Raw genomic sequence first — 54,275 nt, 5'->3', positions numbered from 1 at the left:
AGGTGCACGTCCGTTAAGTGAAAAGTCCGTTATACGAAACGCATTTTCCCATAGAAACACATGTTAAAACATCTAATTCGTTCTGCAGCATAAAATAACCGTACTGTACCATTAAAAAAATGAAAATGGAGCAGTCACCAATTATGCCGGGTAGTCAGATGTTTTGAGGAGGATGTGGAGAAACCAAAGTATTCCTCTACCTCCTTTCTTCACACATTCATACAGAGAGACACTTTCACACATTGCAGCAAGTCTCTTTTTATTGTTTTTTTTTTAATCGGAGTCAGATTCAGGAGAGGCTACCGGGGCTTGCAGGGTCAACTCCTCTTGTTCCATCCTTTGTTTTTTGGCAGCTGACTTCTTTAAAAACATGTCCAAAGTGGTCTGTTTCTCTCTCTTCTTCAACACCTGTCGGAAATGACGGGCAAGGGTGCCATTGTAGAGATTATTGATCCTGTTGGCCTCAGCTCTGTTTGTATAATGAGTGTTGGTAAACTCCTGAACCTCTCCCCATTCGACAAGGAAGTTTTGGTCAACTTTCACTCCTTCTGATGATTTCTTGCTGTTTCAATTGAAATCACCTTTCTGATTTTTTAGAAGCCACGATTTGCACAACACTTGAATAAATGTAAATACCCTGCACTGAGGTGATGTACGTAATAAACAAGGGAGCAAGCCGAATTCCATCGGAAGCTCTGTACTTCAGATATAATAATAATATATTCTAATAATACTAATATATTATAAAAATAGCAGATTGTCATCGGCAACGGCTACAGAGTGGAAACATCACTCGCACTTGTTCGCAGAAAGTCCATTGTTCACGTAACTGCCGAATGGAAAGTCCGTTGTTCGCAGCGTCCGTTATACGAGGCACCACTATACTATAATTATAGCGAAGCAACCTTCAAACCTGTAATAAAGTTCTTTTACGCAAGGTTTTTATCATTTATTTTGAAAAATAGTGACAATATTATTTTGAATTTAGACTCGGATTGCAGAACGAACCTCTAACGATTACGGTGATAATGTTCGGATACATGACATTAAATTTACTCGTTCACTGAATAATTTTATGGTTTATCACGAATGAGGGGACCGAAAACGAGCGCGAACAACTTCAGCAAACATCCGTAACCATTTCATCATAATCCTACTCTTCGTCACTAATCAGTGTTGCATAATGGTACGAGACAGAAAGTGGAAAAATAAAAGAACGTTGCAAAGCCCCCCGAGACACCATAACAAAATCTTTCCTGAAATACGGTCCTCCGGGTTATTCATCACTTTATTATCATCAGTGCCCACCAGTGGCCAAGCGCTCTTCGTACCCTGAACACTAGGAGTTCGGTCCTGGGTTTGCGCATCGCCAGGAAGGACTGGCCACGTGGAGTTTTCCGGGTTTTCTCCACATCTGTAACGTCTAAATAGGGAGTAGTTTCCCTTAAAAAGCCCTCCCAGAAGGCATCCCCCTTAGGCAGATCGCCCAAATGTTGCGTTGCCATAACTAAACAAACACTTTTATCATGCCGAAGAACGTTTTGTTATTAAAAATATGAAAATTTTATGCTTATTTAATTCCAATAAAATTTAAAATAAAAGTAACAATTAATTACGTTCCATTTGTTATAAATTTTTCATTGTGAAGAATGTATTTTCAGTTTTTCTTTCCACGACGCATTCCTCACTTGGATATGGTGTACCAATTCCAGTTCCATAACATTCTAAATGAATTTCCGAGATAATTTCGAATCTATCAACAATATTTGTATTTGTAAATGTGGCGATTCCAGTTTTTCCCGTAATGTCGATTCTGCCTAGTCATTACGGGGTTTGTGGACAAACAAACAAAAAATCTACGGAGGAGGGTGAGACCTTGACGATGGTTCCGTGGCATTAGTACAGAATTTATATTCTGTGACTAACATTATCCGGCAGAATAATTTGAAGATATAATTGAATTTTTTATGTTTTAGTTTTGAAAATGCTCTTTAGCTTTAAGAATATTAATTTCTTAAGCATCCAATATCTTACGGGTAACATAGGCTACAGGAAATACAGAGAACACAAAAAATCATTTTTCTTCTCGGCATTGTAACAAGATAATAAATTAAATAAATTAATTATTTATAACTATATATTTGACATTTTTAATTTATTATTGGGGCTGTATATCGAGGTTTTCATTTTACTAGTCTATATATATATGAGATGGATTATTAATAATAATAATACAGTCGACCCCCTATAACACGGTAGATACGTTCCGTTCTTTATGAAATTGATGTTCTGAGAGTCCTTAAATATATGAGCCAATCACAGCCAGGCACGTGTGTAGTTTACAGACTACGGCTGTTTGAGAGGTTTTCTTCCATAAAATTAATCGATTCTAGACTAATTCGACTCAACTTTTCCAAAATACGTATAATTTTTTGGGAATAATCCATATAAACTATGCTATAAACAAAAAATTNAAGTCAGTTTGATATACAGTCGAACCCCCTATAACACGGTAGATACGTTCCGTTCTTTATGAAATTGATGTTCTGAGAGTCCTTAAATATATGAGCCAATCACAGCCAGGCACGTGTGTAGTTTACAGACTACGGCTGTTTGAGAGGTTTTCTTCCATAAAATTAATCGATTCTAGACTAATTCGACTCAACTTTTCCAAAATACGTATAATTTTTTGGGAATAATCCATATAAACTATGCTATAAACAAAAAATTGTAGGATTACTTACCGAGTGTGCACCGTTCGACCATTGCTTAAGCTTGTTTTCTTCGTGGAGCTTGTCATCGAATGGCGCTCGCGTGCTTCCTGATAAATTATTTTTTTTGTGAAAAATTCGCTGAAATTTGGAGACATCATTAATATAAATATAATTTTTATGGACGTTAAATAATATATGGTTTTTAGTAGGTCTGCTGCTCGTTTAAACTCAACGGTTTGTACAATATCCGCTATTGGTCTAGATTCGACCAATCCTGTCGCGACGATGACGTTTTACCGAATTATACCAGTTTTTTCAGCGTGTTTGTACGAATACGGTCGCAATTTTTTCGCCGTGATATAGGAATCCGAACTATATGAACCCGTGTTATAGAGGGGTCGACTGTAATAAGTACAGAGTCCAAACGGTTAGAAGTTGAAAATTAAAATTTGGTACACGAGAATGCACACCAAGGGATTTTTCGAAATTCCCTCCCACCGCGGGGGAGAGAGAGAGAGAAATTATGAATAAATATATCTTTGTAAAGAAACGTACATAAAAAAACATAAAATATTCTATATATTTTAAATCTTAAAACAATCCACTTAGTCAAATAGCATCCTACCAGCGGCTAATGGGTGGAATCATTAGAAGCGTTATACAATATTTTGGTGTGTAGCATCCACCAGCTAAACCGCCTGAGATTGGTGCTCTGAAAAACGCATGGGTGTAATCTGGCTGTTTTACACCATTCAGATATTTTCGCCGTAGAAGCTGTCCCGTACTTGACAACACGGCGCTCAAATTGGGAATATGCGTTTACGAATTTATTATATTCGAATATACAATAGCAATTTTATCACTGTTTTTCACGTGTATAAAAATTTGTAATAAGATACATAATGCGGTTATAATAAAATATTAATTTTAAGTAATTCAAAGTACGTTAAAATATGAAAATAATCGCATATATATTTATAGTTTAGAAAATACGAGGAAAGCGGCGCTTCCACAGCTTCCATGGATGGCACGACACTGATATAAACTATCTTTTTTTCTTTTATTTCATAAAATACGGCTGGGTTTCGGGATTTTTCTGTAGCAGCTGACAATCCCGAAAACCTACGTACTGTATTTTATGAGATAAGAGGAAGAAAATGGTTTTTTTAACTCTCCGCCCTGTGGGCACTAAGAGTGCCTCTTTTAGCAAGTCCATTATGGGTTCGGCCAGACCCACAATGAGGCAGCCGTCTGATGAGGGACGGAGCCCGACACCATCACCTGAAAAATTTCTGGGGATTTATCGACCCGCCTGGATTCGAACCAAAGCGGTAGTCTGTCATCTTGACCGCTCGGTCATCCGGCCTAGGAAGAAAGGGTAATCCATATGTAAAGTGACACCCGAAAATGTGTTACTGTAAAAGCAAAGTCATATTGGCCAGATTAGAGTTGTTCTTGTCTATTGTTATCTTATTACATGGAGGCACTTCGATTTAAACCAACGAGTTAACCTACGAATATCACAGTTCGGGACAAAATTTTCACTTCACATACGCTTTAATGCACTATAGATCTGTTTTAGAGAAATGCTTGATTTTAATATCGGGGTGGCAGTAAACCGTGACATCATAACGGTGGTATCTAAAACTTGGTAACAAAATATGACAGGAAAGTGGTAAGTAGTCAAAAAGGACTTAAAATTACCGGCATTGTGATTAAATGACAAGAGAAAGCTTAAAGTTTAAACAACTACATGTGGTTAAGGGTGCTGAATATTTATATAAGAAACTTAGTGGTGATCCTTCAATTGCTGCTAAGGCCAGTTGCTTGGGAAAATTGTCATATTGTAGAAAATGAAGAAGAAAGGAGTATTATGAACGACATAAGCATTAAAGAAGTGATATACGTAACAGCAACAACGTGGGAAGAAGTGAAACGAGAAATTTTAGTGAACATATGGAAAAAGTTGTAGCCGAAGGTTGTGGAAATTCGGATAATGAATAGAACCTCATAGGAGAGGATGAGATTATATAAGCAGTTTTTGTTAAAATTTTCGAATGCGTAGAAAAGTGCTCTAAATATCAGGATAAGGCTTCGTGAATAAATTGTAAAGTCGACTATGGTTATCCAAGAGCGAAATTGCCGCTGCCTTCAAGTCAGCGAGTGGATTCTGAGAACTCACTTGTCACACAAATGTTAGAGTAATTGATGATCAATTTAGAGCACTAAATGACACGTCCTCGGCTGAGCTGATGATTCTAAAGCGTATTCGGGATCACTTGTCAAAGAAACGGTTGTTGAATTTGAAACACATCCGGACTTTACTTCAAACTTTAGTCGTTTCAATGTACAGTACTTTTTAGAAATACAATACTGTGTGGCGATGCCTTCTTTAATAAGAGATCGTTCACGAACTTTAAATGCACAGTGCATTGATTTTGAACCCAAACACAAAACAAATCAGTTTCTGGATTATCCGAAAGACCGCCTGGTCCCATTAAGTTCGGATGAGAAACCTTCCTAGAGGGTGCCCGGACGGCTGAATGGCTTGATCTTCAAAGGCTATTCGGGATTGAAAAACATCCGGAATTTTTGGTAGCTGGTTCGTCCGGATATGTCGGGTCCTATAATTGTGGGCCTGGCCAAACCAATAATGGACTTTTTGCTAAAAGGCCCTTTTAGTGTCCACGGGACGGTGAGCTAAAAAAGGCACTATGTGAAGTGAATGGTTTTAACTTCTGTCCTTAAATACGAATATTTTATGTATAATTGATATCTAATACAGAAAGTTATGCAACATTTCATAATACAAAAAGCAAATCGTAAGCAAGAACTGTATTTCTTAAATATTTTTCATACTTCCATTATAATTAATTTTCGATTTTATTTCGTGTTTTCTGTCGAACAAATTAATATGAAAGTTTACTTTTCGGAAAAGTATGTGAAATACACATCATTTGATTCAAGTAAATGCTCTTACATATAATTCCAATGTAAAAATGATCAGAACGTGATATTTTTAACAAAAAATAACATTCATCTGATCTATAGTCTATATATAATTTTTACTGTGATCAATCAGATAAGTGTAAACATTTTTTGTATCTGAACAGAAACAGCGTAATCCGATTTTTTTTTTCAATTCGGTAGATAATATATTCTAGCCAAAATAAACTAAATGGAAGTAATGTGCTTCTATTAAATAAACCAACTTTTGCACTTAAAATTTCTCTTATAGTTTTATAACTAAATTTAACAAAACTTGCCTTGACACACGAAAACTTGCATGCATTTTTGGTGTCTCCCTAGATTCCGGTTTTTCATCTTAAACAATTCGTCGAGCTGTTTAAGTCCTTGGCCATAAAACTGTTTTATTGTCAACTAACTGACAAACATATTTTTGTCCAAATATTATAAACTGAAAATAAGTACAGTATATATAACAATTTTCTAATATATACAGTATTTATGAATCCCATTTTTGCTTGGCTCTGAAGAGTTGTTACATAGAATTTACTTTCAATTTCCTAAAATTCGATGGCGATATGAAATTAGTACACGATATTTAAGAGCATTTCGTTCTTGCAAATTAATTGAGAAAGTTGTTCACCGTCCATTTAATTTAAATATAAAAAGGAAAAAAATATTTCGTTAAATATAAACTGCAATAAACATTTAATTTGCTATTCAACCAAATAAAACAATGTTTTACTCGGTTGAAACTTAGTAGTTATAGCTATTCAAGGCATGACTAGGATTCCACTAAAAACAATGTTACTGCACCAAGAATGCATGTACAAGATGAAACATATAAATGAATTACAAAAACAAGTCTGAAAGTGAAGATTAATTATCGTGTTGCAATTATAATAACAACGCGTTAATTGAAACATCACATTTGTTATTGTTATTTGTTTTCACAATTCAATAAAGTTTGGAGTTCACTCATGATCAAGTTGATGTTGTTGGATGTGACCACTGTTTTTGTGGACCTGAACTTATTCAAAAAGATACAAAGGCGAGTAATATTAGAATCAAACCACATCTGTAACTATCGTGATGTTTCAGTTTGTGTCACTGACGTAAGTGCAACATAAAAGAATTACAGTAGAGCCTCGATTATCCGACCCCCGATTAACTGACCGTCCTAGTCCGCAAATTTCAAATGTTCGCTAGTGATGTGGCGCTACAATATTTGGCTATGTCTTGGCTACTTTATTATTATTTTTACGTGTTTTAGCTGGCAACACTCATTCGACCATGAAAGGGAGCCAGTATTTAAACGAGGCTTAATTTTCTAATTTTTAACGATACAATAGCGACGATTATTATTTTAAAAATTGTTGTTAGGCTTAACATCGATGAAAATTCAACGCGAAATAGGTTAATAGCGATATACTAATATACTAATTACATGGGATATAATAATATACTACATTAATAATGGATTTTTTCATACTTTTCGGTTATCCGACCAACCCCAGTCCCCCAATTGAATCGGATAATCGAGGCTCTTCTGTATTCCTTACTATCTATTTTTCATTACCTTTATCTTTGTTATATTTTGACTTTTTCTGCACTATAAGCACATAATTTGTATGGTTTAAAAGACTCTCTAAAGACCTGAATAGAAAACATTTAATTTTAACCACTCTGTATATAGGCCTAATGTATGAAGCTGAATTAATGAATTGCTAAAGAATGTCTATATATTAATTTGGTAAGCTCAAATATTGTCCAGCTTCATTTGCGAGAACGGCTGAGGACACAAACATGATTCAGGTATCAAATTAAAACTCTTGCCCCGTAGGGTAATGCCAATGAAGAGAGATGTGAGAAAGGCACAATGGTTCAGGTAGCGGAGTGGCAAAGGTACAATGTTACGTCCACGGAAAGGATTAAGAATCATTTTTATTTTTGAACTAAGCTATTTTAATTTTTTTATAATCTGCAATAAAAAAGTATGTATTAGTAAAATAAACGCATGTACATTTCAACACTAAAAAAACACAATAAAAGTTTTTAAATAAATTAGTTTTGTCAATATTAACTGCAATGCCAATCTCTGTTTTTATTTTACAGCTACTGCGCGATTAGAACAAAACGCGATTCTAACCGTTCAATACGTTATTTAGTGTAAATCGATGGATTTCTTGACAAACCAACAACAAAAAGAAGAGTAAACTCGAACTGCTGATAGGTCTATGAGTTTTACGCGAAGTCCGGGACAAAGTGATTGAGCCACGAGCGCGGGCCACCGTCACCATTAATCCCAAACCCAACTGGATCTGGCAGAACTCACGATAGGCACGGAAATAGACTAAGTACCCACAAGGAAGAGCTAAAAATAAAAAATTCAAAACCGTACACTAATTCTATTTCATTACTAGATGACATGCCATAAATTCAGCTTTCCACAATAACGTCATACAAGATGTCTATACGTCATACAAGATATCTTTCCTTGCACAATAACGTCATACAAGATATCTTCCTTGCACACTTAAATATTCTAATCATTATGCAATACTTAATTTGTCAAACAAGTTTTTGCAACTCAAAAATTTGATAAAAATTTGTTTCTTGTCCTTGTTTTGAAAATTAATGGTTATCAAACTTCTATATCAGCTTCTAGTCTGAGGGCTTTTAGGAAATGTTTTCACTTGGACACCAAGATACCTTATTTGGTTGTTCTACTTTATTAAATATGCATTTCGGACAATTATGCCCCTCTTCAGTTTAAAGTAGATGCTTTTGGGGTTACAAGTTCTTTTATTTTCATTTCTTTCCATAAAACGAAAGAACTTAAGATGGCGTTAAGATAAAATGTGAGAAAGACGATAAAGTCCAGTCTGGAATGACCCAATTTTCCATGTCCGAAAATATCTCTAAATGCACGAAATCCCCGAAAAAACCGGAACGAAGCTAAAATACAGATCCATAATTTTATAAACATTAAATTCAATTTGAGAGAATACATTTTAAATGTCAAATACGGAAATTATATTCAATCTTATCACACCGAAATTCTTCCCTCTTCGATCATGCTCGCTCATTGAATCTTGTATATACGGTAAAATTTTATTGTATAATAAGGAAAACTATAATAACGAAAGGGAAAATATATTATAAAATAATACCACTTAATATCAAATATAAGGAAATGCTAATTAAAGATATGTCATCTAAAAACTGGCGAAATGGCTATTTTAATTTAAACTAATGTTTAATTAGCACGCACATTTAATATTAAAATATTCTAATTTGCAATATGATTTTCTTGCGCGTAAAATTCTGTTAATCTATGTTTTCTTTAGTTACATTAGAATCATTTATCAAATGAAGAGAAAATTAAGATGGTGAAATGAAAGTTCACCATTGTAAATGTTAATCAAGGGCTATTGTGAAATTGTAAAAATGATTTATTAAAATAGAAAATGTAATTTTTAGACGAAACAATCGAGATGAAAGAGGGAATTTCCTTTTAAATTTACGAAAATCTGCTGCACAAGAGGAAAATTATAGAAGTAAACAGATATTTATATATGTTATCCTTCATATTTTCGAAGAATTCCTCAAGGTTTTATACACCAATAAATAATTACCATTGTGTAAGTTGAATCGTTGTATTTTCTAGATGTTTTTTCCTTTCTGAATTCTGTGGAAGATGCAAAAGGTCTTCTGAAACATATGATTATTGAAAATAAATTACTCCTAAACAATAAATTTACTGAAAAGCTACTTTATCCCATTAATTTACGTTACAAAAATAAATTTAGATATGACTAAATGCACGAAAAGTAATCTCAAAATTTCGATAGAACGTAAGTGCTATCGTAAACGCTCTGCTCCAAACAGGAACAATAAAGATGCAACAATCTGATTTTTCTTGTTGCATCCTATAAAACAGTGCTATTTCAGAAATAAAACTTTAACACCATTAAGTTTTACGTTTAAAATCAAGCAATATTTTAAAAATTTCTAAAGAAAGCTTGCAAACTCCTCTGAATTATTTTAATTAAATAAAAAATATTTTAGACATAAAATTTTAAGGATTTTTATTTTGAAATTTCGATTGTAAAAAATCTATCCGTTAGCGAAAAACGAGATTCGTAGATATGTCTGATGTAGTTTGAGGAAGTTTTCTAAATCACGCAATTACCCCGGGGTGCGAAGAGAAATACATAGCTTTCCCTTCGCAACGAAGACTTTCGTGATTCTAAACTTCATTAAATTTCTTAAGCCTCCTTCTACTTACAAAACTGCAAATTTACTAAAGTCAAACCTATCATCATTTTCTAACCTCTTTCGGAAATTTCGACACTCGACACACTCTCATAAGGATGCAGACACGGTTCAAATAAACAACATCCATTCGATCTAAGGTCGAATTAATAAAATAACATAAAATTTGTCCTCCAAAACTATCAATTTTTTCACTGTCGAAAAACGGAAAATTCCTTATTCAAAAAGATCATTTAACAATATCGGTTAACGTATCTACAGGCTACTATTATAAGTTATATAAAATAGTTCCTTTGTGAAAAATTCTAAATATAGCTGTAGGGCCTGTCCTCGATACATCTTCTAACCTAGAAACGATTAATGTTTGAGACAATAAAACTATGTCTACCAACGCCTTTTATCCACATTTTCTCCCTTTTCTATAAGAGGATTAACCCCGACCATTTTTTTTTCTTCTTATTTTTCTCTGGCAACCAAAAATAGTGTCAGCAACCTTGAACGTAAGATTAATAGATTGTCTTAACTATTCAATTTTTAAATTAATTTTTTTTCTCGTGATATGGATATTTTATGTCTGTGATTTAAATCGTACCACCGTTCTTCGCATTTCGCTGATTAATTGCGCATTGTCTATTGTTATGCGATTGTGTCCGTTGGGATGTTAACATTATGGATTCTAAATATAGATGTTTATACATTTTATAGAATCTGGTATGCAGATTAAATTGTAGGAAAACTTTCAAAGTTCACTTGCTTAGTGAATCGTGTTCAGGTGTGGATAATCTTTCGGTTAAGCACTTATACGTAGGATGAAATTGCTCCAACTTTCCTAAGTAGCACATTTTAATAGCTATTATTGAATTTATGGTTTCTTGGTATGTTTTTACACATTGCTTCTGATTTAATTTTATGTATCAATCGGTAATAGGAATATTTCATGTTTTTCAAGTAAGGAAAACATTTTTCTGTTTTGTTCCATTCATAGGAAAGTGATCAACATCTTTCATTTGAATTAATTTTAAAAATAATCTCTTCTCTAGTAATTACCATATCAATTAATCATTGATAAAACCATTACGATTTCAGATAATTTACTTGGTTATCCTCAAGTACAGGCACTGAAACTTTTTAAGAATCTTTTTATGGAATTAATTACAGGATATTGCTACAACAATTTAATGAAAATTTTTTAATTCGCTTCGTCGAACGCCTATAAAAATCTGCTAAATTAACTTGATAATTACAAAATAACTTCTATAGAGATGTTGGTATTATAAGTAAATAATTAAAATTTCTCCGAAAATAAGTTTTGCTGCTCATTCAAACGTTTGAAATTTTACAGGTAGCAGCTCAAATTTCATTAAATGATCCCACATCGACCGCATGTCAATACAATATAATACCGAATTCATTTTCTTACTAAACAAGAACACTACACTTTAAGATAATCATTAAATTAACCAGAAATTTCTTAAAGTACCTTTTGACCTCTCGTACGGGGGATCATAGACCTCCTAACCGATTATTATTGGCCGAGCGGGCACGATTATCAACCCCAGTTGAGCGAGTCGTGATTCTATGCGCTGACGTTTCCGGAAGAGAAGAGAACAAGTGGAAGTGTTACATTTAAAGGGGGACGAAGAATTCGTTCGCGTTTCGAATTTTAAATTATCCCGCTACAATGATATTCGATACTAAAATAGAGCTATTTTTAAAACACGCCTCTTGGCATAGCAAAATGGGCGTTGTGGGCCCTGTCGTTCGAATAAATTCATTATTATTAGTGTCAATTTAAATATGTCTACGTTTTTGATTCTTGAATTATGGAGAAATCAAAGGAGTATGTTGATCCGAATGTCATCAAACTCGACTCAGACTCTCTAAAACGAGCAAAACGATGCCGTTAAGAGTTCTTTGCTCCGATCTTAAGAAGCCTTTTTTCTTGTTATAAATAGGTCTCTACATCGCGCTGGCATTGAACTTAAAATAAAGTCGGGAGAAACGGCAAGTTTTTCACTTTTTCCAAAGAATCCACATGAGTAATGATGCAAGTCGTCCTATTTATTCCTTCGAAAATTTTCTATTTATCCGACAACAAAATTGCATGTTTTCAAAATACGTATCATCAACAACATTCTCCTTCTTGTTTCGCAAGATTAATAATAAAACACCTTTCACTCGTCCTTCCCGGACGTAATACATATACTAATATTTGTACATAAATAGTAAAGCCATCGTAGTACTGTAGTTCCGCATGTCAGAGGTCGAGATGATTATTTCTCGCGGACTTAATGATGAAACTTTTTTAATGCATCCGAAAAAGGAAAGTGTTCTTTTACCATGGAGAATTATCTAGATGAAATATCATCTGGCTTACTTTTATATTGTTGATGTTACGAGAGAATCCTCCAAGCATTAACTCTCACCTGTCTAATTATGCAATTATTAATTCTGGTTTTATTTTCGCGTTTTCTTGATCTTTTAATGACTTTTGACATCTGGGTCGATGTCGTCGGTAGTTTTTCTTCTTTCTTCCTTTATTGTCGTCGTCTGGAAAAAAAACAAAGAATGCTTTCTGGTGCTGTGTACTATATACGGGTTCGTGACCCGAGTGTATTTGTGCCATTACAGCTTTCACAACAGCTTCCTTACGTAGAGATGCTTCTGACCTTACGACTCGAGTCCAGTTTATGCTGTAGGGTTCTCTTTCAAAATTTTGTTTTCTCTCTTCAATTGTGTGTTAAATTCTGCAGGGGGTAACAGATACCTATCGGTTTAAAACGGACACGCTTTAACCGAAGTTTAATGACCTAATTTGGTTGGGTAATTTAAGAATAAATAAATCTTGTATTTATGTTTTTTGAGATTTTTTTTTGTAAATCATTTATTGTCGAACAAGGATGTGATTATGAGTTCCTTCGCAGAACAATTGAATTGAAAGAGGACAGAAAGATTCGCTTAAGAAAATGCGACTACGGTATGTTGAAAAGGAGAAAAATTTTAAAATTTGAAATTATTAAGATTGCAATCAATTTGCATGAAATAAAAAAAATTGAAGATTCAGTCGACGATTCTTCAAACTCTTTTTTTTTCTAATGGGCGTTAACAAAACAATTTGAATGTCCAAATTTCAATGAAATGCAAATTAGATGGGTAGATCGATCATAGATCTTACAAATTTTAGTTAAAATAAAAGAAAACTTCTAATGAATTTCACAAGATGCGAAATTTTTTGAAAATCTGGAACGAAAACTTTCTTAAATCTATACTGTATATTAATTGAAAGAGGATTTAAGTTTGTCCGACTTATATTGAGTAAACGGCTAGGACTAAAAATACGGTTCGAGTATCATCAGATTAAAGCTATTACTCTGTAGATGATGCCACTGAAGAAAGATTTGAGAAAGGTTCAATGATTCAGGCGTGGCGAACTGGCAAAAGTACAATGTTATTAAGTCAATGGGACAAACATGTCGGGTCCTCCCACCCCCGTTAACTTTAGCCCGAGCAATTTTTTGTTTTGCAGTTTCATTATTGTAAATACTGAGGTGAACAAATGTATATTGTGGTTACTAAGACCATTCTCTCTCTCCCAACTCAACCTCACCAAATCTACTCAAAAGCCGGAGCAATGCCGGTCAAATGCAGATAATTTAAATAATTTAAGACTAAAATTTTAGGTAAAATCCGTACGAATTATCTGAATGTAGCATAATATCTTAACAAAATTATTAAATTTCGCGCAACGAAGAAGCTCGCAAGTTTAAATCAAATCTAAACTTCGGTCAACTTCAATTTTGTAAATTTAACAATTCTTTTTACTTGAAGCAGAAATAATTTTAAACAACAGAATGCACCTTTATATATTTTACCTAATTAATTATTATTAATTCTCAAACGCTTAATTAATGAAAGCGTTCAGACGAAAGATCATTTTCAATACTAAGGAAGGAACATAGAAAATAATTTTATGGCTTATAATGCATAAAGAACAGCACACAAAGAATAATTCATAGGAATCTGTAAATATATAATTAATCCAGTTTAAAATAAGAATATAAATAAACGCCATAAAGTTTTACAATGTTAAAACTAGAATAAAGTTTATCTGTAAAAAAAAAAATCCGTACAAATTGAGAATGTTAGATTTAAAATAGAAGCAAATTATACAATACATGCTGCGCGCTAAATACAAATAAAATGCAGGAAAATAACAATCTTTTGTTAATATATGACCTTTTAAATTTTCCCTTCTTATAGTTTTGAAATTTATTTATTGAATATAAAATGTTTTTAGAATTTTAATCTACAGGACGATAAGCTATTCTTTGTCATCTTTCCTCTTTCCACTTTGTTGTTCAGTACCTGGTATAATAGCGAAACAATGCTTCGTGATGCTTGCCAAAACATTTAAAATGATCATTTTTAAATATTTAAATCCTCTTTTCTGTTCCTTTTTGCACTAATTCTCTCTTTATTGCTTAATAAATCGGAGAAAGGAGGTTTATATCTCTATTTATTTATTTTTTAAAATTCCAACTGCGGAAAAATCAAGTGATAAAAACTTTCGTTGCTTGAATTTAAAAAAAAAATTTACTAATTTGCATTTTTAAAGTCTGTTTTTATGCATNGTCGGAAATGACGGGCAAGGGTGCCATTGTAGAGATTATTGATCCTGTTGGCCTCAGCTCTGTTTGTATAATGAGTGTTGGTAAACTCCTGAACCTCTCCCCATTCGACAAGGAAGTTTTGGTCAACTTTCACTCCTTCTGATGATTTCTTGCTGTTTCAATTGAAATCACCTTTCTGATTTTTTAGAAGCCACGATTTGCACAACACTTGAATAAATGTAAATACCCTGCACTGAGGTGATGTACGTAATAAACAAGGGAGCAAGCCGAATTCCAACGGGAGCTCTGTACTTCAGATATACTAATAATATATTCTAATAATACTAATATATTATAAAAATAGCAGATTGTCATTGGCAANGCATAAATTATCATCATTTAATTGAAACTATAAACTATCAGAAAAAAATAATAAAGAACTGCTGCCATAACTGAAATTACTACACACACAAAAAAGTTAAACCTATAAATATTCAACAATTATCATGGTAAACAATTATTATTAATTTCAGAAAGGCACATACATTATCAGATATAAGTATATATGTATAAAAAGAAGATATTTTACTTCTTAAGTTAATAATTTTGCAACTGAGTGCATTTTGATCGTAGCATTTGATAATATTGCTTAAATTGTAACTCAGTTTAATGTGCTTAATTTAACAATTGTGAATGTGTCTTTCTTACATAATCTAACAGATGAAAACTGTCAAAAAAAGAATTAAAAAAAATTAGTTTTGGAGAAAAATCCCAGTTTAACATTTGTGCATCTTGAATATATTTATATATTTACAATTTTTGTGTTAATGTATTTACAATTTATAAATAATCAAATGCTAAATTTTGACAGATGCATTTGAATATTTGATAGTTAACAGTGACATGTGTTTTATATCTATCAGAAAAATAATTGTGTTTAACAATGTATATTGTGCTGTGAAAATAAGAGTTTTGGATAATGTTTTGAATCTTTTTCTTTTAAATACTGAAAATATAATAAATGTAATATGAGGTAAGATATAGACAATAATTAATATAGAAATACTAACATTAGATTGTCTTTAATCTTATTTTATATAATTTAATGTCAATAAAATAATTTGTATTCAAATTATGCTTAGTAATTACATCAGACGTAAAGTAAATTCATTTATAGTTTTAAACTGATGAATATAAAATAAAATGAACAAAATATAAACTGCCTAATGAAATGAAAACAGTTATCCAAAGTATGATAATTGCAGCATAGAGATATCAAATTCAAAATGCTTCTTATTTTTACGTATTTATATTAAGGTGTTCAATAAGCATTTATTTAAGAGAAACTGTTTCTTGAAAGAAACTAAATTTAATCCTATAAATTTTCATATGTTGATATTCAAATACTCACACAAAACTATATTCATTTGTTAACTTACACAAGATAAATAATAGTAGTAGAAAGATAAAAGTAGATTACACTTAACAACAGAGTTAAAAATATTTTCACAATAACACTGCACTAAGTCAATGAATAAAGAATGAAATAGCACCAAACTATCTTATTAAGAATTCATATCACTGTGAATGAAAATAAATACATGAAAGATGCTAAAAGAACGACTTTATTAAATAATATACAGTATATGCAATATATGTTAAAAATAATATTCTTAAATCAAAATGCATCCAAATTGTTCAAGTATTGTTTACAGCTAAAAATTTTTAGAATATACTTTCAATTTGTACTAAATTATTAGATATAATTGATAATCATTTATATAATATTTATATGCATACATATATGCAATATATTAATTATATGAAGTAATTAACATATGCCAATAGTATTTTCAATACATGATGTGTACTTTGAAACAATATTTCTTTCTAAGTTCAAGAATCAACTTTCTACTTTTTAATTTTGTACTTTATCAAATTTTAACCATAAAGTAAATATTATTCAAGCAATTTACTATTGTTTTTATACAAAGATCTTACCATGCAGATTTTTTCGCAGTTAATTAATTTTGTTTCATTTTAAAATATACCAAATTAAATTAATTTTTTAAATTCTCATTTGCTTAATATTAACCAAACATTTCTTTAAGATAACTCTTGATAACTTTCTTCTAAATAATATCCAAAATACTTTCAAATTCATTTCAAAATTTTCTAAATGCTCAACTATTTAACTTTTTAAAGAGTAAAAAATCAATGAAAACAAGGTTTCACAAATAAAATGCAATCTAATTTTTCTTAAGATTAATCAGACTGCATTTTAATAAACCCAAAAAAATAAACTCTTATTTTTGTTTTTTTTTTTTTTGATGTGATGAGTTATATAATATATTATAAAATATTTCTGATGTTCCAAATCTTAGAAACTTAAAAACTGTTTTAGAAATATATAAAGTTTCCTTGAGACTTGAAAGATTCAATTAGTGTGAGATATCGTTCACAGTCAATCAACTTTGTTTTTATAAGTGTGATGATAATACTCTTAATTATTTAAACAGAAAAACATTAAATGTTATAGATTAAGTTTAGTTTCATGTCAGAAACAGTTTATCAAATTTATTTGTGAAAATATTAAGAGCTAAATGATTAAAGTTTCAATATCACAAGAGATGGTCCCTAAGTTTTAACAGTTATAGCAGATAGAATCAAATTTAATACTATACTAGAGAGAAATATTTGATTGCAAAAATATTCAAGTAAAGAAAACGTTCTTGAAAGTATGTTAAACTGAGATATCATATTTCCTATTAAATTATCATCAACAGTACAATATCTTCTTGCTGCATATTGAGCAAATTACCAATTTCATCTATGATACAAAGAACATTACATAAAACAAGACTGCAAAATCTGTCGCAATTCCTAATTAGATCAATGTAAATTTGATCAATCAGATAACATGAGTAAAAATATCTCGCTTGTTTAAAAACTATCTCACTCTTTTCATCATATAAATCTCAAAATTATTTTAACAAATTTTTCATGCCTAATCTAATTTAAAATATAATACTTACACATTATATTCATATTTTAAATATGCGAGTCAAATTTCAGTAATTATCACAATTTTAAGTACGAGCATACTATTAAAGTATATTAATATCTATAAAATTACTACACACACAAAAAAGTTAAACCTATAAATATTCAACAATTATCATGGTAAACAATTATTATTAATTTCAGAAAGGCACATACATTATCAGATATAAGTATATATGTATAAAAAGAAGATATTTTACTTCTTAAGTTAATAATTTTGCAACTGAGTGCATTTTGATCGTAGCATTTGATAATATTGCTTAAATTGTAACTCAGTTTAATGTGCTTAATTTAACAATTGTGAATGTGTCTTTCTTACATAATCTAACAGATGAAAACTGTCAAAAAAAGAATTAAAAAAAATTAGTTTTGGAGAAAAATCCCAGTTTAACATTTGTGCATCTTGAATATATTTATATATTTACAATTTTTGTGTTAATGTATTTACAATTTATAAATAATCAAATGCTAAATTTTGACAGATGCATTTGAATATTTGATAGTTAACAGTGACATGTGTTTTATATCTATCAGAAAAATAATTGTGTTTAACAATGTATATTGTGCTGTGAAAATAAGAGTTTTGGATAATGTTTTGAATCTTTTTCTTTTAAATACTGAAAATATAATAAATGTAATATGAGGTAAGATATAGACAATAATTAATATAGAAATACTAACATTAGATTGTCTTTAATCTTATTTTATATAATTTAATGTCAATAAAATAATTTGTATTCAAATTATGCTTAGTAATTACATCAGACGTAAAGTAAATTCATTTATAGTTTTAAACTGATGAATATAAAATAAAATGAACAAAATATAAACTGCCTAATGAAATGAAAACAGTTATCCAAAGTATGATAATTGCAGCATAGAGATATCAAATTCAAAATGCTTCTTATTTTTACGTATTTATATTAAGGTGTTCAATAAGCATTTATTTAAGAGAAACTGTTTCTTGAAAGAAACTAAATTTAATCCTATAAATTTTCATATGTTGATATTCAAATACTCACACAAAACTATATTCATTTGTTAACTTACACAAGATAAATAATAGTAGTAGAAAGATAAAAGTAGATTACACTTAACAACAGAGTTAAAAATATTTTCACAATAACACTGCACTAAGTCAATGAATAAAGAATGAAATAGCACCAAACTATCTTATTAAGAATTCATATCACTGTGAATGAAAATAAATACATGAAAGATGCTAAAAGAACGACTTTATTAAATAATATACAGTATATGCAATATATGTTAAAAATAATATTCTTAAATCAAAATGCATCCAAATTGTTCAAGTATTGTTTACAGCTAAAAATTTTTAGAATATACTTTCAATTTGTACTAAATTATTAGATATAATTGATAATCATTTATATAATATTTATATGCATACATATATGCAATATATTAATTATATGAAGTAATTAACATATGCCAATAGTATTTTCAATACATGATGTGTACTTTGAAACAATATTTCTTTCTAAGTTCAAGAATCAACTTTCTACTTTTTAATTTTGTACTTTATCAAATTTTAACCATAAAGTAAATATTATTCAAGCAATTTACTATTGTTTTTATACAAAGATCTTACCATGCAGATTTTTTCGCAGTTAATTAATTTTGTTTCATTTTAAAATATACCAAATTAAATTAATTTTTTAAATTCTCATTTGCTTAATATTAACCAAACATTTCTTTAAGATAACTCTTGATAACTTTCTTCTAAATAATATCCAAAATACTTTCAAATTCATTTCAAAATTTTCTAAATGCTCAACTATTTAACTTTTTAAAGAGTAAAAAATCAATGAAAACAAGGTTTCACAAATAAAATGCAATCTAATTTTTCTTAAGATTAATCAGACTGCATTTTAATAAACCCAAAAAAATAAACTCTTATTTTTGTTTTTTTTTTTTTTGATGTGATGAGTTATATAATATATTATAAAATATTTCTGATGTTCCAAATCTTAGAAACTTAAAAAACTGTTTTAGAAATATATAAAGTTTCCTTGAGACTTGAAAGATTCAATTAGTGTGAGATATCGTTCACAGTCAATCAACTTTGTTTTTATAAGTGTGATGATAATACTCTTAATTATTTAAACAGAAAAACATTAAATGTTATAGATTAAGTTTAGTTTCATGTCAGAAACAGTTTATCAAATTTATTTGTGAAAATATTAAGAGCTAAATGATTAAAGTTTCAATATCACAAGAGATGGTCCCTAAGTTTTAACAGTTATAGCAGATAGAATCAAATTTAATACTATACTAGAGAGAAATATTTGATTGCAAAAATATTCAAGTAAAGAAAACGTTCTTGAAAGTATGTTAAACTGAGATATCATATTTCCTATTAAATTATCATCAACAGTACAATATCTTCTTGCTGCATATTGAGCAAATTACCAATTTCATCTATGATACAAAGAACATTACATAAAACAAGACTGCAAAATCTGTCGCAATTCCTAATTAGATCAATGTAAATTTGATCAATCAGATAACATGAGTAAAAATATCTCGCTTGTTTAAAAACTATCTCACTCTTTTCATCATATAAATCTCAAAATTATTTTAACAAATTTTTCATGCCTAATCTAATTTAAAATATAATACTTACACATTATATTCATATTTTAAATATGCGAGTCAAATTTCAGTAATTATCACAATTTTAAGTACGAGCATACTATTAAAGTATATTAATATCTATAAAAGGCATAAGTTTTCTTGAAAAATAGTTCATTATTATTGTGAAAACATCTTAAGCATAAAAGTTAAATTTTATACTTGTACGAAACAGACTTTTATAAAATTATAGATAAATTTAAGAGATTATTAACTCATATTAAAAAATTATATAATACTTCCATATTGTATATTGTGCTGTGAAAATAAGAGTTTTGGATNGCATATTTCTTAGAAAGTAAAAACCTTTTTTTTTTGAAGAAAATTAAAAAAAAATAAAGAAAAACTGCTTTGATGTTTCCCTTTTCTTATGCAAGTTTTCCCCTTAAAAAGTTTTTTAAATAATTATTAATATCTCCTACGTTTTCTTTACGTTATAATATTAACAATAATTTATTTAATTTAATTAAACACTTCTCATAGGCTAATGATACAAACCAAATATAAAAATAATTAAAATCAAATTTCGAAAAATAAACAAGCAGACTACTTTCATTCTACTCTTCAATTTATTAATATTTTATTGTTCCTGAACGTAGAAAAAAAGCTACTTCTTGTAGTAATTTATTGAATTAAAACTAACCAAATTACTGTAAATACTCTGAATGAATCTATCGAATTACCTTAGAAAATGACGGTAACTTCATTCAATTAAGCCGTTACTTTCTACACAATAGATCGGATGTTTATTCTTTTTATTAATGAAAAAATAAATATTGTATACACTGTACATACATATGCAATGATAACTTACTAATTTGTATAACATTCTATATGAGATGCGCTATATCTAGTATGGCAGGAAAGAACATTTTTGATGAAACTATTTGATAATTTATACATTATTAACTTTCATAAAAATAAAATTTATTGTAAAAACAATCTTAAATTAATTATCAATTTTATCAAATTACAAGAGTTAACCCAAAAGTCTGAACGACTCTTTCGTGACACATTAGATACAGTAGAATTATCTTATGCAAATCATCATTTCAACCTGCATTTATAATTTCTATTACTAGAATTCGAAATATTTCATTAAATATTTTCTATATATTTACAGATAGCTATTTCAATTCATGCAAAACTTTTAAAACTAAAGCTTCATCCATAGAAAAGTCTCAATGCCAACTGTTTTATAGGTCTAACTACTATTTTGAAGTTGATGAAACAGAAATCATGTAATCTTAATATTTTGGATTAAAGATATATTCTATATATTCGTTCCACATTCCACTTATTAAAAACAAAATAATAATAATAATAATAATCTTTGAAAAAAAAGTCGAACAATCAAGCATTTCTAAATCAAACTTGAAAAAATCAACAGCAATACAAAAATTCCTACCAAAAAAAAAACCTGCGATAAAAAATGTAAGAGATGGAACGACCACAGCTTATTCGCAAGAACGCACTGGAAAAAAAAAAAAAAGCCGGAGTAACTCGTAAGTTACGTTCGTTTTCCTCGCAGCGTGGTGGTGGAACGGGGTCAACCGGTCCCCCCCAGTCCACCGCAAGATGACCCCATTGCTAACAAACAACATATTTTTAGCAAGCGGGGAAGACAGGAAAATATCGAATTAGGTCTCGGATGAGGTCTGAAAGACGGAAGCATCTCCGTTCTCGCTGCAGACCGGTCTGCGTGTAAATGACCTTCTATTGCGCATCTCGTAAGGCGCAATTGTCCGCTTACCCATCCTGTCCCTAGTTATAAAGACGGCATGACGTTGCAGATGAGACTCGTTCCTTCTTTTCAATAGCCGCCTGACAGTTACTCAAGGTGAGTATTTTTTTATATATACGCATTCTGCATTTGCTATTTCTAATATTGTTCGCGCTTTGTACTATTTATTTATTTTTTTTAGTCTTTCTTGTGGAACTATCCATTCCGTTTTTGCTTATAGTTTTAACAGTTTTAATTTATGCGTTTCGTAAGTTTTACATTAGTTTTCACTTGAAATATTTTACTATTTCGCTGTTATTATTGAACAGAATTTTTCGGACTATTTTGGCAAATTTTAAGTCATTTTCGCTTTTCAGAAAAAGCGAAATATTTCTAAATTTTTAATTTTCTGAGAGTCTAATTTAATTCTAAAACACTCAAATAGTTTACAGCTTCAGATTTTTGAGATTTTCGTTCCGATATAACTAAATTATTCGTGTATTGAATTATTAATACAGTACAGTAATTTTAATTTTTTTTAGTGAGTCAGATATTACTTATGTTTTTGTTTGGATTATAAATTATATTACTGTTAAAAAAAATCACACACTTGACAATAATTCACTAATAAATAACAAAGTATCTAACATACCTGTTGCATAAGATCCTGTAACTCTAGGTCATCTGAGGTCTCTCTCTAACCTGACACCCGGATCCAAACTGGCGATTGTAGTTAAAAAAAAAGAAAAAAAAATGATGATGATGGTGATAATGCAGGTTAACTGTAATTTTACATCATATTAATAAGTAATAAGGATCCTACAGATAAACACGTAACTTAGAAATCTAGATGATAATTTATATCTTGTCATACTGATTTACTGCAACACTTCGTTTAAATATTTAGCTGATATTTTGTATTGTACGAAGTTTTATCATATTTATTATTACTGTAGAATTCTTTTAATATTCATAAGCAATATTTCCTATCAGGAAATATTGTTTATGGATATCATAAATTTAATAATAATTCTATCATAACAATAAATAAAAATAACTATTGTGATTGTTACAGGCGAGCTATTTGACCCCAAGACCCAGTTATGAGGTGGATTTTGACCTTATATGTTCTTTGTTCTATAGGTAAATATTTTTTCTATAAATAAGGGGTTGCATGCATATCAGTTGGTTAGTAAAATGCTTATCATTCAGTTATAACTGACCTTCTATCGGATAACATCACCTTTTCCTCTTCGGTGATAAAGCATCCTGTCTTTCTTCCTCCCTCCATTACCTGAAGCATCGTAATGTAGGTCAAAATGCTATTCTGGTGAAAATTCTTCATAAATAAGAAGCAAGATATATTTAAAGTTTACTAAATTTTTTACATTTCAGCTTCTCTCTGTTTAACTTCTGGAACTGAACAAAAGGATGAAGTTACTTCTGTAAGTTTTTATTAAAAATTTAATATTGAAAATAGAAATCATTTATTCTTATTTTAAGAAATTCTAATTCAATTTTTTTCTTCTTTTTTTATTCAGGTAGGAAATGGAGGAGAATCTGAAGTCCTTTCCTCACTTTTACCAGATTCTCAGGATTCTACCTACTTCTTAGCATTTCCTGTAGATGAAGTGAATACTAACAATGACCAACAAGAAATTGTTCAAGCAGCAGGAACTGAATCAACTAAGTCTCCTCCTCTTGCTGACAATGAGGATAACAAGGATGAAATAATGACAATTGTGTTGGATGCTGGCAAAGATAAAGTTTCAAAAAATGATGTAATTCCTATTCAAAATCTTCAACCAAAACAAGAAGTGAAATTCTTCTCTCCTCCACCTCCACCTCCACCTCCGCCATTTCCACTTTTTCCATTTCCTTTCAAGACAAAACCAGAAAGAAAGCTAGGGTTTCCACCTTTTGGAAGATTTCGCCCAAAATTTCTTCCTCCAGTAAGAAATCTGCTACAATCATTCAGACGTGAAGAAAGTCCTTTCAAATTAAATCCTATGGATATATTTGGTGCTGCTTCTTTCCTGAAAAAAATCCTGAGCACCAAGCTCAGAATACTCACTGATAAATACCAACCAAATATAGAAGAGAAGATAGCATCTATGGCTTCTCCTCTTCTCTTTTTGAAAGAAAGTATTACTCCTCCATCTATATTCCTTCCTTTCCCAGAACCTTCATTCCCTGGTCCTCTTTCACATGCATTCCCTGGTCCTCTTTCACGAGCATTCTCTGGTCCTCTTTCACAGGCATTTTCTGGTCCTCTTTCACTTCCACTCTCTGGTCCTCTTTCACTTCCATTCTCCGGACCTCTTACACATCCACTTCTTTTGAGTTCACTTTTACCACCACCACCACCACCACCACCTCCATCTATGCCATTCCATTCACCTTTCTTCATGCCCCCACCATTTACCCATCCATTTTTCATTCCTCCAACACCATTTGTGCCATTACCACCTTATCATCCACTTCATTCTCTGCCACCATCACCAATGTTTAATCCAGCCCCATACTATCATCTTCCACCCCCTCCATTCATGTATAATTCACCACCACCATTTCCTTTACCACATCCATTAACTGAACCTGCAACTGTAACACCTGATCATCCCCAGGAAATACATCCAATGCAAAAACCATCAGATGATGAATTTGTTTTTGTCCCATCTGAAACTGGAATGCCACAAACTTCAAAATCAGAAGAGCCAGAATATCTCTTTTTATATCCAAATCAACCTGAAGCATTGAAACCAATACCACCCAGGCCAAAATCTCTGCTTGACTTGTTGCGTCCCAAATCCAACAGAGTACAGCACGTGATCCAGCAGACACGGATCATCACTCAATTTAAACCAGACATGTTAAATCAACCAGAGTTATTAAATTATCATAAGCCCATCATGAGGATTATTGATAATTAATATTAATGTGTAAAAAACAAAAAAATCTTTTAAATTTAAAATATTATATGTAAAGCATAATTTTTTCTATATATATAAAAGTGTTATTTGTATTATTCAAGAATATTTTCAATATTTCTGTTAAAGTTTTTATGAGTATATAAAGATTATTTTTTATATTATTGTCTGTAATTCTGTAACAGCAATAACTTTACATTGCAATAATTATAAATACCAAAAAACTGATCAGAGTAAATATATATTTATATTTATTAAGAGAATCTATAATATACATTATTCATACAATATGAACTGTACAGGGAAGACAATACAAATTATGTATTTTGTAATTTTTCAAAAACAATGATAACAATACACATAATTTATCCTTTATCAAAACTATTTTCTAGAATATAGTATATATAATAATCATATGTTTGAGCATAAATTATCATCATTTAATTGAAACTATAAACTATCAGAAAAAAATAATAAAGAACTGCTGCCATAACTGAAATTACTACACACACAAAAAAGTTAAACCTATAAATATTCAACAATTATCATGGTAAACAATTATTATTAATTTCAGAAAGGCACATACATTATCAGATATAAGTATATATGTATAAAAAGAAGATATTTTACTTCTTAAGTTAATAATTTTGCAACTGAGTGCATTTTGATCGTAGCATTTGATAATATTGCTTAAATTGTAACTCAGTTTAATGTGCTTAATTTAACAATTGTGAATGTGTCTTTCTTACATAATCTAACAGATGAAAACTGTCAAAAAAAGAATTAAAAAAAATTAGTTTTGGAGAAAAATCCCAGTTTAACATTTGTGCATCTTGAATATATTTATATATTTACAATTTTTGTGTTAATGTATTTACAATTTATAAATAATCAAATGCTAAATTTTGACAGATGCATTTGAATATTTGATAGTTAACAGTGACGTGTTTTATATCTATCAGAAAAATAATTGTGTTTAACAATGTATATTGTGCTGTGAAAATAAGAGTTTTGGATAATGTTTTGAATCTTTTTCTTTTAAATACTGAAAATATAATAAATGTAATATGAGGTAAGATATAGACAATAATTAATATAGAAATACTAACATTAGATTGTCTTTAATCTTATTTTATATAATTTAATGTCAATAAAATAATTTGTATTCAAATTATGCTTAGTAATTACATCAGACGTAAAGTAAATTCATTTATAGTTTTAAACTGATGAATATAAAATAAAATGAACAAAATATAAACTGCCTAATGAAATGAAAACAGTTATCCAAAGTATGATAATTGCAGCATAGAGATATCAAATTCAAAATGCTTCTTATTTTTACGTATTTATATTAAGGTGTTCAATAAGCATTTATTTAAGAGAAACTGTTTCTTGAAAGAAACTAAATTTAATCCTATAAATTTTCATATGTTGATATTCAAATACTCACACAAAACTATATTCATTTGTTAACTTACACAAGATAAATAATAGTAGTAGAAAGATAAAAGTAGATTACACTTAACAACAGAGTTAAAAATATTTTCACAATAACACTGCACTAAGTCAATGAATAAAGAATGAAATAGCACCAAACTATCTTATTAAGAATTCATATCACTGTGAATGAAAATAAATACATGAAAGATGCTAAAAGAACGACTTTATTAAATAATATACAGTATATGCAATATATGTTAAAAATAATATTCTTAAATCAAAATGCATCCAAATTGTTCAAGTATTGTTTACAGCTAAAAATTTTTAGAATATACTTTCAATTTGTACTAAATTATTAGATATAATTGATAATCATTTATATAATATTTATATGCATACATATATGCAATATATTAATTATATGAAGTAATTAACATATGCCAATAGTATTTTCAATACATGATGTGTACTTTGAAACAATATTTCTTTCTAAGTTCAAGAATCAACTTTCTACTTTTTAATTTTGTACTTTATCAAATTTTAACCATAAAGTAAATATTATTCAAGCAATTTACTATTGTTTTTATACAAAGATCTTACCATGCAGATTTTTTCGCAGTTAATTAATTTTGTTTCATTTTAAAATATACCAAATTAAATTAATTTTTTAAATTCTCATTTGCTTAATATTAACCAAACATTTCTTTAAGATAACTCTTGATAACTTTCTTCTAAATAATATCCAAAATACTTTCAAATTCATTTCAAAATTTTCTAAATGCTCAACTATTTAACTTTTTAAAGAGTAAAAAATCAATGAAAACAAGGTTTCACAAATAAAATGCAATCTAATTTTTCTTAAGATTAATCAGACTGCATTTTAATAAACCCAAAAAAATAAACTCTTATTTTTGTTTTTTTTTTTTTTGATGTGATGAGTTATATAATATATTATAAAATATTTCTGATGTTCCAAATCTTAGAAACTTAAAAACTGTTTTAGAAATATATAAAGTTTCCTTGAGACTTGAAAGATTCAATTAGTGTGAGATATCGTTCACAGTCAATCAACTTTGTTTTTATAAGTGTGATGATAATACTCTTAATTATTTAAACAGAAAAACATTAAATGTTATAGATTAAGTTTAGTTTCATGTCAGAAACAGTTTATCAAATTTATTTGTGAAAATATTAAGAGCTAAATGATTAAAGTTTCAATATCACAAGAGATGGTCCCTAAGTTTTAACAGTTATAGCAGATAGAATCAAATTTAATACTATACTAGAGAGAAATATTTGATTGCAAAAATATTCAAGTAAAGAAAACGTTCTTGAAAGTATGTTAAACTGAGATATCATATTTCCTATTAAATTATCATCAACAGTACAATATCTTCTTGCTGCATATTGAGCAAATTACCAATTTCATCTATGATACAAAGAACATTACATAAAACAAGACTGCAAAATCTGTCGCAATTCCTAATTAGATCAATGTAAATTTGATCAATCAGATAACATGAGTAAAAATATCTCGCTTGTTTAAAAACTATCTCACTCTTTTCATCATATAAATCTCAAAATTATTTTAACAAATTTTTCATGCCTAATCTAATTTAAAATATAATACTTACACATTATATTCATATTTTAAATATGCGAGTCAAATTTCAGTAATTATCACAATTTTAAGTACGAGCATACTATTAAAGTATATTAATATCTATAAAAGGCATAAGTTTTCTTGAAAAATAGTTCATTATTATTGTGAAAACATCTTAAGCATAAAAGTTAAATTTTATACTTGTACGAAACAGACTTTTATAAAATTATAGATAAATTTAAGAGATTATTAACTCATATTAAAAAATTATATAATACTTCCATATACCCAGTGCATTGCAAATATTTTTAAAAATTCAAGCAAGAAATTTTCTTGCTACTTGTGCAGATTATAGAAAAAAAGCATATAACTAAAGTTTTATAAAATAGCAAACATTAACTGCTATTTTGTACAAAACTAATAATGACTAGCTGTTAGTTTCACTAATTTTCTAAATATAATACAAAATTTCAAGTTTATATATAAATTAATTTAAAAAAAAATCTATAAACTTATTGCATAATAATTGAAATAGTTAAAATGAACAGTGAACCACAAATATAAAAAAATTGAGGTCCTTCAATTTGTGATATACTAATAAATAACTTATGAAAATAAAGCAATCATGAGCACACAAAATTGCTTTTTCTTCTTTTTTGGCTCCAACATATTGCTAAATTATCGTAGTCATACATCAGTCTGAACACTTGGGCTACCAGATTGTAACTGTTCACTGAATATGAGTTAAGGTTAAATATACTATATATGTTTACAAAAATTTTAGTTTCAAAAATAATTTTATAAAATAAATGATATCATTCTAGGATCGCTAAATAAATAATTATAAAGGACAAATTATATGAATAAACAAATAGAAAAATATGTCAAAAGATAATAAAGCAAAAAAAACACCTTCTCTTAATAAAAAAGCATAAAACAAAGATTTCAATTTGCATTAAATTAAAACAAAAAGACATATTTTGCACTTAATACATCAGCTGTAAACTGCAATAATATCATAAGAAATTTTTCTGCATGTGATAGTTTTTGGAGGAAAATAAACATGAAAGAATTATCTTTGTATTTTATATTAGGTGTAAGAGCAATTTGACTATAAAAGATGCAAGAGATTTTTTCCATGCTAAAAGTGAAATGAACGAGACTAAAGAAACTAGGCAAAGATTATTAAAACATAATTTCAATATAAGATAATGCAAAATCAGCAGAATGTATTTTTTCTATCATGATTAGGTACAGATCGTAAACTTTGATAGTTATAAAAAGCCTGACTTTTCCTGTAAATATGAACTAACTTCTCAGAATTAATAAGTATCTGTTTCATAGAAGGCATTTACTCATATATTAGAAGGCATTACTGCTCATATATTTGTGACAAAAAATTGTCCCAAATATATGAACAGTAATGAATAGAAGAGATACAAAGGACATCAAACCAAATTTGACCTATATCAAATAAAAGCTTCTGCAAAGTAGAACAGAATCCAATCTGAGAAAATGCACAACAAATTTATGTTTACAAATAAATATATATATATATATATATTATATATTACTTTGGGATCTTGTAGAAATATTTATTATTTTTGGCAATAGCCAGTGAGCCAACATTTTATCTTTTTAAAAAAGTTAGCATGCCAAACATTCATATATGACAAAATTAACTATTATGGTACAACATAAAAGTTAATTATTAAGATGAACTTTTAATGAATTTTTTCTTTTTATTTTGATATGATTCTTCTATTTACAAACCAATTATTTACATTGACTACTGCAACATGTTGCTATATACAGGAAATCCTTGTTAGTTCAAATTCAGGGGATGAAATATTCATAACTGAATTATCCAAAATTTACACATTTCTTATAATATGCCAAATACCACATAACTGATGCAATTTATTAAGCAAATGGAATATGGCTAATTATACAAAATCCTATTTTTGTTAAATAACAATAATAATATAAATAAACTGCAGGTAAACATCATGTATCTAATGAGAACCTCACAGGTTGTTAGATAGATTTTATAAAAAAATAAAGCAGAATTCCTCAAAATGAAGCCCAAATTATTTTTAAAGTGATCAAAAAGTAGTAAGTTGCCCAAATGTAATAGCCTGAAACCCTATAAATATCTTCAATCTGCTACTTGCATGCAGGGCTGGTTTTGGACTGTTTGCTATAGATATTTGGTCACACCTATCAATGATGATCACAAATAAATTCATAACTTAACCCAATCCATGACAGCCTACTGATTATGTTTCATGATAGTTTTATATAGTTAGCAGTAATAAAAAAATTCCAAAAAATATTTGATAAATATTTATTTTATTTTTATTCAAATTAAGTTACCCAACAAATAACAGTTGTCTTTAGTTGGTTATGACTTCATAGGGTTAGGTTACATAGCCTAGAAGCTCTCTAGGCTATGTAGCCCTGGCATTACAGTAATGGTTGGACAGTTGAACAAGTGTCTTTCTTCAAAGTTATATTTTAGCACTGCCATAAAATAGAATTTGCAAATTAAAATGAAACTAATTTAAAGAAATTTTTCTTATTCAGTATATAAATACAATATATGAACAGTATCTTTAAATTGATAACATCCATGCATATCTCTTTCTTTATTTAAATTTCCTTTTGGTTCTGTTAACAATTAAAACAATGGTGTAAGTATCGCTTTAATATTAATAATATGGGAATAAATACCCATTTACAATGAAAATTAAGCATAAACATAAAACCTTGTATCTATGTATTTAATGCAACCATTCACAATGTGTTATGTAAGTGTAATCTTAATCATAAGATATTAACATAATAAGACAAAGCTTTGAAATTTACACATTCTAAATTTTATACTTTTTACGTGATTTAAAACAAGAAACAATCATAGTGGTTATGAAATTCCCACTACTGAATTTTTCTGTGTTTCAACTGATGAATTCCCCATTACCTGCTGCTTGCACTTTTAAATTTTCTGAAGCAAAACACTTAGCATGTATGCTTTGGCATATTTATATCCATAAACTGCACAGTTATATCATCATTTGTCATGCAAACATCAATCTATTTCATCGACAACCACTATATTAAAATAATATTAAATTATATTTGAATTTTACTTTTCAAAGTGCATTATCAGCTGCCCTAGGAATTTGGCCACCTGCATGCACACACACATTGCACACCTGTCAGAACTGGTTCTGCTCATAGCCCAATCTTGCAATCCCAAACCTCAGCCATGAAGTAGCCATATTTTGAACTGACTGCATTCCTTAACATGTAAATCTCTATATCCCCAGCTGGGACAAAAGTACAGTTACAAACTAATGGGATTTTAGTTAGAATTAACAAGGATTTCCTATATCTGTAAGAAGCAAAAATATTTATAAAGAAACAGTTAGATTACACAAAGAAGGTTCTTTGTAATACTCACATCTAACTGTCTTGATTTGTTCTTGTAGAGTTTTATGCAAGATGAAATTTACTATTTAAAATTTACAATGCTATTTAACAAATTGAAAAATTCACATTCAAAAAATAATTGTCAAAATCCATAACTTATTATATTCCAGTGTTTCTTGGTGTGAAACTTTGCTGCTTCATCAAACATATCCTTCTGATTTTGAACCAACTTCCAGTCTGAAAGATTAAACTTTCTAGATTGAGAATAGACTCTCTTGCGGTGACCATCACGGACTCGTGAGATGGCGCCACTCCTCTAGGAGTTCCCTGAGAATCCCTGACTGAAAAACGGGGAGGAGAGTTTTTCCTGCAGGGGATTCTGGGTATTGTTGCTTCTTCTTGTCGGGTGATCACTGCCATGAGCATGTGTAGCTCTCTCTCAAGTGTACTTGTAAGATTGTTGTGAATAAATATTGTTTTAGTTTAAAACGTGGTCATGGACTTAACTAATTCATGCTTACTGCCTTCTGATAAAGACAGTCTTTGTGGAGATCGAAATGGATGGAAAAATACAGCCAGGTTTCATCCAACCGACGGCGGCCATCCATTACCTCCACTCTCAATTGGGGTTCATTGCAATTACACTTTCTTCTTTTAGAATTGGGAGAACTGTTTATGTTATACCTTTTTTAGCTGAATTAAAGAAGAAAGAAGTTTCCAACATAGAAAGTTAAATCTTTCAGACTGAAAGCTGGTTTGAAATCAGAAGGATGTGTTTGTTGACACACAACTTATTATAGAAACAATCATAATAAAGTTGATTATTATCCTATTTATAGGACAACATACAGTGTATATATTTATATAAATAAAAAGAGCAAACAGAAAAATCTAATACTATTAAATATTTCATTATGATGAAAAACTCTTTGATGTCTTAAATGACACCCCTACTACAACTGGCCATGGAAACAAGACTGAATGATAAAACACTTGCAAAATAGTACACCATAAAACACTAGTAACTTAGAGACAGCCAAGCAACATCATTTTGAATCATTCATTTAATTGCATATGACTGATTTTTGTACATCTATTATTTTTTAAAATAAATTTCTTTAATTGTTTACATTATCTGCAGATTTAAATTCATCCTATAAAATTTTCAAGAAACTATTTAAAATACTTTCTCAGCATTATATATAAGAATCTATTTTAGTTGATCTAAAAGTCAAGTAATATATGATATATATTGTTACAATGAAAGTGGATAGTCAGTGAACATACACTATTACTAGTGAATGTACACCTTCAGTAAAGTAATCAATGAATCTGTACTACAGTTTTATCTGTTTACATTTACTAGTAAAAGGGTACTTCTGTTTGTCATTAGAGTGTTCTAGAATATGATTATCCTTGTGTGACAAGTTTGCACCTTTTATGAGTCTAGAAAAATGCATTTGGTGCATTTGCTACTTTTGAGTTATATAAAGAATTTTTGTCCTTTCAACTCTACCAATGGAGCTGACTACTTTTGACTATTTTTAGGAAATATTCAGTTACAAAAGCTGTAAACATCTAGAAACACTGATGCACAGCTGCAGTTTATTGAGGCTTATTGCATTTGAGTGATGTTTTTAATTCTTTAAATGTGTGATTTAAAATACTATGGACTTTAATCATTTGAGCTACTCATATTCATAAATATCTCAAAAGACTGCTCTTATGATTTGTTTTAAAAATGATTTACTTTATTCTGTTTTCAGATAAACTCAGAGGTGAATTGAGCCAACAAGTTAATTTCTATTAAAGAATCCAGTACTATTAAATATTTTATTATGATAAGAAACTTTTTGATGTCTTAAATGATGCCTACACAACAACTGGCCATGGGGGTGAGGCCAAATGATGAAACACTTGTGAAATAGGTATCAAAATGCAACTTATAGAGATGTCCAAATCTTCCTTAATCTGCCAGCAGAAGTAGAAAAGTAAAAGGAAGAATATAGTTGTCAAGCCAATATTGTTTAAAGAACTCAATTCTAGATGTCAAATAGACTTAATTGACTTCCAGTCACAGCCAGATGATTACTAGATTTACACTATATCATCAAGACCACTTGACCAAATTCATAATACTGCTTAAATTAAAGACAGCAGATGAAGATCATTTAGATTTTCACTCCTTAAGGCACACCATCAGTACTACAGTCTGGCAATGTTAAAGAATTCATTAACAAAATTATGGATAGTTTAAAAAATTTCTGGCTTAATTTTAAAACAATTCATGTCAAGTCTAATCATATTCAGAGCCAACGAAGTATTGGAAAAGAAACCAGGTACAAAACATGCTCACTACTTGAATGCAGACAAACCTCATACTGATGCCAAGATTTAAAGTTCATTCAGTTCTTAAAGAATAGGTTGTTCCACAGTGGTATTGAATGGACTCTCTATGAAGCCTTGTTTGGATAATCACCTTTGGATTAGATTCTTCCAACATTCTACATGTTGAAGAACCCTAAAGCTTATACAGCTTGACAAAGATCTAGAAAATGCAACAGGAAATTTTCACAAATTCAGAAATGATGATTTTGTTCAAAGAACAGCTATTTCAGGTATTTGGATGAGCTCAAATCAAGATTTTATGACAACCAATTTGGATGAATCAAGAAATTAAACAGCTAAGGGGGAGAAGCATTCTCATCTCTTAGAAATCAAGCCAAAAGAATGAAGAGTTCTGATCACCATATTTCACATGTAGAAAATCCCTGTTCCTGAAGATAATCATGAAAGAGATGTTCAATCTGCTTTAGTACAGTTCTCAAAGCTGAAGACAATTTTTACTGATTAGAACAAGATGGTGTTTTGCAACAACTTATCACAAGATCTCAATTTTTGGCTTGCCCCAAAAAAATTGATTGCTGAATGTGAAATTCTCTCAAACAAAACTTTAAAGATAATTGCATCTCCCAATTTTGCAGTACCAAACAAGACTTTTTCAAAGGTTCTTAGACTTTGAAATGTCCAGCTATAAAGTGTAAATGCAAAAAGAATGTCTACATACTTCTAAATGTAGGAACCCTTTGACTTGCTGCCATAAATAAAAACATCAATTAAAAGGATTTTTCATTTTATTTTAAATTTATTTTTTACCTTAGCTTATAAAGATTAACAAACTAACAAATACACTACACAGAGTATACAATCAGCTTATTGTTAAATTCAGTACTGCTGCACTGCTGCATTCACTGCAAAAGTGTTGCAATCACTACTGAAGATCTTTTAACAATGTACACAAAGCTGGGCTATAGTTCAAAAATGGCAGATCTCTGTGCAGATGGAATGTTTTGCAAATTATTTAATTTGAAACATTTTAAAAGTATTAATTAGCACATTGGCCAGAACAACACTAATATCTAAAAAAATAGAAGAAACTATAAACATCTTCATTACATCCTTTCAAACACCTCTGGAACAAAACTGTTTTTTTCTGGTGAAATTGAACTTTGAGACTACACATCCACTGTAATATGCAAAAAACATTTCAGAGTGATGAAACATTGTGTCCTCCTGGAACCCTGGAATGTTTTCTGCGTATTATGGTGAATGAATAGCATCTAATAAAAGGTTGACTTCATCAGGCAAAAAACAGTTTTGTTCCTGAGGTGAATGAAAAGATGTAATGAAGACATTTATAGTTTCTTCTATTTTTTTAATTTTAAAAGTAATTCAGTTTTGCAATGCAATACCTTGTTTGGGAGGTAAAATTAGAGATTTAAATTTTAAATGTATGCAACTTTTTCCTGCAACATAAAGTATATAATAAAACATTTAAATATATAAGTTTTAGTAAAATAAAATCAGATTTGACAATGCTTATTTTAAAAAAAAACTTAGTACAAACAGAATATTGATTCATGATTAAAATTAAAATCTTATTTCTCTATTATCATATCACATAAAAATTTAACTTTTTCACCATGGATGGATGCAGCCATCTTTGTAGCAGCAAGAAAAGTAACTGAAGCAAGCAATGCACATTTAACCTCAAACCAGCAAAACCATTGTGAAGATTGTTGCATGCAGCACTTCAAGAAAACAAGTTTAGCAATGCTCTTTATAGCATCACTTAGAAAGTTGCTGCAAATAGTGCTGCTAAGCAATGCTGTTGAAAGTGTTGCTAAACTTGTTTTCAAGTTTTAATGACAACCCAAATTACTAGCAAATGTAGATTTATTAGTTTAAAATAAACAATTTGTTCCAAATGCACTGATTACTTTAGTGAAAATTGAATTGTCAAATTTTGAACAATATAGAATAATTTCTTATTGATGGTTCAATAAACAATAAATACTAAATACTTAGAATATGGAAAGTATACCAAACATTACAATTAAGTTTCAGAAAGTATAATTCTTTTTGATATTAATACATTTGAAATACTTTCAATGAAAATACAAATTCATCATTATCAGACATAGAACAAATAAGAAAATACTGAAATATAATTTTAATTTTTGTGTGTTTTAACTTAATTCAACTCTATTAATACCACCAAAAGACCAAAAGATATTTTCAAAAAGTCAAAAAATTAAAAAGGATACATTGACATGCTTAGTTGCTGCAACTAAAAAATTTTTAAAAATATTTTTAAGTTTCTTAGAATAAACATAAAAAAATATATATCCTTTGAACTTACATTCTCAATTAATTTTGATAAATTTTCTTTTGCCATTCTTCTTCCTTCATCTGATTGAGGCCTAAAAAATAACTTGAATTACATATAATATTCATTGAATTATTCAGACCACTTTAAAATTTATATCCATTTCTAACAGCATATCTTATAATTATAGTTTACATATATAAAGTTAATGAAAAATATAACATTATTCATATTTATTGATAAAATTTAATTACATATACTTAAAAATAATAAAATTATTTTCTGCAAAATTGTAATTAATTTTTTGTAACATTGGAATTTCATTTACATTTAAAATCATTCAAATAGACATTAACAATGTATTTTGAATTTTAAAAAATTTTGAGCTGTTTTACATTTACTTAATTTAAATGACACAAAATTTTTGCTGAATAATATGAATCCAAAAATAATTTTTACCCATAAATTTCTTGCTGAGCATTTAAATCAAAATGAAGTCTTGCCAATCGTTCTTGTTGTTCCCTAACATTCTCCATCTTCTCAAAAGTACAGTCTTTACCTGAATATTTAAAACAAATTATTGTAAATATATATTTAAAAATGAGGAATTAAGAAAGATAAAAACTCATGCAATTTACATATACCAAATGCTTGGAGTTTTCCAGAGTGAAAATCATCCAGTAGTTGCAGGAGTCCCTGTTCCATTTGTCGTACATCCGTAATGTCTGTGAGAAAGGAATGTTGTTGACATGGACTGTCACTAGGCACAATGGTCTTTATTTTACTGGCACCTATTAAAGGGAAAGGAAAAACAGAACATGCAAAAAGGGTGACAAGTTACAAGCATGACAAGTGGCTCAAACAAGGAAACATAAAATCATGCAAATAAAAAATAATAATCATGCTTAATACATGTGCAAACACTCAACTGCAACAGATATTACATTAAACTGTTTTTACAAGCTTCTTGAACTTTTCAATAAAACCTTTATTAATAGTAATTAAAAAATAAAAAATAAACCATCATGCGAGGAATATGCTTATCATGCAAAATGAATTTACTACAAGCATAAAATTCATACTCTCAAATTTATAAATTCAAAATAAGTTATCACAATATAAGTGAGAATATTTTATATTGGAAATGATAGTTAAAAAAACTGAGACAAATAAATCTAGGATATCATGCATAAATATCTACAAGCTTTCAAATCATTCAAATCTCAAGACATTAATATTAAATACTTCATAGAAATTTATATTATTAAACTTATTTATTGTATTATTGATAAATCCTATCTTATTATCTGATAGACAGACTATCTTGTTTTAGTTAAAAATATAAAACTTTAAAATATTTTTCATATTATACAGTATATAATACACAATATTATATATTATATAGTCCATATGAAACAACATATTATTAGGTAACAAGACAGGATTATATTTACAATTAAATTTTTTTTTTATATATTAACAATATATTAATAAAATTTAAAATAATAAATCATATGAAATATATATATTTTTTCATTCATTTCATTCATTTTAAGCAAATTTTGCTTAAAATGAAATCATATCATTAATCATGAAAATTATTTAATTATATTACAATAAAAAGTTCAAAACTATTCAGATGAAAAAATTAAATAAATGAAAAAAATCAAATAAGTGCATAATGAAAATTAAAAAACAGGAAAATCTATTAAAATTTAATATAGTCACTTTCTGCTTTAATGCCCTTCAATCAATATTGAAAAATACCTTTAAAGTCAGGATAACTAGTTAGTTGGTGCATACGTTATTTCAAATAAGCTATATATTTGACTCCTTAAAAATTCATGTTTTAATACTATTAATACTATTTCAAGTATAATTTAGTTTAAAATATTTATATAGTATTAAATAATTTATGAATAAATTAATTTATTATGAATATAAACTTTATAACAAAATATATATTTTTCTTTTAAAAGTTTTTTTTATCTTTATACATTTAACTTTTCAAGAATAAAGTAAATTTTGATGTTAAGCCTTCAATCTATCTAATTTATTTTAGTTTATATAATTTAATTTAAATCATGAATCTATTTCAAACACTTTTGTAAATATTCTTCTTCTATCAATAAACTTTAAAACATATATAATTAAAATAACTTTGTAAAGTTACAAGAAAATATAAATCTTTAATTCACACATAACATTTACTAAAACATATTTTATTAGTGAATTTTATTGAATATAAATTCAGATTTTAAAAATATTTATACATTTTTAAAATTTAATTTATTTAATTAATTATAAAAGCTAATATTTTATGATATAATATGCAATATTTATCAAAGAAACATTAGAAAATATAAAGATCATACTGAATTAAATGTATTAAATACAAGAAGATATGTTCACATTAAATGTGATTGATGTCTATATACGTCAGTTAATGTCCTGTTTCAGTATTCTAGTGCTATGGAAGATCTAATAATAATAAAAATAAAAAAATTTAGATACTTTCAAAACTTTGCTTAGTTTTTACCCCTTAATTAATCATAATAAACTTCCTTAAAGAAAAGATTCAACATAAACATTATATTAAATTCAAATTATAATACATTGTAAATGTTATCATAATATAGATTGAATAAAATAAACATTAAAATTAAGTTGTGAATGCAAATTATTTTTAATTATATTATATGGATAGATCAAAACTCTTTTAAACTGTAGAGAGATGATACATGGCAATACAATATAACTTCTATATTTAAAAGTACCAACTAACACCTGTAATCCAGTTAAAATGAACCAATTTATTAGAAGAAACATTTTCAACTATCTTTAACAGCCGTCTTCAGGTCAGCTTTTATAAAACAGAACTCATTAACAAGTTCTAGTTTGTTTAAATTTTGTTCTATGTAATATTCCATAACCTAAAAATGGCTGTTGAAGACAGTTGAAAACATTTGTTCTTATAATAAATTGGTTCATTTTAAGTGGATTATAGGTGTTAGTGCTTTTAATGTATTTCATCCAGTTTTGCAGTATATCTTTAACTTTTATAGTTTCTTCTGTGAATGTAATTTTTATTTTACTATTTCTATAACTTCCTAACTTTGAAAATTTCTTAATATGTTTTTTATATTCTTTATCAGAATCTTTAAATGAAAGAGATCATCATAGTATCCTTAAGAATATCCTGGTTGAAAAAATAAGTTTGATATGATTAATGGAAAACTATAAAATTTATGAGACTGAAATATTTAAAATAACTACACTATAAAGAATTCTACATCACAAAAATTAATCAAATTAATGAAATTCTGATTCTAAAAGATAAATTTACCATAATAATTAATACATTATAAATTTACATAATTTCTTTATTATATCTTTTCAATAGAGTTAATGTCTTCTAAATAATTTAAACAAGATATTTTTTGATGTATGACACTTTGCAATTACTATTTACTACAGCCAAAGATTCAGAAATCAATATATTGAAATTTTCTTCAGACTACAGACTATATTTTGAATGGAATATTCTACATTTTATTAAAAATAATGTTATACCCAAAAATGATTATGAGATAATTTATTTAAATTTTTTTCATTAAATTCAACTTGAAAATAATTTCAATAAATAAACTAAAGCATTTGTTAGTTTCTTCAACAAAAACTACAAAAAATGTTTTTAATTGCACATTACAGTCATTTACTTTTATTATATCTTTTCATTAGAATTCTTGTTGTAAATTCTTGATTGTCAATTCTTTGCTTAAATTTAAATGAAATACTGTTAATGTAATATGTAGTTTATTCATTTCCAACAGATTTTAACTGTTATGCATTCAAATACTTTGAAAAATATTAACCAGTAAAGACTCTATTAAAAACTGGAATACTTTTGAAAATTATTCAAAATAAAAAACTATAAATACAAGTAAATAAAGAATTAGCTTATAAAAAATTAATAGCTCTAAGAGGTTTCTGGTTTGTTAAAAATGACATATATCAAATACAAAACTAGCTTTCACAAAGCTTTTTTTAACTACCTAAATAAATTAACTTTAACTTAACATTATGTATAACAGTGAAAGATATAATCTTTTATAAAGATGTTATGTACTTCCTGCTTATCAATATTAAAAGGATAATTGAAAGGCTAAGCAAACCACTGGTCTAACACTGGTTTTTTTTTTTTAAAGTTGAGATATTGTATTGTAAAGGTGATGTATGTTAGTTTTCCATATTTTGCTGTTATACTTCTTTTGTTTCCATCAATACTTAATCTGAACTCTAGTAATCTTTAATGTATTTAGAGACAGTATATTTAATACATGAAAGTATGGCACTGTTAATTCAAATTTAACATAGAAGAGGGTTAGACCACTATTGAGCTTAGCTTTTCAATTTATCTAGGCATATTTTGTAAAAATAAATGTTGAGGGATCAACAGAAGATTGCATTAATTTATTAATAATATTTTATTATAACAGATGACAATAGAGATCCTGATAAATTTAAACAGAGTATCTTAATTAGAAATGGCTAAAACATTAGTAAAATACAATCTATAATAATGTAAAGATCTGTATCTTTTAAACATTAAAGAATTTATTTACTGTATTTAATGGCATATACCTCCACTTCAGCACACAATATTTAAGACAGAAGTATTTAATATATTTAAGCCATGACTTTGGCAAATGGTACCAATTTTTTTGCTGTATTCTGGTTTAAAAAGAAAGTAAAATTAAATGCACACTTTTATTTTCCAAAGAAAAAGAGCAGTTTAAAAGTCATTTACATTAAAATGTTCTACACGAAATACTTGCAAAAGTTGCTTAGCTATAGAAAAAATAATAATATGTTTAATTAAACAATAATATTTTTATTCAAGAGTTAGGTTAGACAGCAGTTACCTATAGCCTACTGAAGATATCTGGGAAATTCATTAGCCTACAGAGAATCAATTTTTAAGTCTTTTTTTGGACAAAAGTTGCATCTTATATCCTATAAAATATCATAATTCTCTTGGATTTTCATGTAGTTATCCTGACTTTAATAAGTACATCAAGATTGTATTAAAGTGAAATTATTTTTAATAGACTTAAAATTAAACAACTTGCAAAATAAAGTCTTACAAATATTAATAATAAAATTAGAATGGTTCTTAGACTTTGAAATGTCCAGCTATAAAGTGTAAATGCAAAAAGAATGTCTACATACTTCTAAATGTAGGAACCCTTTGACTTGCTGCCATAAATNTTTGAAGAAAACAGCAAAAACAATTGAATAATAAAAAAAATATGTAACAAAATTCAAATTTAGAAACAAGAATAATTTAAATGTTTAAATTTATAAATTTCCATATGCATTATAATGAAGACAGTTCAGTTTCTTCATTTATAATAATTTTATCTCTGCATTAAAAAAAATTTAAATACAATACATTAACTATACACATAATAATATCATTTATTTTCATAAAGAAATCTGAAGAATTTGATAACAACATATATATTTTTCTATATATTAGTCTATCATACTATAAATAATATGTCATCAAATTGAAAAAGTATATCATGCTCCATCTATTCTTTGCTGAAATTAATTTCAATATTGTTATATATTTTGAAATCTATCAAAAGAGCATATGCATTATTTGTATCTTCATATATTTCTTTCTTCCTCGGATAACATCATTTTTCCGAGGAAGACAGTAAAACAACAGAAAAGTGATGTTATCAGCAATTGTTTGATCAGCCGTGTAGAATTCCTCTGTACATAGTTTAGTTTTAGATTCTAGATTAAAAAAAAAAAAAAAAAGGTATTTCCATTAATATGTATTGAGTCCTCATGTACCATGTAATCAGTACTATTATATCATAGTAAGCTGATATTTACATTCTCTGCATATTAAAATTGTAACCAGTTCTTAATATTATTGTAACATTGCAGTGTTCAAGGTTATTTTCTACCTACCCTTATGGGTTTTGCATTTTACTGTAACCGGACCATTTCTTGTAATTGTTAATATTGTATAATGATCTTGTCAACTTTTGTAATTTTGGTTATTAATAATTTCCAATTTCAGCACTCTGAGGTCCTATGAACTTTTTTCACCCTTACTTTTTCCCCCTTTTCCTTTATACTTCTCCCTTCAGAACCCCTCCTTCAACCTTTTCTCCACTCTTCTCTTCCTAGTGGGCTAAGTTTGCAAAAGCAGGCAGCCCCTCCTCCTCTATTATTATTGTTATTATACTGTATATTTCTTTGAGACGGCATCAGCAAATGGCTTTGCAATTTAATAGTCATTTGCATCTAAGCAATTTTGCCAATGTAAACTCTCAATGAGACAAAAATGAAGTTACAAACAACGATTGATTCTCCGATCAAAACACAAAATTAATAATGAGTGGCATGTGGTGACATTTGATGATAGGGAAGCTGTGCCAGCCCTGGATAGAATCATTGGAAGCGTTATACGATATTTTGGTGTGTAGCATCCATCAGCTAAACAACGTGAGGTTGATGCTCTGTAAGCGCATATGTGATTGCATATAATCTGACTGCTTTACACAGATTCAGATATTTTCACCTTGGAAGCTATCCTGTATTTGACAATACAGCATTTCCATTCAGAATATGAATATATGAATTTATATTCAAATACACAATAGCGATCTTTTCATTGTTTTTCACTGTAGTATAGAAATTTGTAATAAGATACATAATAGCGAGGGTGCGGCCGACGTTTTCATCTCTAAAACGTGAATGTCAAGCGCCATTTACAAGATAGCAGTGCTCAACGTTTGATGTTCATGTTTCAGAAATGAAAACTTTGGCCTCGCTAATGCTGTTATAAAAAAATATTAATTTTAATTAATTCAAGATACATTAAAATATGAAAATAATTGCACAATACGTATTTATATTTTAGAAAATAGAAGGAAAGCGGCGCTTCCACAGACAGCATGCCACTGTTGATAATAAAGCCATAATAAAGAATCAAAGCCAGCCACTGCCATATGCATCGGGCTATACATGTCGTTATACAAGCCAGCATACGTCAGCAGTCAGCTTTACGATTATAACGTATCGGTTTTGTGTAGCACCGTTTGTTCATAAAATTAATAACCGACATTTTCCGGCAATTTATTCTCACGATACCTAAGCAATGTTAACAACATATGCATTCACATCGCCTAAATCAACTGATAGTTTCATTATAACTTCGAAAATTCTCTGCTATTTTATATCCTTTTCATAGCAGAAACAATATAACACTGCCAGCCGGTCACTGCATAGGTATCGTCTTCTTTTATAAAATTATTTAAACACATCTTTCATAAACATTCTCACAAACCTTTGCCATTAGTTCTCGGTACTCGTCTAGGAGTAAATTTATTATCAAATTTGGACACTTTCGGATCCTCCACATCCGGACTAACTTTCCTCTGTCCCTGATCACTCCTGGAGGTTGATAAAAAGCCCTCAGACGAAGGATTAAGAAATTCTACTGTCGAATTACTAAAAGGTATGGCAGGCGTTGACAGAGATGTATCGGGACACGAATGAGGATGCTGCTGTTCATCTTCGGATCCTTCGCTACTTTTTCCCTTGTCAATAACTAATGTTGGGAAATCTTTGGCTTTTGCAGGCTCCGAACAACAATCGGTAGCCATCTTTACTACCTCCAGTTAATTATAACATATTAGGAACTTTTAGCTCAATGAATTCGAACGAAATATATTAAATTTAACTAAAATCATTTTACGTGACGGTTATGATTTTAAACTTTTTCTCATGCATCTTTGTCAAACGAGTGTTTACTTCGTGAAATAAATCTCGAAACCGATGAATTACTATTCGTATCGATTAGGGAGATTAAAAAAATTATTATGGAAATTGCAAAGTATAAAAATAAAATTCGTCTTTAGTATATTATTTAAATATATGAAATTCGAGTAAATAATTTTTAATTATTTTGATAACGGACGAGGAAAATGTTACTGTATTGTTGTAGAGAAAATGATTTTCAAGAAGTCTTCGCTGGCTTCATCGAATCGATATCAGACTATAGAAAGAAAATATTCCAATATTTTTTCGAAAACGAGATTTTAGAAACGTTGTTTATCTTGTTCAATTTTGGTTATTTTTCTGCTGTGGTTCTACAGTACATGCTATTTAAATATTCCACAATTTCCAAACATAACACAGTCAACACCGTAACTAGCCTTTTATGCGGCCGGTGCGAGCTTCTGTAACTACGCCCCAAAACTTGGTCCAGGTCATTTCTGCGCCATGTGCCTGGGCACCGCTGGCACCGCCCTAGTTACTGCACTGAACACAGTTAAGACGGACATTATTGGCATGAAAACCAGTTGTGTCCGTCTTAATTGTATTATGCTTGGGAGTTCTGTTCGCTCGGTAATGTTTTTTCATATTCAGAAAAAAAGGCAGATTCGCGATCGCCAAATAAATTGCGAAGATATTCTAATTTGCATCTGTAACATGTCATTCAGATACATAAGCGCGTTTCTTGCTTGCATACATACATGGTGATATCTCACTTTTAACTTTTAATATGTGATATGCTTAAGAATTAACTAGTTTCTATACTCATTAATTAACTATTCTTATAAAAGTTTCTTGTGTATTCCTTACAATGCAATTAATTATGCTGAAGTTTTACTAAAATGCAAAATGTTTAATTATCCAAATTGCCTTTTATTTGTCGTGTAACTTTTATCTTAATAACTGATATCAACCCACTACTATATACAGGTCCGTGCTAATAGATGAGAAGAGTCACTCCCTCACATGCAAAATTGGGAGTGATACTAAAAAAGGCGTCATAACGTTTATAGAAATATAAGTGGACTGCATTGGCGCCGTTCTTATACTTGTATCAGAGCCAAAATTATTCAAAACCAGGGGAGGATCCAGGGGGTGCGGAGGGAGCGTATTCACTTCCTAAAGTCCTAAAACTATAAAGTAGAAAAGATTTTTCCATAGTACAAAGTACAATGTAGTCCAAAGTACATAATACAAAGTACAGTATAAAACTACAGTACAAAGGATATCGATATGGATATAAAGCGCACCCTCTAAATGAAATTTCTGGATCCGCCCCTGGAAACGGTCCAAACTACACACATAACATTGGCATTTTGTATTTAATTTAATTAGTTGTAGTCTAATTTGTTTTACAGCAACAATAAATTATTGTAAGGAAACTGCAGAGCCGGCCCTACCATAGGGCGAACAGAGCAGCCGCTCCAGGCGCTAAGTCCTAGGGGACGCCTCAGTGGTAAAGAAAATCAAAGGGTATAAATTAGGGACAACCAAGGGGGCGCCATAATAGGATCTCGCTCCATTCTAAAACTTGCCTCGGGCCGGCACTGGGAAACTGTAAACGAGAATTGAAGACTTGTTTTTCAAGTCATAAATTACAAGTCTCAAAGTCTTTTTTTAAAATTCTCGAGTCTAGTCTCAGCTCCTTTTCTGAAAAAAAATCTTCAGACGTGTTTCGCTAAAAGACGATTAGAAAAATCACAGAATATCGACTTTGCGTTCCACCATTTTTGGATTACACGTCATTAATACCCTAATGTCATCAAATATGTCGGAATGTCTATTCTGTTTTTGAGAACAGAATTTACTAATCTTCTTAATATCTCAGGATTTACTTATCTTTTACAAAAATTTATTGATAAAAAGCTCGCTATCAATATTATACAGTACAAATACTATATTAGTATCTCTAATCATTGTAAATTTATTACTGTATAATCAAATACGCGGAAAACGAAAATCAAATAAAATACTTTTAAACATTAGCCAAGTAATTTCATAAAACATTTTCAAGTCACATGTCGGTTTGCGTCACTGAGAGTTTTCCTAATTATTCATAGCAACTCGTCGATAGCTAATTGGTTAAGATGTAATGATCACATCGCTGAGTTCGTTTAGGAAAACTGTTCATTGAGCTCATTACCTCCGTGATATGCTAAGCTCGATGATCAAGTGATGAGATAAGTCATCACTCATTGCTTAGGCCGCATTCAGATTACGCTGACGTTTTATGTTAAAACGCATTATTTCGTGTTAGGACGTGTTACAGAAAAAAACCGACTCGTCATCTTTATCGAATTCACACTGTGCTGATGTATGCTGACGACAAAGGGCATCAGCCACAGGTTATATGTGTTAAAACACTGATCACACCGTTTAATTTTCGTCAGCCGTCAGAAGCTATTTATGCATCGCTCTTGCTCTTCAATGTCAGTAGTTCAGGCATAAGATGATAAAATTCACCAAATATTCATTTACCAAGATATATTGAATGGAACCAATCTCTTTTATGTTGCAGTCGTCACAAGCAAAATCTCGTTTTCTTCATCAAGTTCATTCAACAGTTGAGTAACATCCATTTCCTCAAACAAGTATCCAAATCGATGTATTTTTGTTTTTGTAAAAAACAAAAATATATTCAACCGTATTTCCAAGAACGATACCGATTTGTTAGAATATGATGAGAACTACATTGATGCAACACAACAATTTGAACAGTGTTTTCAAATCAACTGTATTTACTCAGTCACCTCGTCACATAACAATACATGTTATGTGACGAGGTGACTGAGTAAACTCTCACTGCATTATTCGGCTTTTTGATTTTATTCGTATACGGCAATGTGACACATAGACCAAGGCGGAATGCCTCCCGGGATGTCTTTTATGGGAAACTGGACTCTATTAAAGTGCTACTAACGCGAAGAAAACTCCACGTTTCCGTTCTCCAGGTGCGAACCTATGATCAACTGACTACCAGTGTTAATTTAAGTGTCTATCCACTCCACCATCTGTTTTTAAAAATAATGACTTTCAGAAATTTTATAAACTTTATATTTCAGAAATGTAAGAATTTAACTTATTACGGATCATCATTTCCATGACGTTTTACTGAATATAAATTATCGTTTTCCCAAATTTTCCATACAAAACAAATGGAAACAACATTTAAATTTTAAATAATTTACAGTAGCCTACATACTATTTCATTGAAAAATTTCATAGTTTCATAACATTGATTAACATTCGCTTCATTCAAACATAGTTTTTTTTTATGAAACATTATATGTTTTGTGTTCGATTTTTGCCTGTTTAATTACAATTTCTTATAAATTTTTACATAAAAAACTCTTGAATGCTCAGTTATCAAAATTAATCACTATAATAAGTGAAATTATTATTTATTTCTTTTATATAAAATAGAATACTCGAAAAACAGATTATTCTTCTACTATCGAATGTTCAAAATTGTTTTTATATAATGCCCAATATCATTACATATCAAGAAAGAAAAACTCTAACAAAAACTGAAATAAATCTGTAAAGCATATTTAAAATGATAAAAGCAAGTGATTTAATTAGGATCGTCGAGTAGGGGAGTGCTGGAAATTTTTCTGGGTCCAGAGAAAATTTAGGTGCCCATACTGATTCCTATCCCTCCTATAAAATCAATATTACTTTTACAACAGCAAAAAATTAATGCTACTTTTGATTAATAGAAAACAAAAACATTCTACGTATTTCATTTATTATAAAAGGCTAAAGTAGCCTGTTAAGAGAGAAGAGAGGCACAAGCTCTGGACGGCCCTAAATTTAATATTCGTTACCTGTACGTAATATTCGTTACTAGTATATGAGGCGCATCATTTCAAACAACGTCTTATCCACTTTTAAAAATTTTTGTATCATTTGTGCTATCCGATTACTAAAGAGTTACTATAATAAAACACTTCTATCGTTGAAAAAAACAAACTTATATAAAAAAATTTAATGTAAAAAACCGAATGTCATTCCAACTGTATCTTATCCACACTTCAGTTATTCCAAAACTCGTCTTATTCATTCTTATAAACTTCACACCTTCCTAATTCTTCGTTGAAATTATAACTTCTTTGAATAATAGTTCATATTACGTCCATTCTGCATGTTGCCTATAAATCAATGTTCGCATTACCAAATGTTAAGCTTTAAAAGATTTTTATTGAATAATGAAAATTAAGCGAAAATGGATAAGACGCAATTTGGAATAACGCGCCTTATTTATTCTTATAAAGAGAGACAGTAGATTTCAGAAGTTAATGGTGAGCTCTTCAAATCATTTGGGAGAATCATTGAATAAGTAAAGTTAAATGTAACAGACGGGGGAATGAAAGAAATAACTTATGATCTAGACTAGTCACAAAGATTCTGTAGAGCTTCTGTTTCCGAAAGCCATAAAAATATATAAATAAAAACAGATATTCTACCGTGTATTTAAAAAAATTTTTATTTACATATTTCACATTATTATCGATCTAAACACAAGAATAAATCTAAATAAATTTGTCTGAAACCAGTTAAAAAGGATCTTCTGGTGTTCTACTATGTGAATAATTTTGTTTTTCATAAAAATTTGTTTATAAAACTAAATTTTAATGAAAAAAAACCGTTTATTGTTATTAATACAATTTTGAATTTGATATTTAGTGTATTTAACAAAATCATCGCACTACCCAAAGTTTAATATGAAATATTTAATAATTAGGCCTACTTTAAAAAAAAAAAAAAAAAACTAAAACTTTGAAAAGCGAAAATCAGCGTATAAATCTACAAAATTAGAATTTTATTTTCAGGATATGGTGGGATGAGGAATGGCCTTGCTGTTTCTACAGAATGACACAAATGTCTTATAACGTAAAGAGATCATGCCGTTACTAGAATAAACTTCAATTTTCATAGAACCCTAATATAAGTGTTGATTTTAAGGTAGGAGCCTTATTTTTCAGATCTTATCTGAGAATTAACTTGGAAAGATAATGTATCTACTTTTAAAATAAGAATACAGAGCCGGTGCTAGGGTATTTGACGCCTTTATGCAAGAATTTATATAGCGCCCTAAAATTATTGTTATTATAATAATTAATATTAATTGGTTATTTGTAACTATAATTTAAAATAGGTACAATTTAAACAAAAAACAGAAAAGAATCGCTTACTGAAAATTAAAATTTTCTCCTTTTGCGTCCGAAGTGCCCATATCACTGACGTCCTTGACATTAAGTGCCCTGTGCCTTGCATAGGCTACTTAGTGCGTTCATCCAACCCTGTGAGAATGCAATTTGTTTTGAGTTGTACGTATTAATTTTTAGATAAGAACGATTACTTTCGGGTAATTGTGATACTATCAGAATATGATGGGATAGAGAAGTGTCGTCGCTTTTTCTAGAAAATGCCACAAAAATACTTAAGACGGAACAAGAATATGGCGAGAACACGCCACCATTAAATAAGCAAGCACCTCTTGCAAACACGATCAGGTTACAGTTGCCATACGTCCTAATTTGGAACATTTCATCCCGATTAGATATTTCCCGAAATGACCCGATTTGTTCATTTCTACAAAAAATACTCCAATTTGTATTTTTAAAAAAAGTGAAATAAGAATTGTAAATGATAGATATCGTGTATGCATCCTCCATCCATTTACTCCATGGTCTTCATAATCTCACATGCACACTCGTCGTGTTCTGTGGTCTTGCGTAGTGCTGTGCGATATCTTCAAAACGATACTAATAATTCAATAAATTAGCTTAATTAAAATTATTTACTAATTTTTCAGTATATATAATGTTGGTTATGCATCAGAATTTATCACAAGGATGCCTAACAAAGTCCCGATTTCTGGTTTTAACTTATTGCAATCATAACCCTAGTTAACATACATCAAGTAACATTGGATTATATAAACATCTTGAAATTTTCACTTTAAACTTAAAAAGCAGCACAGACTCAGCATGATGTACAGAAATCAATAGTATCGATCTATATTAATAACCTATGTAGATCAATACTATTGATTTCTTCTGTATTAGCCATAAACTATTACTGTATATAGCGAATTCACAAAATATATCTATATTGTAAAATAAAATGCTTTGTACTAAAGAAATTGCACTTTATTTGGGTATTTTAATTAAAAATTATTTTGTGTAAAGTTATATCGATATTGGGATTAAATAATTATAATCCCAACGTCGATTTCCCTCATTTGATATATTTTTCGATGTATCATAGGAGGACAGATCATGGAGGTTGAGATTACGATTGTTCCTATGGGCGCTAATTGCACTTGCAGATTATAAAAATGTAACTCATGAGTAAGGTGATACACTAAATCGAGTGAATCAGTGTTTTTTGTTTGTTAAGTTATGGCAATGCAACACTTGGGCAATGTCTAGGGGGGATACCTTCCGGGAGGTCTTTTTAAAGAAAACTGGCCACTATTTAGGCGTTACAAATGTGGAGAAAACCCGTAAAACGCCACGTGGCTAGCCCATCCGAGCGAGGCGCGAACCCACGACCGAACTCCCAGTATTCAGGGTACGAAGATCGCTTGGCCACTGGTGGGCCCTAAGAATGAACCAGTGAGTTGACTCATTCGATTTGCTCTTTATAACAGTCAAATTGATATAAGAATTCAATTTTTCATAAATACACTGATAATCTAGATGTTTTCGCTCAGGTAAAAGTAACATAAATTAATACAAATTATCAGATATATAAGAATGGTTTATCTGCAGTCTCTTATGACCGTAATCCCCGCCAAAAATTCAGCAGTGGGCTTAAGAAAATCGTATTGCTGAATTGAATCATTAGTTAATTTTTTAATAGGAGTCGAAAGCAAAGAAGCAACTTACCGAATACAATCGCTTTTCTCTTTTCTGTTATATAATATTGATTTCCTACCAGCGATCCAACGGTGAATCACGGAACTTTCCATCGGAAATATAATATTGTATTCTCGTTATCCGGTTTTGTATCCTCCTGAACCCAAAAAAGTAAAAAAGGCAAAAAATTCCGTGAATGTATGTATGTGTGTTGACGTTTATTTCGTTTAATATCTCGTGATGGGGCAAAGATTAAGAAACGAAATTTGGCATGGTAACTTGTATATAAGGAGCACTGATGCTATTAAATTTTGGTTGTAAAAGGTCGAGGAGATGGAGAGATAGAGGATGGTCATGTCTCATATCTCGCGTGGGGTTAGTATTAATTAAGATTTTACTTGTTGTTAGCATTTAGTGTTTTATAACATTCATACCCTCAAAATTAAGTCCTTATATATTTTTAATTATTATAAAATAGCAAAAAAAAATTATTTTTAAATCTCATAATAAAATTGTATGTGGCGCTATCTGTTTATTTATTATGATTAATAATAAAAAAATTATTTTAAAAATAAAATCTCGTAAAAGCCGGGAAAGTTGCGCAACTCGCTGCTAGATTTAAAAAAAAATTTAAGAATACATGAAATCGGCAGTTTTAATCAGTATTTATTATTGATTCATTCTCTCTCACTCAGTCAATCAGTCATTCAATCTTTCCATTGGTTTATCACAGCTTTTGAAATCTCCTAGTTTTGTTTTAAACCTAACTATTCTTCAACTATAAGTTCAAAATATCTTTTGGAGTACCGTAGGTTTCATCAAAAAGTCTCGTCTCTTATTTATGTTACTTAAAGTTATTGGAAAAAAGAGAACTGTTGTAAATATTCGATCAATTACTTCCAATGTTTTCTTGTCTTCTGTATCAAAACATCTCAAATTCTTATTTATTATTGTTCAAGTTTGTTCAGCATATAGTGCCATTATATATATATAGCCTATATAATGGCACTATATGCTGAACAATTTTCAAATAATTTATATACATACAGTGGTGCCTCGTATAACGTACACTGCGAACAACGGACTTTCTGCAAACAAGTGCGAATGATGTTTCCACTCTTTTGCCGTTGCCAATGACAATCTGTTATTTTTAGAATATATTAGTATTATTAGAATATATTTTTAGTATATCTGAAGTACAGAGCTCCCGTTGGGATTCGGTTTGCTCCGTTGTTTATTACCTACATCACCTCAATGCAGGGTATTTACATTTACTATATTCAAGTGTTATGCAAATCATGGCTTCTAAAAAACAGAAAAGTGTTTTCAATTGAAACAAAGCAAGAAATCATCAGAAGGAGTGAAAGTTGACCAAAACTTCCTTGTCAAATGGGGAGAGGTTCAGGAGTTTACCAACACTCACTATCCAAACAGAGCTGAGGCCAACAGGATCAATAATCTCTACAATGGCACCCTTGCCCGTCATTTCCGACAGGTGTTGAAGAAGAGAGAGAAACAGACCACCTTGGACATGTTTTTCAAGAAGTCAGAAAAAACAAAGGATGGAACAAGAGGAGTTTACCCTGCAAGCTCCGGTAGCCTCTCCTGAATCTGACTGCGATTAAAAAACAATAAAGAGACCTGCTGCAATGTGTGTCTGTATGAATGTGTGAAGAAAGGAGGTGGCGAAACACTTTGGTTCCTCCATATCCTCCTCACAACATCTGACTACCCGGCATAATTGGTGACTGCTCCATTTTCATTTTTTTATGGTACAGTACGGTTATTTCATGCTGCGGAACGAATTAGATGTTTTAAAATGTATTTCTATGGGAAAATGCGTTTCGTATAACGGACTTTTCACTTAACGGACGTGCACCTGAAACGGATTAAGTACAGTACGTTATACGAGATACCACTGTATATATAATGGCACTATATGCTGAACAAACTTAAATAATAATAAATAAGAATTTGAAATGTTGAGATACAGAAGACAAGAAAACATTGGAAGTAATTGATCGAATACTTACAATTATTGGAAAAAGAGAACTGTTGTAACATAAATATATACAGTGAAAACTGCTTAGGCGACCACCTGCATTCGACGGGCACCTGTCAAAATGGGCAAAAATTTCTGGCACGGAATAGTTTATCCATAGAGTCTTCGTATAAGTTACCTGTATTAAACGACCACCTGTGTAACGCGACCGCGGGCATCGATTTTTGGTCCAAAACAACATATAACACCTGTAATAAGCGACCACTTTCGCGAATGTATCTGGTCTAAACTATTGTAAGAACCCATCTCAACAACGTTTCCAGTTCCAAATATAATGAATTAGTTTAGTCTAAACTCTCGTTCGAACCCATCCCGGGCACTTCTCCCACCCTTGACTGATTGGTTGAAATTAGGTGCAGGTGTTAATAAATTAGTCTAGCAACAAAGGAAATTCATTTCAGTTTGTTGGAAAATGTCCGAAATGCAAAGTGCTGTCGTTAGAAGATCGTATTAAAGTTATCACAACAGCAATTAGCGGCGAAGTTTAACTGTGGGAAAACAAAATTTATTTTACCCTAGACCTACAGTATTTTCCTTGGGGGTGTAAAATATTGTACACGATACAATTAATCGGCTGATCTCATCGTTTGATAAAATCTATTTTTATTTATTTATTTTGAAGCTCATATACAGTACACGTGCGATAAATAGTTTCTGTATCAACCTACCTTATTTCCACGATATTTTTAGAAAAATAATATCCAAGTAATTTTCGCAGGCAAAATATTCAAAAAACAATAAACGCATTAATGCAAAAATCAGTTTTACTTCCTTTTTCGATTCCGCGATTGTAATGAAATCGTATAATGAGAAAAAATAATAAAATCGTTTTATTATTAATTAATAATTTTTCTTATTGTACTTAATTAATTAAGAAAATATTAAATATTAAAAAATACAGTATTTTTAAAGTTAAAATAAGATTAAACTAACGAAAACCAAAAGCAAAGTGATGGAGAGATAGGACGCGCTTGTATATCGATGACGTAATACACGTAACTGAGGGACGAACGAAAAGAACCGAGTCGAATTAATTAAGTCCGAAAAAAAAAGTGTTCATTATAATCGAGAAAATGCGAGTATTGTATTAATCTTTATTGGTGTTAAATCTATCTTATAATATCATGAAGACTCCTGTAAATCGGGTTATCTGATAAGAATAAAATACAATACCAATATAGCCATATCATTGAAAAAATTCGCTTATTTTTGCTCGCCTCGAGTTTTGTTTAGTAGAAATAGCTAAAAAGTGCGCAAAATAGGTACGGAAATACGGTATTACAGCACCACCTGTATTGGACGACCACCTGTCTAAAAGTCCACTTTTTTAAGGAACGCGGGTGGTCGTCATAGACAGGTTTTACTATATATTGTAAGTAATATATATATATATATATTAC

At 29.6% G+C, this 54,275-nt stretch overlaps 2 protein-coding genes across 6 annotated transcripts; one reads left to right on the top strand and one right to left on the bottom strand.

Moving 5' to 3' along the window:
* Positions 1-22,031: 22,031 nt before the first annotated feature.
* On the top strand, positions 22,032-24,983 carry LOC111628869 (proline-rich extensin-like protein EPR1). 2 transcript variants are annotated; one of them, XM_023372726.1, is made up of 4 exons: positions 22,032-22,127; positions 23,086-23,153; positions 23,406-23,455; positions 23,552-24,982. In XM_023372726.1, exons 2-4 carry the CDS (start codon positions 23,114-23,116, stop codon positions 24,941-24,943), a joined length of 1,482 nt encoding a protein of 493 aa, XP_023228494.1. In that variant the 5' UTR covers positions 22,032-22,127; positions 23,086-23,113; the 3' UTR covers positions 24,944-24,982. The 2 variants fall into 2 exon arrangements, with proteins under 2 accessions (XP_023228494.1, XP_023228495.1); XM_023372727.1 differs by lacking the exon at positions 22,032-22,127 and adding an exon at positions 22,883-22,932 and having other exon boundaries at positions 23,552-24,983.
* Positions 24,984-27,380: 2,397 nt separating this feature from the next.
* LOC111628868 (coiled-coil domain-containing protein 28A-like) lies at positions 27,381-43,952 on the bottom strand. 4 transcript variants are annotated; one of them, XM_023372721.1, is made up of 6 exons: positions 43,457-43,952; positions 36,723-36,875; positions 36,544-36,643; positions 36,118-36,178; positions 36,023-36,045; positions 27,381-28,716 (listed from the first exon to the last, which is right to left on the bottom strand). In XM_023372721.1, exons 1-6 carry the CDS (start codon positions 43,773-43,775, stop codon positions 28,671-28,673), a joined length of 702 nt encoding a protein of 233 aa, XP_023228489.1. In that variant the 5' UTR covers positions 43,776-43,952; the 3' UTR covers positions 27,381-28,670. The 4 variants fall into 4 exon arrangements, with proteins under 4 accessions (XP_023228489.1, XP_023228490.1, XP_023228491.1 ...); XM_023372722.1 differs by having other exon boundaries at positions 36,729-36,875; XM_023372723.1 differs by having other exon boundaries at positions 36,723-36,809.
* Positions 43,953-54,275: the final 10,323 nt, after the last annotated feature.

The sequence above is a fragment of the Centruroides sculpturatus genome, unplaced genomic scaffold (genome assembly GCF_000671375.1).
Source record: "Centruroides sculpturatus isolate CEXI.00-Female unplaced genomic scaffold, Cexi_2.0 scaffold359, whole genome shotgun sequence".
Classification (NCBI taxonomy): domain Eukaryota; kingdom Metazoa; phylum Arthropoda; class Arachnida; order Scorpiones; family Buthidae; genus Centruroides; species Centruroides sculpturatus.
The sequence above is the reverse complement of the archived record's forward strand: the minus strand, read 5'-3'. Positions and strand labels throughout refer to the sequence as shown.

Coding starts and splice junctions, on each gene's coding strand:
- LOC111628869 (XM_023372727.1), top strand. CDS start 23,114: ATGAGGTGGATTTTGACCTTATATGTTCTTTGTTCTATAG. Junction 23,154..23,405: donor ATATGTTCTTTGTTCTATAG/GTAAATATTTTT, acceptor TTTACATTTCAG/CTTCTCTCTGTTTAACTTCT. Junction 23,456..23,551: donor AAAAGGATGAAGTTACTTCT/GTAAGTTTTTAT, acceptor TTTTTTATTCAG/GTAGGAAATGGAGGAGAATC.
- LOC111628868 (XM_023372721.1), bottom strand. CDS start 43,775: ATGGCTACCGATTGTTGTTCGGAGCCTGCAAAAGCCAAAGATTTCCCA. Junction 36,876..43,456: donor ACCGAGAACTAATGGCAAAG/GTTTGTGAGAAT, acceptor TCCCTTTAATAG/GTGCCAGTAAAATAAAGACC. Junction 28,717..36,022: donor CAGCAACTAAGCATGTCAAT/GTATCCTTTTTA, acceptor ACTCATATTCAG/TGAACAGTTACAATCTGGTA.